General features: G+C 36.5%; 2 protein-coding genes and 3 long non-coding RNA genes across 7 annotated transcripts; 3 read left to right on the top strand and 2 right to left on the bottom strand.

Annotated features, from left to right (window-relative positions):
- Nucleotides 1-25,005: 25,005 nt before the first annotated feature.
- On the top strand, nucleotides 25,006-28,317 carry LOC110890623 (39S ribosomal protein L28, mitochondrial). The gene is made up of 2 exons (XM_022138232.2): nucleotides 25,006-25,321; nucleotides 27,636-28,317. The coding sequence occupies exons 1-2, from the start codon at nucleotides 25,122-25,124 to the stop codon at nucleotides 28,054-28,056; spliced, it is 621 nt and encodes a 206-aa protein (XP_021993924.1). The 5' UTR covers nucleotides 25,006-25,121; the 3' UTR covers nucleotides 28,057-28,317.
- Nucleotides 28,318-32,723: 4,406 nt separating this feature from the next.
- LOC110888496 (KDEL-tailed cysteine endopeptidase CEP1) lies at nucleotides 32,724-34,470 on the bottom strand. The gene is made up of 3 exons (XM_022136021.1): nucleotides 34,453-34,470; nucleotides 33,107-33,247; nucleotides 32,724-32,984 (listed from the first exon to the last, which is right to left on the bottom strand). The coding sequence occupies exons 1-3, from the start codon at nucleotides 34,468-34,470 to the stop codon at nucleotides 32,724-32,726; spliced, it is 420 nt and encodes a 139-aa protein (XP_021991713.1).
- Nucleotides 34,471-38,171: 3,701 nt separating this feature from the next.
- LOC110892176 lies at nucleotides 38,172-41,055 on the bottom strand. 3 transcript variants are annotated; one of them, XR_002565894.2, is made up of 4 exons: nucleotides 40,921-41,055; nucleotides 39,361-39,445; nucleotides 39,029-39,124; nucleotides 38,172-38,385 (listed from the first exon to the last, which is right to left on the bottom strand). It is a non-coding gene; the product is annotated as an uncharacterized LOC110892176 (long non-coding RNA). The 3 variants fall into 3 exon arrangements; XR_002565893.2 differs by having other exon boundaries at nucleotides 39,029-39,110; XR_002565892.2 differs by having other exon boundaries at nucleotides 39,029-39,445.
- Nucleotides 41,056-46,363: 5,308 nt separating this feature from the next.
- LOC110892177 lies at nucleotides 46,364-48,720 on the top strand. The gene is made up of 3 exons (XR_002565895.2): nucleotides 46,364-46,935; nucleotides 48,043-48,093; nucleotides 48,568-48,720. It is a non-coding gene; the product is annotated as an uncharacterized LOC110892177 (long non-coding RNA).
- A 3,143-nt stretch (nucleotides 48,721-51,863) lies between these two features.
- LOC110892178 lies at nucleotides 51,864-54,220 on the top strand. Its single transcript, XR_002565896.2, has 3 exons — nucleotides 51,864-52,435; nucleotides 53,543-53,593; nucleotides 54,068-54,220. It is a non-coding gene; the product is annotated as an uncharacterized LOC110892178 (long non-coding RNA).
- The last annotated feature ends 17,869 nt before the right edge of the window (nucleotides 54,221-72,089 follow it).

Genomic DNA, 72,089 nt, shown 5'->3' with positions numbered 1-72,089 from the left:
ACGAATCTTAGATTGATTACACCGTCACACTTTTACGTACTCAGTTCGTTTAAACTGATCGTTTGTTTGTGTGTTTGCAGGTGATTCGAGGTGATTTACAAGGTGCAATTTTGTGGACTTTGAGCTAAAAACAATTTTTGAACCAAGTCATTTAACAAAGAAATTGTGGTCAAAATGTTTGACGAACAAGAAAACACTAAACTTGAAAGAATTAATAGTTGGTTTGATATGAATTGGGAATACAGGAAAGAAGATGAAAAAAAGGATGCTTGGATTAAAAGATCTGATACTTTTTGTGTAAAAAATTTGAAAAGTTTGATGATTTGAAAACAAGGTATTTTGAATTGATTGATAAGTTGGAAAGGTATGGGATTAAGATGACAAATGCTGAAAAGATATCAAAATTTGAAGATGCCTTACCTTTGGATTGGGATGAATTTTTGTGTAAGCTGAAAAAGAATTATAGGTTCTCAAAATTTAGTCCAGGTGACTTCTTCAGAGAGCTTGGAATATACGATTGTGAAATAGAGGAGAAAAAGAAAGAGTTGATAAAGGAATTAGAAAGAAGTTCAAAATATATAAGTCTGGATGTGATTCTTGAAATAATCAAAAGAATTAGAAATGGTCTTGATGTAAGAAGTAGGATGAAATATGATTACAAGAGAGGTTGGTTTTTAAATGAAGATTTGAATCCTGCTGATATGGTTAAAATTTTTCTTGCTGGAACGTCAAAGATTGAAGAATCCAAGAAAGATGAAACTTCAAAATGTGAATTTGTGTGCTCAATATGCGAAAAATCTGCAGCAGACAATGTTAAACTCTTGAAGGATATGGAAAGTTTGACATTGGAAAACAAAAGTTTAAAAAATGAAAAACTGAAATTGGAAAAAGATTTTGAAGAAATTAAAGTTGAAAATGAAAATGTTTCTTGGATAAAATTAGAAAATAAAGTTTTAAAAGAAAAAGAAACAGAATTTCAAGATCAGATAAGAGTTTTTGAAAATGAAAAATCTGTTCTTGAAGAGAACAAAATTGAAAATGAAAAGACAATCAAGTCTCAACTTGAGAAAATATCTCAGCTTGAAAATGAAGCTAAGAATTCAAGGAACAAAATTGAAGAACTTGATAAGAAATTGAAAGGCTTTGTGACTTCATCATCATTACCAGATCTTGTATGTCCAAAATCAATTCTGTTCCGATAAGTGACAATGTCACAAATGTTGACAAGGTTAAAATTGAAGTTTGTGATAATAAAACTGATGATGAAAAGGAGAAAAATGAGAAAAGAAAGTTATTTTTGGAATTAAATGAAAAATTTAAAGATATTGTTTTCCATTCTACTGAAGTAGGTGAATGCTCAAAGCAGAAACCTGTTAAGAAGAATGTAGAACAAAACAAAATGTTAAAAATTCTAAAAATTCTCAAAACAACAAGAAAAGTTCACCAGTTCAATCATCCAAACATTCTAAAAATTCACAAAAAGTTGGGTAATATGTGGTGCAGATTTGACCACAATGCTTCAAAGCCAAATCCAGTTTTCAGAAAAAGAGATGACTACCACAGAGCCAGACAATGCTATGATCTGAGTGTTTGGTGTGAGAGTGGTAATTGGTACGATAACAGAGTGTGTTACACATGCGGTGTTCGAGGACACATTGCTGTTAACTGCCAAAGTCAGTGGTTTGAGACGAGAAGATGCTTGCCAAATCAAAGGTCATATTGCCAAAGATTGCCCAATGAGATCAAAGGGAAGATCGAGGGCTGAATCTCAGAAAGTGGCAAAGAAATCAGTCAACATCAAGCCCGAAGAACCGAAAGTTCAAAAACCAAAAGTTCAAGAACAGAAAGTTCAAGAAATGAAAGTAAAACTTTCACAAGGGAAAAAAGATAGACTGGGGAAGAAGAGGAAGAAAGCGAGAGAGTATCTCGAAAGGATTTTGTCCTCGGATAAAACGGGTAAAACAGATAAAAGTTCTGATAAACCGTTTTGCTCTCCAAAGAATGACAAGTCTAGCAAAACGAATTCATCAGATACAAATCTGAGGATAGAAGAAAGAAAGAAGAAAAAAAAGTTGTTGGCAATGATCTTGACTCGTCAAAGTCAAAGGATCCATGTTCAGGCAATGATTCTGGTTCATCAAAGCCAGAAGAGCCATGTGTTGAGGTAAAAATAGAGAATTCTAGTCTAACAATGGATGATGAAAATTTTCCACCATTGCTGAACAAGAATTCTAAATCACCCAAGGACAGTCAGGCTTGGGTGAAACTTTTCAAATAGAAAAACCTGACTTACCGGAGTTCCCAGGTTGGTAAGTGTGGAACAAGTATCGGCATCTTTCTTGAGAAATTCACAGGTTGGTGTAACACATCGAAAATTTGCGTCCTATAATGTGTTGACACGTGTCATAGGTTTGCACGTGGTAATAAATACTAAAGAGGAACTAAAGTTGACAAACATAGAAAGTATGTGAATGTAAGGGTCCAAAACTGTCAACAAGGGATAAATATACTCTACAGTAACCCTAAATGATGCTCGTACCTTCAAACGAATAAATCATGGATCGTACGGAACGAAATATGGAAGAAAGTGAGGTATTACAAACTACAGGGGCCAAATGTGTCAACATGTTTAAGTTATACCTCTGAGTGACCCTTGGGCATACCCAAGGCTTTGTAATGGTAAATTATACTCACTATAATGCGCGATATAAATTTCGCAAGGTTCCGTTTTAAAACGAGAAAGTTATGATCGAATTCGTATGCGAGGGGTTAAAAGCGTCAACATCGAAAGTTAGGACTTTTCGAGTAGTAATAAACTAACCGAGGACTTAACGACGCGGGTAAAAGTCACGAGGCCCTTATACGTAAATAAAAGAGGCCCAAAGTGCAAAGTTACCCTTCGAATCGCCAAAGGCCAACTGCAATAATGAAAAAGATTTGAAAAATCTTACAAACAGGTCTCAGGCGGGCCACGTAAAGGTTGCAAGGACTTTACGCGGGCCGCGATGACAGTAGAAGATATGGGCTCTGTCAGAAGGATTCTGGCGGGCCGCGTAAAGGTTAAGAGGACCTTTACGCGGGCCGCGTCAATGTCCCAGATACAGATAATTCGGACAGAAGCACTGTTTGGTGTTTTAACCGACATATGAGCCATTATTATGAGCATGGGCGCCCCCTAAACGTCCCCTAGCACTTAGGGACAGTTGTTGATCATCTAGAAACACTTGTAGGCATTGTTGTAATGATCTTATGCTTCCAATTTCACTATAAAAGGCCATGAAGTGCACACTTAGTAAACACACCTCAATCTGCTTTCTTGATCACTTCTGGAGCTCAAGAATACTCTCTTAGCATCTCTGGTCGTGTACTTAACTTCTGTAAGTGTGCTTAACCCTTTATGGTTTAGTTTTTGCTTAGATATAGCTTAAAAGTCAATCCGTCGTAATTAACGATTGACTTAACGGTTAACCACAAATGGTCCAGTGATTAATCGAAACAAAGGTAGTTACATGTTGGTAATCATGTGGACATTAAACCCTTAAAAGGGCACCCTCTGATTCCCACCCTAACTAGTCCAAATGTCGGGTCAAAGTTGCTTAGAAAAAGTCAACAGAATGCTAATTTTCGATTTTATTCATAATCAGTAATGTAGATGGCATGTAACCTATTTTATCACTCATATAACATGATAATAAGTATTATAACTGGTCTAAGCTTGTTTGATCCGACCATTTACTGTTTTGACCCGGTTCGGAACCGAAAGTCGCAAAGCTTTGACTTTTGCTTTGACTTCAGTTCTGACCCATTATGGTATGATTTAGATATGCCTAAGGACTCTCTTAGGACTAGGTTACGTGATGGTATAACCCTTTGTGGCCGGTTCGTTGGTTGTCCGAGTCTTTTGCACATTTCCGTTATATGCTTAAAAGTTGACCATAATACCCTTTTTACTTTAAAACGAGAATTTTGGACATGTGAAAGGACAATAACCTTAGTTACTGATTTTTAAGCATGTCCCTAAAATTTAATGTCAATCCGAGGTCTAGATTAGGAGTTATGCTAGTTAGCGCAATTAAGAAAACTTTAGTAATAAAACGGCGCAATTAGCATAAAGCCTATCTAAACCCAAATTTCGACACCAAACCTTTTACACACAAATGTAATATAATATTTTGAGATATTTAAAGATTTTTAATTATTTTTAACCTACTCGTAACCTGCGGCTATGGCATTGATTCGGTAAATACGGAATATACCCTTTTCGGATGTAAAATGAGTTCTACATGGTATTTTGACCCGAATCCAGTTGCTACTGATTTTAAATAATAAATAAATTATTTTGAACTTTATAACCTGTTCGGAAAACTCAGATTTCCTGTAGAACTCGGAAACCTCTTTTATAATCTTTAAAATGACCAAAATACCCCTACGGGGCGTATATTGGGATTAAACTTGTTATGGGCATAATGGAAGGTATCCTACTGATACCACAACCTCCTTAGAGCATATTAACTTAGGAAACCTGTGTAGGACTCTTACGGTTACCCGTTACGCCATTTGCGCGTACGGTTCGTTTATGTAACTAGTTTACATAAACTAGCCGAAACGGGTCAAACCTTATCATTTTTACCTCAAAATATAGAATGTGTTTATATTACCCATATAAAACAAGTCTTCAAACTTGTTGGGTCCAAACCACATTCCATTCCCGATTTTCGCCTTTCATGCGATTAAACCGTAATTATCCTTCGAAACTAACCGGTCTAAGCTTAGGCTAAATTAAAGACCCGTTAGGATTCTAATAGGTTATTATAAACCTTCGTTCCAGAATAGGAAACCAGTAAAAGATACTTGCATTGCTTGTTGTGGTTAATACTTGCTCAGGTAAATACTCTTAACTTATTTTCCGTTATACGGGCTTGGGTTACGGTATATAAGATACCGCTTGGTCGGGAAATTGACCCTAACTCATTAGTAGTTGGGTATTATCAATGTGACCCGTTTAAAAATTGGTTTTGTTGGCTTTACGCCTTTGGGAGCTTAATGACCATGTCCCGGATATCCTTGGCAGCATTTTACGAAATGGCCACGACCTTGACACGCGGGTGTAAGCGTACACCCGACAATGTGTCTATATTTATAAAGGTATAACCGTTGGTTTTCCCGCCATGGCTTTATGCTATGTGGCGTGTCTGTTAACCTTAAACCCGGCACGACCCAGGCGACTGAACGCATAGTGAACATGTAATTCTTTTACAAGATTAAATTTGATTTAATTATCCCAAGTTATAAAAGTTTGTGCCTCGTGCATTCAAATCTATTTTATTAAACTTTTTAAAAGTGTCGGTTGAATGTGTTTACCAGTGTAAACTGACGTATTTTCCCCAAAAAGATTAAATGCAGGTTCTACACGAAATAGGCTGGCCACTCCTTAGCATCGTTAGAGTCTCGCAAGCCTGGATGCCACTATCTTTTGAACATTATATTTCCTATTTTATTTTGATCCCCTGTGGATTATTTCGACTACTTATGATATTCGGATATTACATTTGATGGTTGAAATATATCTATCTTTATGCTTCCGCTGTGCATTTAAATATTGTGTGGTTTGACTATATTGTTGCCAACTACGTCACGGTAATACCCCACTGGGCCCACCGGTGAAACGTGTGGAAATCGGGGTGTGACAGTTGGTAACTGTGATATTTCGAATCACAAAAGACTAATAAAGGACATTAAGTTGTACTTGGTTTATCTTTCCGATAAGTGGATAAAGGAAAACAATATGATGAAAGAACCCTGAATTTGTAAAAAGACAAAACAAAACTAATTTTCTGGAAAAACCATTTTGATTAAAACAAACTTAAGTGTTTTGAAATCATAATGGGAAAATAGTTTGTTGTCAGGGGGAGTTCTGATTGTTTATGCCAAGTGAATGGCGAATTGATGCGATTCTCATCAAGTTGTCAAGTTTGTACAGTTTGTTTTCAAATTTTCCTAGAAAATCAAAATTGAAATATATTTTGATTTTAGGAGGAGAAAAATTTTTAAAAAATTAGAAAATTTGAAAATGCCAAAAACATTGAAAAAGCAAAAAAGAGTTTCGTTGTGAAAAAGAGGAAATGATAGTAAATCAGTGGACTATCACAGCATGCTAAAGAAATGAAATGTCAAATGTGATAAACGGTCTCACTAAGGATGTGACGATAGGCTCAGCTAGACTAGTAGATTTGCGATAATGATACAAACTTAAATGAAAAAGCCTAGTTCTAGTGGGAAACATGGTTGAAAGCATAGTACTTAGTTTTGTCCTTCGTGATTGTGTACCTACTCAGTAATCGCTAAATGCTAAAAGAGCATAAAAACAGGTTAGTTTGTGAACTTTCACAACTTGCTGAAAAAGTCGCTGTGATTGTGCATTTTATTTTGCAAAGATTTAAACTTGTTTTATTTCTTTATTTTGTTTAAGCATTGGACATCCTCTGCGTATACATGAGTATCGAACTGGATGTTATTGCCTAAACGTTCTGCTTTATTTTTCTTGGTGTTTCGTTTAAGCTTTGGATCACCTCTGTGTATACGTGAGTATCGACCTGGTGGTTAAAGCCTAAACAACTTCAACTTGTTTTGTTTTCTTATTTTGTTTAAACATTGGACTTTCTCTGCGTATCGAAAGATCGACCTGATTGTTAGTGTTTCAACATTCTGCTTTATTTTCGCACATATCACAGTTGATGAATGTTTAAAGGCATTACTTGAGTCAGTGTATTGCATGATGAGGGGATATGCTGATATCGTGGGGTCCATAAGAATCTAGTGCAAAATTAATATACCTTAACGTATCAGTAAGTATTTCGAAAGTTTTTAGATTGAGTTTAAGAGGACAACTATATCGTCAATCTATGTGAATCATTTAGAACTTAAAATGATTAAAGCTTAACGGTGCTAGTGATTTGTCTCATGTACTGATATGATCCTCTTACACAAACTCACAAAAATATTGTTTGTCAATATTTCGTTACTGCATTTTTTTAAAAAAATCAAAAATCCAAAAATATTGTGTTTTAGTTTTAAAATTTTGAAAATTACAAAAAGATTTTCGACAATTGATGTTGAAGAGCTGATATTCAAAATTCTAAGTGCTAAACATGATGAATTGGATTGGGAAAGTTTGTTGGAAAACTTTGAATGTTATATACAAATGTTTTGAAAGATTGTGTGCTTAATTAATCAAGATCATTCATTTGAACTTGATGTAACTATACATACTGATGAATGAATGATATCTACCAGTAAGTTTCTTAAATCTAAGTGTTATAAATTTGTGAAACTTATGTTGAGGTAGAGGATGTGCAAGTTAACTAGGTTTCAAATCCTGAGCAGATGCAGAATAGAGCCAGAAATTGATCCTGAACTTGTGAACCTGTGAAAGACAGACTACGATCCCGACAGCTGAGTCTAAGGGGGAGTCTGAAGACGAGCTCAATGCAAGAGGAAGCGTGGATTCAAAGAACCAGATAACTATCTTGGAGGAGCTTGTATTCGGAAATTCAGGTGTCAATCCCAAAAGCACGGAAGCTTAACGAAAGGGGGAGCCTGAAGAAAGAGACTACCGAGAGGGGGAGCAACTGAAGCTAAAGACAGATCCACGGGGATTCTGTTCGAAAAAGAGAAAGACAAGACGCTACGAGATTGACTACGGCAATATCCAAGGGGGAGTCTGTTAGTGCAGTAATGTCTATCGCCTTCGTCAATTCGAGCCGTAGCGAGAAACTGAAGATAACGAGTCTTTATAGTGTTATATCTAGTCAAAAGGCAAGGTGGCAATCTTTTAATTAATGAGAAGTTTCATTAAAAGCCTTGGCCTATAAATAGGGAGTTATAGTGTTAGGTTTAAGACTTTTGCTCATTTTGACATTTGAGGAGATCTAATCTTAGAGAGAGAAAGTCTAGAGAGAGAAAGTTCTCTCACGTGATTCTTGGCACTTTGTACTCATTTTTATCAATAAGAATCACGGTTATAGTACGTTCTTGTGTGTTCGGTCACACACGTTCACAGATTCCGCACGTCGAACGTGTTTGTTACACAATCGTTTGGTGTCAAAACCGATCCTACACAAACACAAACAAATATCCATGAATATAAATGAACACAAACGAATGTTATAGATTCATTTTAAAATATAAAATTTGCGTTTTTCATGATTTAAAGATTACAAAGAACCCACGAAAATAAATAAGTACTTAATATAACTATCTGAACATAGTTCACATAATTATCATCAACATAATTAAGGCTAAAATCAAGAAGTTTGTCAAACTTTAACTCAAACTGCAATTGAAATGGTTAAATGGGGGATGTTGGCAGAGGCGTATAGTACAAATATGATTTCAAATTTTTAAAAACTAAAACCAACAAAATAAAGAGTTAAATGCTTGGTTGGTCCCTATGGTTTGCAAAAATTGCAGACTTAGTCCCAGCAGTGTACTAATTACACGCGTAGTACAAAACTTATCAAAAATGAACTCGTTTGGTCCCGTGCCCTAACATCAGTTAAATATCTCTATTAAAACACCCCACGTTCTTGGCACATGTGGGAAATTTGGTCCTTAGACTATTAAATTTAAATAAATGTTATGTTATTGTTAACATATACTTAGAACAATTTGTTTCATTTCTATGTAATGTGAGACAAGTAATTTTGATGATTAATATATTTTAATTTTAGTACATGAGTCTTTGAACAATCTATTATGCCTCGCCCCTATAATTCCATCATCGGTTGGGGTGTGGCACTTACATATGACCTTACTTAAGTAGTAAAAGCACCTCCAAGGGGGCTAGGAATACGGACGGGTGAGATGTCACACACTCCCTCAATTTCTCTTTCCTCTCTAGTCTCTAGGGTTGTGCACGAGCTGAGCCGAACCGAGCGAAGCAACTCATTTAAAACTGAGCCTCAAATCAAACGAGCATTTTCCGAGCAGTGAATATTCCTAGCGAGTGTCGAGCGAACTCCGAGCGATTTTGACATCTGTGTCTCCCGAATTAAATTTGCGGAGAGAGATAGTGACAAGGTTGGGTTTCAAGTTTTATGTCTTTAAAAATAGATACATTTCATGGCATACTATTTTTTCTTAAAAATTACAATGTTGTGGCCGAAGATGCGATGATCGCATTGCACAAACAATGACGTTGAGAGTAGGAAACGATCGACTTAGGGTAACAACATGAGACATTGAAGAGATGAGAAGACTATTTTTTAGCAGTTTAGGGTTTAACTTTTAGATTCGGTGTTAATTTTTTTATTGGCATGATTGAGCCGGTACATATAGATATAGTGTTTTTGTATTTATGTATGTGTGTATATATAGGTGTGTGTGTGTATATATATATGTATAATTTATATCTGTGTATATATGTGTACATACGTGTTTATATATGTATGTGTATATGTGTTTGATATGTATATGTATATAGGTTGTTGGACCGTTCTATGACCCGAAATAGTCAGTTAAGGCAGTTCATCTTCGTGTACAAAGGCGGAATCAGTGTAGACAAAGTAACAACAGCTTTTCCTTTCAATTTCCTTCTCTATTAATGCTTTCTGAGTAGATTTTGACAGAGTTTCGACACCAATAGCATGACCTGATTTCGCTCCAATGGTTACTGAATGAAATCACACATGGGTTTATATAGTATGCCTGCTTTCGCTCCAAACAGCATGAGTGAAATCCCATGTGATCGTATAAGCGAAATCACCAGGTATCCTAGAGCGAAACCCCCTACTAACTATGACCTAAGAGGGAAATAACAAGAACATGATTTCGCTTCTAATGACACATATGTCATCATAAGCGAAATTACCTCTAACATCTCAAATCCTATTTTTTCGACTCCTTACAACTTATCTAGACCTAAGACTCAATACAAATGTAGTCAACAGACACTTCATGCACCAACAGACTCCCCCTTGGATGTTGACGAAGTCTTCAGCTCCGAGTCTTCAGTCTTGGTCTTTTCTCCAACTTTGTCTATTCATCATAAACACTCTATCTTCACAGGTTCAGGTTCACTTCCTAGCTCCATCTTCAAACTTCCCTTTGACTGTTGATCCAGACTCCCCCTTTTACAGACTCCCCCTCTCAGTATGCTAGAATCTGAGGTCTTGATTTGGTTCAAGCTTTGACAATTAACTTCCATGGGAATGATGAAATCCAAAACCTGTGTCTCATACATCAAAAATTACAAACTTATCTCTTCACAAAAACACACAATCTATCAGTTCTAGAAATCCACTCAAGTATTCAGGTCCAAGTTAATGACCCTGATTACTCAATTAATCTACCAAGTCCAATTTAATGACCTTGGTTGATCTTTTGACAACACAGATTGATTTTGTTTAATTTTTTTCAAACATTTTCTGAAAAATGTAACAAGCATCAAATTAATGAACTTGTTTTAACTTTAAAGTCATTCAAACTCTATCAAAGTAAGCTCTCCTCATTCTTCAGCTCAAAATTTTCCTGCATCTGCTTCAAACTTCGAGAATCCAATGATTAACTCTCCACTTTGGTTTGTCAAAAATAAAGCAGAAATAAAATCTTTTTGGATTTTAATAAAGTGATCTAAACTAAGAAATGCAATACAGAAACTTAAATTGCAGAATGTAAAGAAATTAAACTATTTACAAACATATTTTTGGCAAGCGTGTCAGGGAATCATATCAGCTTATCAGACAAATTACAAGTACCGTTAAGCTTCATTCCATACTCAGACTTAAACAATTCACGTCGATTGTCGATATACTAATCCATCTTAAATTCTCACACAAACTTCAATCTACTCAGGATACGATTTAGATATCTTATGAACTTAGCTCATTCATGTGTCCCACCTCTTGAATATACTCCCGTATCCAGAATCCCAAGTATTCATTCTTACAGGTGAGTATACCACAGATGATATCTGTCAGGGGTTAAATGCGAGGGCCGTGAGAGCTCAGGTCGATACTTCCGTATACGCAGAGAGATGACGGCTTCGACTTTTCTGTGTGTCCCCTTTAGAGGATCTTTTAGTTACAACAGCACATGATTAGCATTTTGCAATGTTTCATCGTTTTTTATGCTGAGGGTGTTTGCTATATTTCAAGCAATGCGGAAAGTATTATTCGGGGACTAGGTCAGAACTTCCATTCAGCAGAAGTCCCAGAATAATACCCCAGATATCACTGAGTATAAAGAACTAGTATCTCAGAATAAGGGACCTTTCAAACGAGATTTCAGGGGTTACCTATATATCCAAGTAGTGTTCCCCACAAATTTCGCAAGTTTGAAATTTTAGGTTTATATCCCGAATAAATCTACTAAATGTATGAAAACCTATTGACACATCATCAGCGAAACTGTTTAACTCATTTAATCTTTACAATTCTTTAGCATACTGTAATTTTCTAGCCGATGTACTATCATTTTCCCTTTTTACACAAGCTCTTTTTCAATTTTCTATTGTTTTTGGATTTTGAAATTTTATCATATTTTTTGTATTTTTGCATTTTTTACTGTTTTTGTATTTTCTGAAAATAAACTATATACATCTACTCCCCCTAAATACCAAAACAAGTAAAAAATCGATTAACCATTGCAGATTGTTTCTCATCTTCATCGGCAACAGTACTCTCATCAACGCCAATAATGCCACCCGACATCGAAAGAAGCTTCATACCATTCAGTTTTAACAGATATTTAAACCGATTTTTATCAAAAGATTTGGTATGTAAATCAGCTTTCTGTTCGTCAGTGTGGATTTTCTCAATTCGTATCAACTTTTTCTCGAAACAATCGCGAATAAAGTGATGACGAATTTCTATATGTTTAGTTTTAGCGTGATGTACTGGATTCTTTGTTATATTTATAGCGGTCTCATTATCAACAAAAAGAGGTGTGTTAAGAAACTGCAAACCGTAGTCGCGCATCTGTTGCTGTATCCACAGGATCTGAGAGCAGCAACTGCTAGCAGAAACATACTCTGCTTCACATGTAGATAATGCCACAGACGTTTGTTTCTTACACTGCCAGGTAACCAATCTAGGTCCAAAGAACTGGCATCCTGTAGTTGTTGATTTTGAATTGACTTTGCAGCATCCGAAATCCGAATCGGAATACCCTTCGAGCGTAAAGTCGCCTGTTCTAGGATACCACAACCCCAATGAAGGAGTTCCTTTCAGGTAGCGTAATATCCTCTTAACAATAATCATGTGCGAAGCTCTCGGGTTAGATTGATATCTTGCTGCGAGGCATGTTGGGTACATGATATCAGGACGTGAAGCAGTTAGGTACATCAAAGAACCTATCATGGAACGGTAGAACGTTTCATCAGCCCTGTCTCCGGTGAGATCTGGGTGAATCCCATGATTTGTTGCAAGTGGGGTAGCAGCTGGAGTAGAACTTGACATTCCAAATTTTTCTAGAATATCATGCACGTACTTCGTTTGATGAATGAAAATTCCCTCAGGTAGTTGTTCAACTTGTAGTCCCAGAAAGAATTTCATCTCCCCCATTGATGACATTTCGAATTTTTGCTTCATCACCTGTTTGAAATCTTTGCACAAATTCTCATTTGTCGACCCAAAGATTATATCGTCTACATAAATCTGAACTATCAGAAGATAGCCGTCGACCTCTTTAGTGAAGAGAGTGGCATCCACTTTTCCACCTATGAAACTGTTGGCTAGTAGGTATTGAGACAAAGTCTCGTACCAAGCTCTCGGGGCCTGGTGTAAACCATACAGCGCTTTGTCCAATAAGTAGACCTTGTTTTTGTGGATTAGGTCAGTAAAGCCTGGCGGCTGACCGACATAAACCTCCTTTTTAACCTTCCGATAAAGAAACGCCGATTTTACATCTAGCTGATATACTTTGAAGTTCTTCCAAGACGCAAATGCAAGGAAAATTCTGATTGCCTCTAGTCGTGCCACAGGAGCATAGACTTCAGTAAAATCAATCCCCTCCTGTTGACTAAAGCCCTGAACAACGAGTCGAGCTTTGTTCCATACAACAACTCCTTTGTCGTCTCTCTTACACTTAAATACCGATTTCGTATTGATTTTCCTTTGACCATCCGGCAAATCCACTAGCTTCCACACTCCCAACTTTTCAAACTGACTTAACTCTTCTTGCATCGCAATGACCCAAGAGTCTTCAGTAAGCGCCTCTTTGTAAGTTCTCGGTTCGATCTGCGAGATAAAACAACTTAATGAAAATTCAGTTTGTAAAGGTGCTACTGTAGAGTAAAAACATGTAAGGCCCTGGTCAATTTGACGTCTCGTGCAAACGCCTGAATGCAATTCTCCTATGATCAACTCCTCTGGATGATACGAAAGAGTTCGCGGCATTGCTTCGCTTGGAACATCCACATCGCCTTCCAGATTAGTAACATTTTGATTTGCACTTTGTTCACCAATTTGGCTTGTTTGACTTAAATCCTGAATCTGCTCCCCCTCAGAATCTGAATCTCCTTTATCAAATATCGGCATGTTCTCAGATTCTTGATTATCATTTTCAACCGTCTGATTATCTTAAGCAACTTCATTCTGTTGGACATCATCGTGTTCACCAGCATTACTCGGACCTACTTCATCATCATTTGAAGTTTCCCGTGGTCGCCTAGAATACTCAGCTGGGAACCTTTGCTGTGACTCGTACTCACGCAAAATATCCAACTCATCAAAGAAATCTTCTTCTTCCTCTTCTTCTTCTATCATGTCAAATGATTCCCATAACTTGTCATAATGATATCGCCATGAATCTCCTGGACTTTGTGGCGGCATAGTATAACCTTGACATTCAACATTTGCAGCTTCAATAATCCGCTTCTCACTTGGAACGAAGACACGTCACGAAGGACTTGAATAACCAACAAATATACCCTCAATGCACTTCGGACCAAACTTTCCATAAGGCTCTAGAACAGTACAGGGTGACCCGAACGGTTCAAGATACTTCAAATTCGGTTTGCGGTTATTGATTAACTCAAAGCATGTTTTGTTAAACTTTTTGACAGTGAGAACTCTGTTGAGAGTATAGCATGCGGTGGAAACAGCTTCAACCCAAAAATTAATTGGCAACTTTGAATCTGCGAGCATAGTTCTAGCCGTCTCGATTAGTGTCCGGTTTTTGCGTTCTGCGACTCCATTCTGCTGTGGAGTGTACGGAGCACTAAACTCATGCAATATACCTCTTTCATCACAAAATTCTTCCATTCTGCTGTTCTTGAATTCAGTACCATTATCACTTCGAATTCTTTTGATACGCCTTTGGTACAGATTCTCAATTTTCTTGAACAACGCCATCAAACTGTCAAGCGTTTCGTCTTTCGTCTTCAAGTTAAGAAACCCATGAAAATCTGGAATAATCATCAATAACCACAAGACAATATTTATCTCCCGTAATACTCTTGACATTCACTGGACCAAACAAATCCATGTGAAGTCTTTCCAGGGGTCTTGAGACTGAATTGACTTGCTTTGTAGGGTGTGACTTTTTCTTCTGCTTGCCTTTAACACAACTAATGCACTCCCCTTCCAGATGAAAACCTTTGACATGAACTCCTGTAACCAAATCATTGTGCACCAAATGATTCATTTTTCTAAGATGTATATATCCCATCTTCCGGTGCCACAATCTCGATTCTTTTTCAGTTGCTCTGGACACGAAACAATGAGCCTGACCCGTGGTTGTAGTAGCTACACTCATATCCAACACGTACAGATCATTAACTCTTGGTTCCCTCATGATAATCCATTCCTCAGGGATAACAAATCCTGGTTTCAAGATCAAACATTCTTTATCAGTGAAGTGAGTGGTATACATCCTGTCACAAATCTGCGAGATACTCAGCAGATTGTTCTCCAGCTCAGCAATGTAGTTAACTCTTTCAAACGTCACAATCCCGTTGGATAACGTTCCTTCACCAATAATCCTTCCTCCTTGATTACCCGCAAAACCTACGTAATCTCCATTGATATTCTTCACATCATATAACAATGCAGTCTTCCCTGTCATATGTCAAGACGCTCCACTGTCCATAATCCAGCGTGAGACTAATCTCGGAAGATCCTGCACATATCACAAAATGATTTAAAACTTCAATAAGGATGCCGATTCATGCTTCGTGATCAAGGAAGCTCCGGCAATTCAAACTGTTTAGTCAAACATTGTGTCCACCCAAGCCTCATCAGCCTTGGGTGTAACCTTGACACTTTTAACTCTCGCAATTTGAATTTTAAAATTTTCAGCCTTCAGAGGTGGAAATTTTGCATCATAATCAATTGGAATTGAATCCTCAGAAGGTGAAATCTTTTTATCAGTTTTAGGTTTCCACACTTGTTGAGATAATGCAACCTGTTTGTAAAATTTGTCATTTTTAGTTACCACTTTCTTTACGGGTTCATTTTTCACTTTGGTGTTGTCATTTTTCACACTCTTTTTCTCAACAACCATTGATGCTTTACCCTTCTCATCAACTTTCTTCTTTTGAATCTTCACAGTCTCAGTCTTAGGCTTCATGTTGGTACACTTTCGTGCAATGTGACCAACTTGATTACATCTGAAGCATGTTCGAGTATCAACTACCCGACTTGTGCCTTCAGACTGAGCCTGTGAAGCTCTCTTCTCAAAGAATTCTTCATTCGATTTTGAAAAAATTTCTTTCTCTTCATCAGCAAGTGAACTCGAACTGCTCACAAACTTTTTCTTTTCAACAAACCTCTTGTTTTGAACATTTCGTCTCTGATAATTCTTACCACCCTGATAACCACCCGACCAATTGTTTCGATTGTTGTTATAAAAACGCGGTGGAACAACAGGTTTCTTGTAGTATGATTTATCTTTTTCAAAATTCATTTCTCTCTTTGTTACTCAAACTGTTCACTTCTGACAATTCAACCTCAACCAACTTGAAAACATTTTTCACTTTTTCACATTCACATTCTCAATTGGAAACTCTGAATCCGAATACAACTTATCAGATCCCGACATCTTGTACATAACAAGAGTAGGTTCATCATTTGAGTTGTTCTTGGACTTTTGTTTCAGAATGTATTTGTCCAGAAAACATCCATCATCTTCAGCTGAATCAGACATCAAAACACTTTCAGCTGTACTCTTTACAATCTCTGTCTGAACACTATCATTAGATGATGAAGAAAAAGTAACATCAATGTTCTCCGGAAGTTTAACTTCATTCTCTTCCTCAATTTCAACCAACCCAAATTGCTTTTTCGTGTAATTTTACAGAATCGGAGGTGGAACTCTATGAAAACCCACCCAGTTCCATCAAAATAAACATCTTCGCCAGCTTTATTCTTCCCGATGGGTTTGGGAACAATGTGTTGCAAAACAAAGCTTGCGGAGTTGTAACTGTTAAGCTTCAACTGGATTCGCTTATTTTCAATTTCAGCCTCTTGAACTTTAAGTTTCAAATTAGTGATTTCATCCAGTTGTTGGTTGATTGATTCTTCTTTTACCCTAATCACGGCTTTTAGTTGAACATTTTCTTTATAAGTTTTACCGTTTCGATCATCATTATCTTTCATTGTGGATTTAAGCTTCTCAAATTTTTCAGTGATTTGACGGTTTCCATGAACTAACTTTTCATTTTCTTGTTTAATTCTTTCATGATCAGTTTTATCATTTTCAATTTTGTTTGTTAGCTCTTTTATCCGTTCAGTTGAAGCTTTAACCATCTTTTCACGATCAAGAATTTGATTCTCAACACTTCTGACCTTTGCTGTTAGATCATCAACCTTCTTACCGTTGAGATACGTGACCGTATTACAAAATTTGCATTCTTTGATGCAATTTTTGCAATCAACATTCCCATTAACTTTCTTACCTGATTCAGTTGTTGACGTGTTTGAACTGACCTGGCTTTTAGACTCAGAGACGGATTTAGAATCTACCTCAATCGCCTTAGCTGCCAGCACCTTGTCAGCCATCTTTCCGAGATTTTCGGTAGTCAACTCCTGAGTAGTGTCAATGATCCCAGTATAAGCTTTCTTTGACTTCTCTTTCTCTTCTTTCTCCTTCTTCTCTTTCTCTTCTTTCTCTTTCTCGTCTCCAGTTCCCCACCATTTATTCTGCCAATAATCATCTTCATCTTTTAACTCTTTGATTATGGCCTCTAGATCAAGAGTGTTGTGGTCAATAGCAATGTTTCCATATGGGTCAAGATAACACTCCCTATCTGGATCCCATCTATTTGCTCTTTTTGCCTCCGAAAAGATACTAGATATTCTGATCATTCTGTTTGTGGCCAACAACCTTCTGTAATTATACTTCTGTTCTTCATTTCTGTTGTCTTTCCACGGAACAGGTTCATTCTTTGCCATGAAAGCGTAACCAACCGCATCTTCCTCCGGTAATAGTTCACTCCAGTCATAACCCTCATCATCATAAATCACCGCAAGAGCTCTAGATTTCTTTTTGTTCTCTTCAATTTGCTTCATTCTTAGCGGCTCCGATTTGTTTTGATGATATATCGCCTTCTTGTAGTAATCTTCCCTGAACGGGTTTTCAGACTCATCAGCATATGCGTTTCTGCATTCACATTTGAAGTGACCTTTCTGCTTACACTTGAAGCATGTCACCTTGGACTTGTCAAACCCCAACTTGGTAGATGGTCCACCAATTGACTTCCTGCCGGTTATTTCCATGAAACGTTGTGCCCGACGAACAGCACTAGCCATACACCACCTTATGTCAATTAGTTCCATTTCTTCAGGATCTATTTGATCATAATCTTCTTTCGTTAAGTTGGTGTTGCCGATCTTCCCAGCTACAAGGCTTTCATACGATTCCAAAACCGACGCTAGGAAGACCATCTGCTGTTTGGCCGACTCCTCGCTGAAATTCTGAGCATTCTTCATGTCTACAGCGATGTTGCAGTGAAACAAGTTCTTTACATCAGACTGGCTTGAATTTGATGACGATCCACTGTGATAACCACTGTGATATTCACTGCTTTGACTTTCTTTGTTCGTTGTGGAGACATTCTCAGCAGAAAACGCAGTTTTGGGAGAATTGTTCTTTGGCATCATGCTCTTCGGATAATACAAATCCAAGTTCTGCTGGTACGATGAGTGATTGACTTTGTGTGTCTTCTTTTGCTCCAGCTCATGACTTTCAAGTCTCTCAATGAACAAATCCACAGTAAGATCTGTAGGCTTGATCGTATTCTTCAGCATCAATGCATAGTACTGCCAATCCATTTCATCCGGTAATGAATCAAATAGCTTGTCAACTAGCTCATCTTGAGGATAAGAAATTTCATGTCTCGCTAGTTCCAGTTTTAGATGCCCAAACCTCTCAATCATTTTAAAGACTGACTCATTATTTAAACACCCAAACAGATCAAACTCCTTTTTAAGCAGTTTCCTTTTGTTTTTCACAATTTCTTTACTTCCTAAACATTTGTTTTTCAACTTTTCCCAGAGATCTTTTGCACTAGAGTATTCGATCAAAGAGATTATATCTTCATGAACAGATTGAAACAGCAGCGCAATACATTTCTGCTCAGCAACAAACGACTCTATCTCATCAGATATTGATAAAGTTTCACCCTCTTTGCCTCCATTATCGTATCCATTTTTGAGACTCTTCCAGCTTAGAAACGCAAACGCCATCAACCAATCTTCGAATTTCTTTGCCCACCGACTCTACTCCTCGATAGCCATCAACTTCGGTGGTTTGTTGTAAGTTCCGAAAGCACTTTCAACCTCCAAAGCATCCGATAATTTCTTCTTGGCATTTGGCGGGTTCTCATTGTTGTTGCTGGTAGATGTATCATCTCCCAAATTTCCAGCAAAAGCGTACATGTCGCTAAACGGGTTCAAGAAAATGTCATCCATCTTGAATGTACCTGAAAAATCAGCAAACAATTAGAAAAATTTTTGAAATTTTGAAAAACTATGATTTCGAGCGAAATCAGATGTACACTCGAGCGAAATCAACAAATTATGTCCCTACGAGCGAAATCAGACAATGTCTAAGAGCGAAATCAGAAAATTTAAGTCCTTATGAGCGAAATCAAGCAATTACAAGCGAAACCCTTCGATGTCCGTAAAAGCGAAATCAAGTTTTTAGCTATTTTTCACCATTTAGTCCGAATTTTAACCTGATTCTTTCTAGGGTTTGTTATTTCTATGTTTTACACGTTATACTCGAAATTCAGGCCATTTCAACCGTAGGAACTAGTTCAAATCAGAAAAGTATGAGAAGAAGTGAGTAGAAGTAAGAGAATCTGGTAGAATCAAGCTGTAGTAGTATGAACTCCTCGTCCTGAGCTCTGATACCACTTGTTGGACCGTTCTATGACCAGAAATAGTCAGTTAAGGCAGTTCATCTTCGTGTACAAAGGCGGAATCAGTGTAGACAAAGTAACAACAGCTTTTCCTTTCAATTTCCTTCTCTATTAATGCTTTCTGAGTAGATTTTGACAGAGTTTCGACACTAATAGCATGACCTGATTTCGCTCCAATGGTTACTGAATGAAATCACACATGGGTTTATATAGTATGCCTGATTTCGCTCCAAACAGCATGAGCGAAATCCCATGTGATCGTATAAGCGAAATCACCAGGTATCCTGGAGCGAAACCCCCTACTAACTATGACCTAAGAGCGAAATAACAAGAACATGATTTCGCTTCTAATGACACATATGTCATCATAAGCGAAATTACCTCTAATATCTCAAATCCTGTTTTTCGACTCCGTACAACCTATCTAGACCTAAGACTCAATACAAACGTAGTCAACAGACATTTCATGCACCAACATAGGTGCATGATCCGGAGAAAACGCCTAAAAGTGTGAAAACGGTGAGAACGATTTTAGTGTTGATATGTGGCGTTGATGCTAACTTACACTAAGGGTAATATTGTCAAAAGACTCATCCACATGCCAAAGACCATGCACATGCAAGTAACATGCATATTCCACCATCTTTTTTAAACTCTCGTAACTTTTCTATACGTGATTATTTAAAAAAAAATTAAAGCATAAAATCGTGTGTTTTATTATCTTTCCAACGAGTATACTATTACTATACTTTTAAATTAAAAAAATGACATGAACTGGGTGTTCAATAAAAACGCCATAAAAACACCAAGTTCAGAAAAACGTCATGAAAAATAACCAGTTGAAAATGCCATAAAACACCAAATTCAGAAAAACGCCATGAAAAATACCTAGTTGAAAACGCTAGAAAACACCCAGTTTAGAAAAATACCATGAAAAATACCCAGTTGAAAACACCATAAAACACCCAGTTCAAGAAAACATTATGAAAAACTTAGTTGAAAACGCCATAAAAACACCCAGTATAGAAAAACGCCATAAAAAACCTAGTTGAAAACGCCACTAAAACACCCAGTTCAGAAAAACACCATACAACTAGGTGAAAACGTCATAAAAACACAAAGTTGAAAACGCCATAAAAAACTCGGTTCATTTTTTTCAAAAAGTATATCAATAGTATACTCGTTGGAAAGATAAAAAAAAACGCTGAGTTTTATGGTGTAATTTTTTTTAGAAAAATAATCACGTATAAAAAGGTTATTGACTTTAAATATGAACGGGGAAAATGACATGTGATTAGCATGTGCACCCTTGTTTGGATCTTCCAACTTTACCCCTCGTAGTAGTTCTAAGGTTCCCATTATTTAAAAAATGTCACCGCATCATCTTAGCCACAAATCACAAAGATCTTGTGACTGAAAATTGTTCTCACCGTTTTCACACTTCAAATCGTTTTCTCCTGAACCCATTTCTATGTTTATATACTAATTAAAAATAATAATTTAAGCCGAGCCGAGCGGACCTTTGCTCATGCTTGGCTCGTTTACAAACTGAACTGAGCAGAGCGACTTGTTTACAACAAAGCCTCAAATCGAACGAGCAATTTACAGGCGAACAACGAACTGTTTGGACGGCCCTACTAGTCTCTCATCCATTCCCCTCACATTTCACATCCGTTTGCATTTGGAAAACAGACATCCTCCATCTTCCTCCTTTTCTTCTCCCTCACGCCACCTAGGATCCGGAAGCCCATTACAAACGCGATCATAAATACTCTAAGAGCCTGTTTGGTTGACAGGAATCCGTAGGATTTCAAGGGAATTGGAATTTGAATTACAATCTTTTGTGTGTTTGGTTGGACAAATTAGTTGAAGGGAATTGGATTTCAATTCCAACAAAATCCCTTATTTAATGGAATTCAGATTCCTTCTAAATTTCAAAGGAAATTATAAAAAACCACGGGAATGTTTTCAAAGTTACGGAAATAACCCCTTGCCTCTTTCATTTTTGTTTAAAAACCAAAAAATAATAAAAAAATTCTAAAAAATCCAAAAAAATAATAAAAAAATCCAAAAAATTCTAAAAAATAAAAAAATTTAAAAAATTAAAAAAATCCAAAAAATTCTAAAAATAAAAAGAATAATAAAAGATCCAAAATATTCTGAAAAATCCAAAAATTCTAAAAAATCAAAAAATTCTAAAAAATAAAAAACTCTAAAAAATCAAAAAAATAATAAAAAATCTAAAAAATCCAAAAAACTCTGACGGATCAAAAAATTCGAAAATCAAAAAAATAATAAAAATCCAAAAAAATTTTTAAAAATAAAAAAAATAATAAAAAATCTAAAAAATTCTTAAAAATCAAAAAATAATAAAAAATCCAAAAAATTATAAAAAAAAACAAAAAAAATCTAAAAAATCCAAAAAATAAAAAAAATCCAAAAAATTCTAAAAAATCAAAAAAATTAAATTTTTCGATTTTTTATAAATTTTTTGGATTTTTTTATTATTTTTCAGATTTTTTTTTTATTTTTTAGAGTTTTTTGGATTTTTTATTAATTATTAGATTTTTTTGAATTTTTAGGGTTTTTTATTATTTTTTGAAATTTTTTTGATTTTTTAGAATTTTTTTGATTTTTTTGAATTTTTTGAACTTTTTATTATTTTTTAGATTTTTTTTTGATTTTTTAGAATTTTTTGGATTTTCTATTATTTTTTAGATTTTTTTGAATTTTTAGGATTTTTTATTATTTTTTAGATTTTTATATTTTTTAATTATTTTATACTTTTGAATTTTTAGAATTTTTATAATTTTTTATAATTTTTTGGATTTTTTAGAATTTTTTTAAATTTTTATCTAAGATAGTTATTTTTAAAACTTTTGCCAATTGTTTATAACTAGGGGTAATTTTGTCTTTTTAGGTATTTTTAAATTCTAATTCCATTAATACATTTATCAACCAAACACATATATGGATTTCAAAGGAATCCATCAAATTCCAATTTGAATTCCAATTCCCATAGGGATTCCAATTCCAATTTTTATCAACACTAGACAATCTATACTATATCATAAAAGAAACCATTTTGCGGACACTTTTCATCATATTAGGCCATGTTTTATAGATAAGTATTATTTTAGTTTAATCTTTTTTAATTAGTTATAGATAATCCTACTACTAAATATTATTTAGTTTAATTTCTTATGGATAATTATAATTTAGTTTAATCTCCTTCTCATTTATAATATTATTTATTTAACTAATAGAGTAAATTACTATTTTAGACTCTCTGGTTATATCACTTTTACTATTTTAGCCCAAAAAGAATTTTTAACATCTGAACCCCAACGTCTTTTTTCTAATCTTTTTTGGCCCCCAACGTCTTTTTTGTAACCCTTTTGGGCCCTAACATTTAATGGATGAGGTTAGTGTTAGGGGCCAAAAGGGTTAGAAAAAAAGATGTTGAGGGCTCAGATGTTAAAAAATACTTTTTGGGCTAAAAGGGTAAAAGTGATATAACCACAGGGGCCAAAATCATAATTTACTCTTATTTATTTAACTAATAGAGTAAATTACGATTTTAGACTCTCTGGTTATATCATTTTTACTCTTTTAGCCCAAAAAGAATTTTTAACATCTGAACCCCAACGTCTTTTTTTCTAATCTTTTTGGCCCCCAACGTCTTTTTTCTAACCCTTTTGGCCCCTAACATTTAATGGATTGGGTTAGTGTTAGGGGCCAAAAGGGCTAGAAAAAAAGACGTTGAGGGCTTAGATGTTAAAAAAAAATTTTGTGCTAAAAGGGTAAAAGTGATATAACCACAGGGGTCAAAATCGTAATTTACTCTAATTAATATTATTTATCATTTATACATTTACGGAGTTTTAAATAATGGGTTAAATTTATTGAGACTTCGTTAACAAATTTTGCTACAACAAAATAATCTATTTATATCAATCTAAATTTTTATCTATACTATACTATATAATAAAATATTAATGTGTGACAATGTTGTTCATTGTAGGTATTTATTTTATGATTTTCTCGCCTCACTTCCAAACATATGTTATATTAATTAAATAAATAAATGAATAATAAGCTAATATTAAATTTTATCCTACTTTAAATTTTGAATACCATTCTTCTATTTTTCTAATAAGATATTATCCGAAATTGTAAATTGTTAATTTAAAACATTTTAAATAAAACAAATTATTTATCACGAAAACCAAACTTTGTATTAATATATTAAATATTTTTATTTTCACCATACAAAATTACATTTACTAACTTTTTTATTATTTGGTATAATAAATTACATTTATTTTACTCGTGTAATAAATGAGGTTTTTTAAAGATGTATTATTTTATTATTTGGCAAACAATATTACATTTATTCAACCCGTGTAATACATGTGGCTTTAAAGATATAATTTTTTATTTGGTATATAAAATTACATTAATTCAACCCGTACAATATGGTTCTTATATATATAAGCTTTTATTTTTTAATATATAAAATTATATTTATTCAGCCCGTGCAATAAAGAAATTTTTTAAAGATATAATGTTTTATTATTTAGTATATAAATTTATTTACTCAACCCGTGTAATACACGGGGTTATATCCTAGTTAGAGTATTTATGATAATAAAACACAAATATGTTACAACTAATACGAAGGGAGCATGATCTTTAACAACAAGACAACCCTTTCTATCGAATTCATTCATTTTGTTTTATTTTTGTGATAGTTTAGTTTTTGTAGTAAAACCAAATGGAAAACACATGAAAAACTTAAAAGAGCATAATGTGTATATAACTACTAAACCAAGGACAGTTCATGTACTTTAATAATAGATATTAGGGGTGTTCAGGATTCGTTTTGAATTCGAAAAAAATTCGAAATTCGTTTAAATTCGATTCGATTATCAAGAATTCGTTTCGATTATAAGAATTCGAATTCGAATTCGATTCAATTCGAGTCAAGTAAATCGAATACGAAGCGAATACGAATTTATAATTTCAAATTCGATTCGATTCGAAATTCGAATAAAAATTATACATTTTTATTTATTATTTTTTATATAATACATATATAACTTTTATTAAGCTATACTATAAATTATTTTCAAAAAATTTTCTAAGTATTAAAATTACCCATTACCAAACCCACTACATGACCCATAAGTAAAACCTAAGTAACAAATCTATCAATAGATTTCTAACTATAAAAATATTAACTTGTAATGTGAAGTGATTATTCCCGACTTCTCGTTTTAATTTTAGACTTGTGGTACTTTATTTGAAACATTTTAATGTGATATCGTGCTTTATGGCTGCTTTAAAATTTATGTTTCATTTTGATAGTTTTTTATATGTTTTAAAGAATCCGAATTAAATCGAATTTATTCGAATTCGATTCGAATTCGAAATTTAATTGAATACGAGTCGAATACTAATTGGGTTTTTTATTCGAATACGAATTCGAATCGAATTCGATAGGTTTTAATCGAATTCGAATCGAATACGAATTCAAGAAAAAATAAAAATTATTCGAAAAACTCGATTGAAATAATTCGAAAATTTGATATTCGATTCGATAAACAATCCTAATAGATACATACATGTAATAGATACATACATGTAGTGAAATTTCTAACCTTCAAGAAACCCTAAACCCCCAAATATTCAAACGTATCCTCTCTGATCCGAACAGACCGGCATAAATTCAACAACACGAACACATAAATTGAATCAAATGGCGTTCAGATCGAAGGAAATGGTGAAGAAAATCATGAAGAAAATAGGCGGCGAGAAGAATTTGAATCCCGGAGTGAAAGAATCTTTGAAGAAGAGTTTGCCGGAGAGTAAGGTGGTGATGAGCAGAGCTCACCGTGGAATTTACGCCGGCCGGCATATTCAGTTCGGTAATCAAGTCAGCGAGAAAGGTGGAAACAAGTTAGTACATGTTCTAAATCTCTAATTGGTTATTAGATATAACTTTGTTTGATGTTAATTTGTATAAGTTGTGTTTAAAGATGAAGATTGAACAAAACTTGTGTTTTGTTTTTATATATGTGAGGCTGGTTAATAAGCTGATGATTAGTGTATAAGCAGTTGTATGTGTAGGGTAAATTATGCAGTTTGTGAGTGATTCTGCTGCAAAAGTGATATGTTTTGTTAGGCTATGTAGTTAATATCCCGATATATCAGTGATATATCGGTTATCAGTCCCCTGCCGAGATAGCGGTACAAAATATCAGTCAGAATATCGGTACCGATAATATCGGTGATATTGACCGATAATATCGGTGATATTGACCGATATTTGAACGATATTGGACCGATATTTGACTGATATATCACCGATTTTCCCGATATTAGTACCTTTCTTCTTACTTCTACCATTCGCTTTTCTTCTTATTGTTGCTATTAGAGTTTTAAGTCTTAATTGTTAGTTGTTAGTGTTTTAAGTCTTACTGAGTTCCTACTTGCTACAATTGTTAGTGTTTTGCAAGTTGCAAAAGGTTAATTTGTTAATGGTAGGACTTAGGAGAGTATACTGAATTATTAGTGTTAAAGTTTTATATATATAAATTTAGCATGATTTTAAAGTTACCAATGTCCCACCGTTATCCCACCGCAATAACCGAAATCTCAAATATCGGTCCTTGACCGATATTTTACCGCATTAACTACTTAGTTGTTAGGTACTGATGTTAACATTGGTATATCCATAGTTGCCGAAGGCGCAAAAGGTGGTGCGAGGCGCTTAAAAAGTGAGGGCTGTTTTAGGTGAGGCGTATAGTGTAAAATTACAGTTTTGGTGGGGGGTGGGGTGGGGGGTTAGGCATGTTTAGGCTTTTTAGGGTAGTTTTAGGTTGATTTCAGGCCTGTTTAGGGTTATTATAATTGTTTTAGGCATGTTTAAAACTTTAAATCTGTTCACACAGTTTTTGGTCAGAGTTTCGTTGGAACTTGGCCTGAAAAATGCGCCAGAGGGCCTGAAAGTGGGTCTTTTGAAGCGAAGCGAGAAGGCTGCAGTGGGCAGTGGGCAGTGGGCCTAGGTGCGTGCCTGGGTGAGCCTAGATAATAGAGGGTATACCTACGCATGCTGTTTAAAAGAAAAATATTACTCTGCTATAGAATAAAGAAAACCAAGAATGTATACGTGTATATATATGGGGGCATGTTCACTTGTTCAGTACATAACCTAGAACTGCTTTATGTAACACAGTTAAAGCAAAAAGTATGAGTGGCATGCATTATGTGGATCTCACAGTTATCTACTTTAAATGTATAATTAGTGAATAGAGAGAATTTGACCTGCTAGCTTGGTTTAAGAAAAGCGAGCTTGAGGTTTGCCTAGGCGCAAAGGGCTGCGCTTTGGGTGGGTGACATAAGGTGACTATTTTACATGAAGCGCAGGTGAGGCGGGCGCAATTATTTGGCAAAAAAATTGGCCCGAGGCACAGGTGAGGAGCGTGCCTCATGTACAGGGCCTTTTTTAGTCCAGCAGAATGTTGTACAGCAGGCTTTTTAGGTTGTACATGTAGGTATTTTACATGTTAAAACATATATTAAGCTTACTTATAGCTAAATTTTTTGTAGGGGATGCTAAAAGCCAATGAGATATATAAAAAAAATTATATAATCACTTGCGCCTGGCGTACGAAAAGCTCACGGCTTTTGCGCTTTGCACCTCGGTTTTAGACCATGTCGCCTTGGTGCACTTCTCGGTTTTTAAAACCACGACTGCTAGTTCTATTGTTTGTGTGTTTTTAGTCATTTAAGTTTGTAAAAGCATGGCACTTATTTTAGTCATTAAAGTTCGTAAGACCATGCCACTTATTTTAGTCATTCAAGTTTGTAAGACAACGCCGTTTGTTTTAGTCATTCAAGTTTGTAAAATTATGCCAATTGGTCATGTGGTTACCAGGTAACTTGTTAAACCGGTTTCTTTGATGACTTGTAGGCAGATGTGTATTTTCTCTTAAAAAGTTTCTGACATGTCATGTTAAAGAAAATTTAAAAACATCGGTTGCACAGCAGTCAAATGACTAAACTAACTACAACAGTTTTACAAACTTCGATGACTAAAATGTCGGTGACTAAACTTGAACGTCTCACTGGAATATTTATAAATTGCCTCAAAAATGGAATACGGCATTGCTATTCCTTTTGCATACGGCTTGTTTTCTTCTTGCAACAAATTATGAACTATGATACTAATACTAAATCGTGTTACTTGGGTAATATTGTAATTAAACAGGACTCGAAGAAACTGGAAGCCCAACGTACAAGAAAAACGTCTTTTCAGTTACATTCTCGACCGCCACATTCGCGTAAAAGTTACAACACACGCACTTCGTTGCATAGACAAAGCAGGGGGCATCGATGAGTATCTACTAAAGACACCGTACAAGAAAATGGACACCGAAATGGGGCTGTTATGGAAATCTAAAATCGAGAAAATGTATCAAGAGCTCGGAAACATGGAAGTTGTTTTCTTCCCACAAGAAGAAGAAAACAAGCTTGCAGAAGAATTCAAAGACATGAGAATTGAACAACGCGTGGCGCGTAGGGATGCAAGAAGGATCGCGTATGGTTGGAGTCCAAAAGTTGCACAAATCAAGGAGGCGAGTGAAGATGGTGAAGCAAATCATCATGAGGAACTCGTTGCTAATTCGTAAACGGTTGTTTGAATATGAGTGGGGCCCGGTGAGTTATGGTTCCGAGTTGGGTTGACCCGGGATTTTGAGTAGGATTAGGTTTCGGCTTGTGTTTTTGAATTTGTAAACGAGGCGGTGGTGTAATAAGCTTTTGTATTAGTAGCAGATACGAGTTTAAGGTAAGAAGTATAACTCGGTTCTTGGTTTATGGAAACTATTTAGGTGAACTTGTTTTCTTTTGCCAGCTTTTTCTGTTTTTTTTTACTTGAATGCTAATTTTTGTACCTTGTGTCATTAGATGATGATATCTTTTGTTTCATGATGCTAACATGGCTTAATACGAAGTTAAACGGGTTAGTGTTCTAGGTAAACGGACCAACACGTTAATGACATGACTAAAAATGAAGATATCTGGAACATTATTACTAACAAGGACTCCCTTTGGGTGAAATGGATTCATACTTATAGGTTGGCAAAGAGTAATTTCTGGGAGTTTAATAGTAAAGAAGACACCTGTTGGGGTTGGAGGAAATTCAGGAATGTCGGTCTATACTCAGGAACCATATAGTGCACGTAATCGGCAATGGTAACAACACCTCTGTGTGGTTTGATAACTGGCACCAATCTGGTCTTCTGAGCGACACTATTTCTCATAGAGTTATATGTGAAGGAGGCACAGCAAAGTTGCTGATGTGATTTCCAATGGTGAGTGGAAATGGCCGGAGGATTGGCACAACCGTTTTCCTAGTTTGTTCCAAATGCCATGTATTGCTAGTTTGCTACTCAACCGAATACGCCGGACAAAGTGATGTGGAAGACCTCTAATGGTGACTTGACCCAATTCTCTGTTAGTAATGTTTGGATGGACCTGCGAGAGGAGGGTGATGAGGTTCCGTGGTTTAAGCTGGTCTGGTTTAGCCAGAATATTCCTTGACACGCTTTTATCTTATGGCTAGCGTTAAAAAACAGATTAAAAACACATGACGTTATTGGCAACTGGGCTAGTTCAAATAACATGAGATGCAGTTTGTGTGAAGAAGTTCCAGATTCACATGCCCATCTGTTTTTTGAATGCCCGTTCTCTAGGTCAATTTGGCATCATCTTAAGTCATTCACAGAATGGGGTAACATTTGGCATAGCTGGCCTCAGTTTGTTGAGCATATGTGTTCTCTTCCTAACACAAATGCTATTTGGAGTATCATTAGTCGTCTCACGGTTGGTGCTGCTGTTTGTTATATTTGACAGGAGAGAAACATCAGATTTCAGGAGCTGCGTGCCAGACCTGAGAATGAAGTTTTAGAATTGATCAAAGATGCTGTTCGCTTAAGACTGATGGGGCTCTCCATGGCCAAATCTGCAGCTACAGTGAAAGCAGCTCGTGTTTGGGACCTTCATGATGTCCAGTGGATAAAAAAACCCCATCCCCAATTATGAGCCCATGTTGATGAATGCTTCAGTCAGGCTCTGGTGCTGGTATATAGGTTGGGTTTTTTTGGTTTGGTGATAGTGGGAGAACTGTGAGAGAGGCTATCAGCATAGATGAGAAGCGAAACACACATCCTATGATTTCCTTTTTAATCTATCTCCTCACGAGACATAAATATACGTTTTTATTTTTGTACTTGATTGGGTGGAATGGGCTGGGCTGGGTTGGGTTGGTGTTGTATTGGGTTCCCTCTGTGGGTGGGCTGTTAATAGGGCTGGGCTGTACAGGTTTGCAGATTTCTTTTGGGTTCCGGACTTTATGGGTTGGGTTGGTGATATAAGGGGGAGGAGGGTAGAACCGTCATTTAGATATTCTTGGTGTCATATGGTGGCTTGCTTCCCTTCTCTGTTCATTTGGACTGTAGGTTTTTGTTCTCTACACCAACCATGTATGTTCTGTTTCTACTCTAAGCGGAGCTCTGCTGAGGGGTTAGGATTTGGCTGTGTGAGGGGTATGCACACAAACCTGGGAGTTATAAGGACGGAGGGACTTGGGGAGATGTTGTTTCGGTGGTACCCTTACTTGCTCCCTATCCCCAAGTCCGATCCTCTGAAGCGATTATTTTGGCCTTCTAATCAGGTTTTGACTTGTTATTGCAGTAGGGTATTTTAGGTTGGGACAGGATAGTTCGAAAGATGCTCTGGCTGCTGGTGTTATACATTCTGGTTCTCTTGGTTGCTGCAAAGGTCTTGTTGCTGACAGTATGCTGCAGTGGGTGTTTCAAGGTCTGTTTCAAATCTATCCAGCTGAGTAAAAATCTTTTGGGACCTGATGCATTGGGCTCTTGTTAAAAGGCCTGTTACAACGTTTCGGGAATATAAGAGCTGGACGCATCAGGTTTGGAATGCTGCAGAAAAGCTAGGAAAAGTGTGGATCAAGTCTATATGCTGTGTTGGATTTAATCCCTATGAAAGCTCATATGTCTATATTCTAAGCGGATTTATGGATACGAAAACCTGGGCCCACTGCAGTAGTCTGAGCCCGGGTTCTATGCTGAAGTTGAAGGCCCTTTTGTCGGGTAGTGCCGCTGTAAAGATCGCCTGGAAGGCCGTTCCCTATCTAATATGTTGGGCTGCGGTTATGGTAATAAAATGATGCCCAAGAATTGGACTTGCTTGCTGTGTCCTGTCTGTTTGCTGCTGATGAAGGCCCAGCCTAAATGGATCTTGGGCTGGGTTTATTACTCCATGTTGAAGGCCCATCAAGTGGGTATATTATGCAAGAGTACTCGGTTGAAGGCCCAATTAATGGGTTGGGTTCGATATGGCCATAGTTGTGCGTATGGGGCTAATTTTTTGGGGTTGGGGGTATTGGGGCGTGACTAATGCTTGGCATGGTCCTCATACCATCTAGATTAGGAAAAGTTATCGTGAGCCTAATAAAATGAGGCAAGAGTATTTCAAGTGGGGTGGGGAATATCAGAAGATTACCAGTTTTTGTGGGCCGCGTGTCAGAATCGGTTCGTGTTGCAAGTACAGAGATAGTATTGTCCTGAGTAGTAGAATTGGGACGTTGTCCCTGTGTAAAGCTAGGTTCTTGTGTATTCCTAGTCGTGGTTGTATGATTTCCTATAATTGGTCCCCAACGTCTGTATTGGGTGACGTGTCAGGGGGAATGCCCCCGTTAAAGGTGTAATTTTTTCTGGTATTTATACAAGTTTGCCGGGCAGTGCGCATTTACCCAAAAAAAAAACATTACTGGATACGAATTTAAATGGGTTAGTGTTCTGGGTAAACGGACCAATGCGTTAATGACACGGCTAAAGACGTGTCTAAACAGGTTCAACCTACCTAATCCATGACTTGCATAACATGTGTAACTTGTCGTGTTAAATAGGTTAATAGGTTGACAAAACATATTTACAACTTGTTCAGCCTGCTTAATCCATTTATGACAAGCATAACACGTTTAACTTATCATGTTAAATAGGTTAACAGGTTGACACATATTTACAACTTTTTATTGTAAGGATGTAGTTTTACAAAAAAAAAAATAGTCGTGCTTAGGTTAACAGGTTGACACATATTTAAACTTTAGACGGTGTCATTCATGTTATTGAACTCCTATTTAATGATCTTATGTACGAGACTGAAGTGGTTCAACATGCCATTTGCTTATTAAACATGTCCGTATTAGTGTTTAAGAAACTGACAAGTATACTTAAACAACTCGTGTTCAGGTTCAATAGTTAAAAAGCAAAACCTTGATGCCATTGTAAAAGCTGCTGAGCTGGCAGCTGAAGCTGGAAAAATTGTGGCGATGGGCGAACCTTTCACCTTGAGGGATTTGGTTGAAGCTGGTCCTGAGGGTTACTGAAGACTCCCTGATTAGCATCCAAGCAGCAAGCTTTAATTGCGGAAAATTTGAATGTTAGTGAGAAAAGGAATGCCGAAATTGCCCCTGATAAAGGTATCCTGGCTACAAATTGCGGAAAATTCGAATGTTAATGAGGATAAACATGGCGTGTCGAATCGATTCACACAACATGACATGCTTTACCGGTCCTAATGTTTGGTTGATCATCGGGTAAACATGTCAATTTGACTTGTAACCCGGCAACTGCCATACCCGCCAAATTTTCAACCTTTAATAATTATCACTACGAATTCATTTAAACAAAAAGAGTAAATTGTTATTTTAGTCTCTGAGGTTTGTCCAAATTTGTCATTTTAGTCCAAATAGTTTTTTTTTCTCCTCTAGGTCCTTGACTTTTCTCTTTTGTTGCCATTTTGATCACATTGCCTAACTCTATCCAAAAACCTCATTTTTAACCAGGGGTATTTTAGAGATTTTCAATTTAAATATTTCAAATTGACATTTTGATCCATTCTTTTTTTTTATATTGAAAAAATAAAAGAAAAATATCTAATTAGTGGGACCCACCCCTACTCTCCCCTTCTTCATCATTTGCGCTCTCTCTCTCTCTCTTTCTCTCTCTCTCTAGATCCGAATTCTTTAAATTCAACTCTTATACGAACCTATCAACAACACATAAATTTTCTAGACTTATCAAAATTTAGAATCTTTACCTAGCACTTGTATTCATTTTTTATATCTTGTTGTGTGTTGATAAGAAAAATCGTATGGAAATAATATAACAAGGATATTCAAAACATGGTGTTCCTAATGAGTCGCGATTTGAGATTGGATAACAAATTCGAACACTACATAAGCTGATATGAGTTTGGTTATTCACTTATTCTAGAGTTCATCCTTGATCAATGGTGATCCATAAGGGTTTGTATGAGAGCTCTTAACAGGATAAGAAGCTTCCATTGCTATGCCATAGAGCCCATTCTTATCAGGAACGCCACGTTGCATTCGTATGTATCCATTCTCACCCCATTCGCCTACCCACGAGTTCTTCGCTATCCAGTACTTGAGTCCAGCTTCAATTGCATCATAGCCGACCACTGCTACACCATGATTCAACTCCGTTCCACACTTTCCGGTAAAAACTCCCTGTTAAATCGTGTAAAAAACGCTAATCTCGCTTTTTGAATCATGGTTCAAGATTTTATTTATATAAGTTTTGAATCACCTGTGAATAAAACTGGATTTTATTTGTATAAGTTTTGAATCACCTGTGAATAAAACTGGAAATCAGAACCTCCAGCATCAATGGCAACAGATACAGCCTGGTTTGCAACTGCTTTCATTAAAGCATCTTCATCATTTACAGGCACATCTTCATGTCCATCAATTGATATAACTTCATCACCCTCCTGCAATTAAACGGATTTAGAGAGAGAAGGGGAGGGTAGCGGTGGGTCCCACTAATTAGATATTTTTCCTTTATTTTTTCAATATAAAAAAGAATGGATCAAAATGACAACTTGAAAGATTTAAATTGAAAATCTCCAAAATACCCCTGGTTAAAAATGGGGTTTTTGGATAGAGTTAGACAATGTGATCAAAATGACAACAAAAGGGAAAAGTCGGGGACCAAGAGGAGAAAAAGAAACTATTTGGAAATTAACTATATGTTAAATATAAAGAAATTAGATTTTGGAAATTAAATATATGTCAAATAACATAAATTTACTAATATTTATAACAAAATACGTGAAATTGATATTCATTCTTTAATATTATAGGCATAGAAATTATGGTTTATTTTATTTTAAGTCAAACTCGGCCCGAATTGACCTACTAGATCCGATTTTGGCCGATGTTGACCGCATTTGATCGATTCCGAGTAATTAGTCGGAGTTGAAGAAAGTCGTCTCGGCAGCCTACCTTGTAGCGACTACTCGGAGAGTACTCGGCCTTAAAGACCTTGTTTTACAACCATGCATATGGATTGGTGTGATAATTGGTAACAACAATTGATGGCAGTGGCTGACTCATATTTTCTTTTCATGGGGGCGGAACATTTGAGGTCGGTTGTCTATCACTAAATATTAAAAAATGATCCAATTAAATTCAGGTCTGGTCAGGTAGAACTTATTGTCTCAGCCAAAACTAATATTAAGTTCAACAATCTAATATTTAAGAGTAAATTACTGTTTTCGTCCCTATGGTTTGTCAAAAATCACTATTTCAGTCCATTAGTTTAAAAATTGCGATTTCAGTCCCTATGGTTTCACTTTCGTAACCGTTTCAATCCACCTCGTAACTATTTCAATCCCCGTACTTAACAAAATAATGGATTGAAATGGTTACGAAAGTGAAACCACAGGGACTGAAATGGTTACAAAAGTGAAACCACAGGGACTGAAATCGCAATTTTTAAACTAATGGACTGAAATAGTGATTTTTGACAAACCACGGAGACGAAAATAGTAATTAACTCTTCTAGAAAAAGTTTTGATAAATATTCTATTCATATCCCCTAATGTCCATGTTGACTAACGAGTTTCAGTATTCAAATAATAATCTAACAGCAAGTGTCAACTTTCAAAACAACATTAGATGAATACATACTAACACAGATACCTGAATTCATGTATTACAACATTATTATAAAGAAATATCTATATATAACAAGATAGTCTACTTATATATTAATATATACTAGTTTTTTTTGTCGTCGCGTGTTGCGGCGAAACCGATCAAATGATAATGTAAAACAAACGTAATTTGAAAATAAAACATGTTGTTTAGAAAGCCAAACCATTAGAACGGTTTAGTTTATCATCGTATCGTTTTATGATAAATAAATACTTTATAATAAGTACAATTTCGTTTTTAACAAAACTTATAACGGAATGTTCAGGAAAAAATCAAGCATAACTACGTACTTAAGTTTTTAGAAAAACTTATAAACGTAAATTATTAATTATTAAAAAAGTATCAAATTAATCGATAATATATGTTCTAAAAAAAGAAAAAAAAAGAATTATTAAAAAATGGTATAGGAAATATATCGTTTTAAAAAAGGAAAAAAATTTAAAATATGTTATTAAAAATAAAAAAATAATAAAAAGCTATGTACTATTATAAAATTAAAATTACTATTCATCGTCCATCACTAACAATATATATAATTTATAAAATATAAATTCGCAACATGTTAGTGCAATGTGGTGTTGTAAGTTTGGCTTTAGTTGTGGTTTATGCTATTTTTAGTTGTACCCTTTCTTTGGTTGTTTGTACATTATTTATAAATTTATAGGGTAAATTACTTTTTGAGTCCCTGTGTTTTATAGGTTTTAATCACTTGAGTCCAAAAGCAAAAAATTTAACGACCTGAGTCCCCATAAGCATTTTCTTTAACCATTTGAGTCCAAATTTCTAACACTGATAGAATTTTTTGGTTAAGTATTATTAAATGACTAAAATACCCTTATAATTAAAAAAATAAAAAAATAAATTATTCGTAGATTTCTCTCACACTCTCTCTCTTTTATATATTCCCAGATCCATCCCCAAATCCTTTCAGTTGTTCAAACTTCAAATTCATCTTAATTCATCTTTCATCCGTCACATCCATGGGACTGAAGAACTAATTCCACCGGAAAAAGAAATCCGGCACCGACAACAGCCACAACGGCGTCGTTTCACCGTCCGTCAACAACTCTGCATCCAGATCGAGATCGTCGTTTCACCGTCGTTTTACCGTCATTTCACTTGAATCCCTAATCTAACTACCCACCTCCGACCTTAACCACCCACGGCTAAACCCCCGAATCATACCTGGGAAAGCACGAACAGTTGTTGTTCGATGGAATCTTCAACTGTTTTCATGAAATCGCGATGGCGCTTGCTTTCGTGAGGATGAGTGATTCTGCTTATCGAGTGGATACGATTGCACGACTCGCTCAATGGCGTATTGATAGTTTTGGGGCTTCTTCATACCGGAAATCTGATCCGTTTATGATTGGAAAGTGGAATTGGTAATTGGGTTTTGTTCAAGTTTGTTGTTTTGATGATTTTTGAAGTTTGAAAGTCGTGAATGATTGTTTTGTTCAGTTTGTTGTTCTGAAGAAAATGATCCGTTTATGATGGTATTGTTCAGTTTGTTGTTCTGAAGAAAATGAACAATAGTTTCTTAAGTTAAGATTTTGATAACATTTTTTGTGGGTCTGATTAAAAGACAAATTAACGATTTGGGTTTGTAAAATTTTGAAAATTGAGGCATTATTTAATGTTTTTGTTATGATTAACAAATTGTTTTTTTTCAAGAACTGCTAGTAATTGTTCGATGAAATGCATGACTGAACCAACTGAACTATTTTGCAGACGTTCATTGTTGTGCATAGGATGCCGGAATTAGGTTTGAAATTATTTGCAGAATTCAGATCTAGAAGGTGTTAGGTGATGGTGTGGTGGTGGCGCGACGGTGACGGTGACGGTGGTGGCGGTGTGGTTAAGAGATATAAGGAAGAAAGAGAGAGATGAGGAAGAGAGAGAAAGAATTCAGTGTTTGAGGTTCTCTATATATATTAATAATATAATACAGGGGCATTTTAGTCTTTTAATGAAAAACTAACAGTGTTAGAAATTTGGACTCAAATGGTTAACGAAAATGCTTATGGGGACTCAGGTCGTTAAACTTTTTGCTTTTGGACTCAACTGGTTAAAACGCCTAAAACACAGGGACTCAAAAAGTAATTTATGCATGTTTTGTTGTAAATTGTGCTTAAGTGGTTGTACCTTAATCACATAATGGTTTCATTACCTTACCAAATTCAATCTGTTTTGTATGCATGTATGGTTGTAAATTATGTTTAAGTGGTTGTACCTTAATCAAATAATGGTTTCATTATCTTACCATATTCAATCCGGTTTGATCCATTCACAGTTGTGTTGTTTTATTTGTAAATTATTTTTATTTATAATAATCTAATTAATTTAGCTAAAATTTTGTATAAATATAATTTGCAACATATTGATGCAATGGTTGTTTTAATGTATGCATTATGGTTTGTATAGTGGTAATGATATATATTATATATAGATTACGATGAACCTGTCAAACGGGAAAAAATAGACGCGGGTTCATCGTAACGCGCGAGTCCTAGATCAACTTAGTTATTTTATTCTATGTTTTACGTTTCGATTTAATTTATTCGCATTAACACGTCGCAACTTCAGTGTCGGTGGTCGCTAACAGTAGTGTGACATTAATTCTCGCCCCCGCCACAACACAGGGGCTATTTAATACTAGTTTAAATTAAATAAAACTCAAACAAAATAAAAGAAAAACCTCAATCCAATAAAGTTATAAAATAGTAAAGTAATATGATAATAAATTTAGTAGAAATATCATCGGAAGGAAATAAGTAAAATTTTAGACTAAATATTAACAAAATCAAGTCGGCCAAATTATCTAATACTATGTTGATATTTGACGGATTAATGATATACCTAAGTTTTATATCAAAGTATTGAAAAATTACATCATATTGAAAGACCTTTAGTTTAGTTGTATATATATATATGAAAGGATGTAACCAAATAAAATATTAGAGTGAATTTCAAATTTTGTCTTTTATCTTTATACTCAATTTCAAGCGGTGTCCTTTAGCTTTAAAATTGATGAGTTTTGTACTTAATGTTTTAAAATGTTACACTTATTTCCTTTAACACTAACACAGTTGTTAGTACATATATCTGTAGCTTCCGTCTGCATCGAGTCCTGTGTATTTTGTGTTGTGTATGTATTTTTGTATATGTATGAACATGTATGTATGTGTTAAGACAACTCAGGGAACGGTGCTGTAATTTAAAAGTGAAATCCGTCGAACGACAAATGTTATCCGATCGGATGGCCATCCGATCGGATCACATCCGATCGGATCACCATCCGATTGGGTGACACTTCTCCACTCCCTGATTGCCTATAAATAGCAGGTTAGTGCTAGAACTTTTAGACCTTTTGCTAAACTTGTAGCGAAGCTCTGCTCATCTGACTTTCTACCGGATCCTCTGTATTTTCACCATCTTTGAATAGAATTCAGACACGTTAAACGTTGAACTTGTCGTTGTTGATTCTGTGACATTATCAAGGGATTCCGCACCTTGATTCTGATCGATCCAGCCACGTTCTACTCGAACAGATCCTGAGATAACGGCCTAACAAGTGGTATCAGAGCCACAGGAGGTTGAATCGGAGACAACAACAGCAAATTCATCGGATTTTCACCGATTTTCTGCCGATTTCTGTAACACCCTAGTTACTGTTTTAGCGGTTTTACATGTAAATACCAACAATTAGATGTGTAATCTACGGGTAATTAAGATTTCAATACACTGAAAAATACGGGTTCGTTAAAACTTTACATATCATAAGTTATTCAACATAGCGTAATCGAATTCGTCGTTTAAAATTTACGACGAGGCAATGTGCGGAAGCATGTATCTTTATCGTGTTCGGTTTTTCGTTGAGCTTGATCGTCTTTCGGCATCCAAAATGTACCTACATTTCATAAACATGAAATGCTTTAATCATACGGGGTTTAAAACGTATCTAAACGAGTCCGGGAAGCAAAACTGAATACAATACATTTTTTTATTACAGGGTCTACCGTAAATTACGGTGGCTACCGTAATTTACGGTAGCCTTGAATGTTGATTCTCCTACCGTAAAGCAGTGGGTGTGTGGCATAGAGACCTTAAGGCTACCGTAAGTTACGGTATCTACCGTAACTTACGGTGGCCTCTGCAGGATTTTCCAAGTTTGCCGTTTTCTAAAACGTAAACCTTCATAACTTTTAGTCCGCTTGTCCGTTTGACCTAGCGTTTCTTCCTACGTGATTGTAATTTGATCCTCCATCATATGGAGTTAAAATCCAGGATTTAAATTCACAAAATTTTAACTTTCAAGCTCTCGGCTTGAAATTCAATTATGACACTTTTTGACCCGTTCATGATTTATCAAACAAACTTGCTTATTACCTTTTCAAAATGTCATGCATATCACGTTATATCAATTTACTAATGTGCAAGGTTCAAATTACGGGTTTCTTATGAATTCTTAACCCGTTTTACCTATCTACTCCTTTTGACCCGTGAAGGGAAGTTAAACACTTTTAACTATAAATCTATATATATAGGCGTACCTGGCTCCAGTCAACGTTTATGCCTTGCTATTATTAATTCAATATTCTATGATGACGCAATTATCCAAAATTCTATTCGTTCCTGTAAACATATGACTTAACAACCAGCATTAGTCGATATGGTCATATGATGTTATCACCATCATTTGACCCATTTGGTCTATACGACCAAACAATTATATTTATTACAAATCATGTTTTTAAACGTTTTTATTCGTTCCGACCCATTTCGTTTCGTGTAGGAACCCATAATTCAAACATGATCTATTGATGTATTTATCACCTATAGAATAAATACGTATGCTAAAAAAATAGGTGTAAGCTTTACTTACCTCGCGTCCGCGCAAACATTCTTCGCATCCATGATCTGTTTGACCCGTTCCTTTCCAAGCTCCTACCTAGCTTGTTTAGAGTCAACTATATCATAACATCCATAAGATGGTTAGATTGGTCATTCTATATAATGGCCATCACCCTATGGAACCCTTTTTTTACACACTTATCAATCAAAGCATGCCATATATTCAACAACTAGTTTCATACCATAATTCTTTTCATTCACTAATCGTTTGACCCGTTAGTGAAGTTACTTATACAACTAGTTAGTAAGTGATTTTAAACACTTTAAGCATGTCACATAAAGTGCTATTTATTCCCAACAATCAATAATTCATGCCTAAAGCAAGTATATACAATCCTATGCCTTTTTCTTGGTTAATAAGAACATTATTTATGTGCAGCGATTTTCTATTCAGCTGCTGTAATTGACCATTTTGACCCGTTTAAAATCTGAATTAGATCAACATGTTCGAAGATGGATCGTAGAACGCTCCAATACCTTCGCAAGCATATAAGGTACACCTTCTAACGAATTTTCTATGATTTTATATGATTTTTATAAAATCAGCTCAACAACTATATTTTCATTTTTCAACATCTTTCAAGTTCTGAACAGCAGTTTTAATTCACCTATTTGGCCTATTCAACAACCACATTTATTTCTTATGATTGAAAACAGTAAATATTTACTTCATAAGCTATCCGAAAAGGTATAGAACACCCAAATCGGATAAACGGTTGATTTTATATGATTTTTTTAAGATTAGTCAAAATACATATAAAAAGCTACGAAAATCATGTTTATGGTCCTTTCAAATTCGACCCAAACCATCAAATGCAACCCATTTCCATGGCTATAACCCTTATTAAACTCTTGGTAATGGTTAGAAACCTATAGCACAATTATTGTAGGCTACGTGATGTCAAAACCTCATCTATTTCAAGAAGTCATCATATGAATCCTAATTTTACCATCTTCTCAACTTCATCTTTGTCAAATTAAGAACTAGAACTAAAATTTACATATATTCAAGTGCTATTTGGTGATTCTCATACACCATCATGTTTAAAACCCGTACTATTACATATCCCACGAAATTAGTCAAGTTAGCCAATTATGTGTTTCTTTCATAATTTCAACATATAAACATTTGTTTAGGCATTTTAACAAACACCAAGCGAGCACGATTTCTATACCTCTTCTATTTTGTTCATGGCTAATCTTTTTAACCAAATTTCAATCATTAAATCAAACCCTTATGTCTAGCACTCATGAACAATATCAATCTTGCATCATAACATCAATTTTTTCACAACCTAGGATACAAATCCTTGTGTTCATCACTTTGTTCTAAAAACCCACTTAACACATATATGGGTGATTATCAATTTCATAGTTTTCATCACTAATTCGTCAAATTATCAACTAGGATTTGTTCTTAGACATTGTTTCAACTCAATATCATTCATATATTCAACATTCATTCCAGAATTTCATTCATGCATGTTCATCAAAATTTCAAAATATCACCAAACTTCAAAATTCAACATACCTTGTGATCCCCTAAGCTGGGTGATCATGATTTTAGTTAAAGCCCCAATTTCCTAGCTTCATTTCCCTTGATTTGGCTGAATTTCTTGTGATTTAGGGTTTTGATCAAGAATCCCTTTTTGCTCCTGTGTAAATCACGACCAAAATGTGTGTTTGGGGTTTTTGATTTGTTGTTTTAATAATAATTACTTTCACACTTAACCCTTTTAGTCCTTCTAGTTTCTAAAGGTTATAAAAAGGTTACATAATCAAGTTCCTTCATTATTTTAAAACACTTAACTAACTAGGTTGATATTCCTAGTTACTTAGTGGGTCCCGGGAGTTATAACCTGTTTTATTTTAAGTCCCGTTAACTCGGGCTCTTATAAAATCAATTCCTTAAAACTTTGATTCGCTTGTATTTAATATTAGGATTTCTTATTTAAATCCAAATATTTACCGGGTTATTTTTAGTACTAACGGTACTTTACCCGTCTTTTAGTATTAACGGAGTTTGATTACCAAACCCCTTTTTGGGGTGTTACAAGTCTACCCCCCTTAGAGAGGTTTCGTCCTCGAAACCTTTTCTTACATAATTCATTGAGTTTAAACTCAATGTATTTGATCCGAGAAATCTTTTAAGCATTACTTATACTTTTAAGCAATTGTTAGCATTACCAGATAAGTATGGTAACATCTTTTTGGTCACTAATTGTCTACGCATCTCATACGACATAGTGCAACTTGAAATAACGTAATCTCGTTATTTCCACTAGTTTAGTTAACTTAGCGATACCCATCGCTTTCATATACTATCGAATTCTTTATGAATCCGTTACTTTTGACCCGTTTAAAGGTCTTTAGTGAAACTTTTCACCTTTAGCAACAAATTCTTTTGTTTTCAAATTTATTTGTTCGGTTCAGTTATACCGAATCTACCGCTTACACGCAAACCAAATTTCTTGATTTGAATCGCTGACCTTAACCGGTCTCACTAACTAGACTTATTAGTCCAGTTACTTTTTACCGCTCGCTTGGTTATAATGTGATTTTACCTCACATTGCATTTCTTGACCGTGATCGTGTCACATCATGTTCAATTCATATCAACCTTTCATTTTTTTGAGAACATCTCTTTTCGAATATATCGTCTTGCGCCTATTAGTGTCAAGACTTGTATCCTTCATGCTTACTATTTAAATTCCTATTAGAATTTATATTTGTAAAAACGTTGTTTCTTACTAAAAACCAAGGTTTTAGTTTTAGGATCTTCTCTTTAACTTTTGTTAATTATCCATACCAGGATATTGACAGTCCATAATTTATTCTTTTACAGTCTTAGTTTTATGCGGGTTTCTCAACCGATTCCCTCGCTTTATCTAATTAACCCGTAGGTTTTTATCATTTAGCCTTATGGGCTATTTTGATTAGGCTTTCACCTCTTTAGGGCGAAGTCCTTATAACTCCTTTCTAATCATGACCCGTGGGTCGTTTTAGTCTCGAAGACCTTTCATTTGTTTATAGCCCTAAAGATTATGTTGATCCCGTAGATCACTCCTTACTCATGTTATTCTTAAAATACATGTTTGGTGTTAAGGCACCCTGTTTTTTTTTTGAAGAATCATTTGGTTTCAAGCTTAGATTCCGTTAACCTTAATTGTAGTTTCGTGGCTACAATTGTTTTCTTTCGGACAATTTTCCGATTTTATGACTTCTCACGTCATTTATGCGTCAGTTCTTCTTATGCTTACTGTTATTTGATTTGCATATATTCTTATTTGGTTATGTCCCATTACCGGGCTCATTACTCTTTTGCTTTTAACGTTACCATTATCCCGCTTGCGTTTACTCATGCCATCCGGCATAATATTATATTCAACCCGTTCAACTTAAAAATAGTTGAACATAATTTATTCAAAATTTCTAATTACATTATCTTGTCGTCTTTTTGTTATGACTCAAAAACCCGAGTCTTTTAACCTTCCATCCGAGTTCCCGTTTCTCGGTCTACGCATGTGTTAAATTTTTTTACCCATAGACCGGGTGTTTTACCGAAGTCGTTATTATTGCAACCCTCCCGGTATGCATTAAGACCTAGCTTCATTTTTATATTCCGACTTTATCCTCGAGTTTGACGTTTTACAAAAACGGCCCGTTAAGAGGCATATTTGCATTTCCCGGGTTCGAGTGCAAGTACACTCCCTTCCAAAGCATATCCTAATCATTTTTCATGTTTGCATTCTCCGGGTTCGAGTGTAAGTACATGTGACACCTGTGTCACCGCGACCATCAAACAAATGCCAAGCCGATGAAATATTGTATTTCATACTTGGGATCTTGTATAAATATGTGTATCTTTTGCACATATCAATTCTTGTTCAATTTCAAACTTTATATCGCTTTCTGGAGAATTATACGCAAACTGGTGCGTAAACGTGCTCAGTTTAAATGCGACAAATACTCTGGAACATCAACATATACTTAACATACCTTAAATAACCTTTACATAACTTAGAAATAAGTTTTGAAGGCTTTGGTATGGCAAAAACAAGTTAATTCGCTTACAGGGACTAAACTTGACAAACTACGAAAGTATGCCGATTCGTACTAAAACAGACATTCCGGAACATGCCCATAAGTTAAACATGCCATAAATATCCTCTCCATAGCTTAGAAATAGGCTTTGAGGTGTTCGGTGTGCTAAAATAAACTTTTGGATCATTCAAGGACTAAAAGTGTCAAAAAGTGCACAAGTTTGCACTTTCGCGCATAACTCACATTCTGAAAACATCCGGACATCCAAAAATTTATGTAAGCACTAAAATAATTTATTTTAGTGTTTGGCATAAGAAAAATCCATTCGTCGCGTCATTTGGATCGTTTTTCGCACTTATGCGCATTCCGTCGTAATTAAGCGAACATCGCGTTCGTACGACCAAACGAACTGACATCCGGAATATTTTTGAGCATGTTTCATGTACACAATGTTTAGGCATCATTTTATGGCATTAAAGTTGGCTTTACGGGCCTTAGAAGTGTTGGAAATGGCTTAAATATGCAACAGGGACTAAAACTGTCATTTCTGAAAGTTGTGCTGATCAGACAAGGCCAGGCGGCCCTCCTGAGTTTTGTGTATATCCTGACGCGGGCCGCGTGAGCCCTGTAGATGCAGAAACTCGTTTTTTGATGATTTTGGCCTTTCAATCACTCCAAAGGGCAATGCCCTTTCACAATCTCTGGAGTTAGGGTCATTATATGAGACCACAACATCTTGACAAGTGTACGGATGAGATCATGGCACGATATTCAAGAAACGATCCTAACGGTTTTGCTTTTCCTATAAATACCCCCCCCCACATTTGTGTTAAAACCCACAAAACTGATCAAAGAGCTCTAAGTTGATGACATTGCTTCATACCTGAGCTCATGGATCAAGTTTAGCTTTCGGGGACCCTTCGTAAGTGTTCTTTCGTTCTTTTAATCGCTTTCTAGTGCTAAAGTCAAACTTTGTTTGACTTTCCGTGTTGACCAGCTTATGGTCAACATGAAGTTCGTTGGAACTTCATAACGTGAGCATGATCACGATGGTTATAGTCCGTAGTGACTATACCTACTGATTACCACGTTATCTAGGCTCAGTGACGAGTCGTAGTTTCGGCCAAAATGCGCATTCTTGCGTATTTTGTAACCAAACTACTCGTGAGTATCAAAACCATTTGTTTTGATACCAAACCTGTTTTCTAAACTTAGTTAAGCATGTTCTAAACATGCTTAGCTCGTCACTTTTAGTATAGTGCTTATATAGGGTCGTAAGGTAAGCGATCTAAACAATCGCTTATACTTTCGAACCCGACCCATTTGGTCGATCTTTAGGATCCGACCAAACACATTAGGTGACCATAGTTGTATAGGGAATAACCTTCCCAGGTTATACCTTATGGTCACGATGTTAGGCGTTTCAAACGCGTTCTACGCGAACGACGCGTTAAGGTAGCATAAGCTACCTAAACGGGTCGTAATGGGTCGTAAGCACTTAGGTTAAGTTTCATTTTAGTATGTAGGCTGTGTTAAACCATATTACACGAGTCTCCATACTCGTTTGGTTTACGAACCCGCATACTATCCGATCCTCCGATTTAGGTCCGGTATATTAACACAGTTACCTATGTTAGGTGTCGTTGATATCCGTGATCTCTAGCATTATTTGGTTGTTATACAAGAACTTCAAAGCAATCTCAGGTCAGTACATAGAACCCCATCTTTCAAATGCTTTCAAGGTGTCTGTGTGAGTACATAGACCCCTCTTTTACTGTTTTCCAAACTGTTTTGGGGTGAAACACATGTGCCTACTTGTTACTTTCGTGCTTTCCTGTTTCCACATCATATACTTGCTATGTTCATTAGTACATTTATAGTACATGATTTCAATACATTTTATGCTATGTATGCCCATTGTGTGCATACTTAGTACATCACTTTACAATACATTTTATGCTATGTATGCCCATTGTGTGCATACTTAGTACATCACTTTACAATACATTTTATGCTATGTATGCCCATTGTGTGCATACTTAATACATCACTTTACAATACATTTTTTGCTATGTATGCCCATTGTGTGCATACTTAGTACATCACTTTACAATACATTTCATGCTATGTACGCCCATTGTGTGCATACTTAGTACATCACTTTACAATACATTTCATGCTACGTAAGCCCATTGTGTGCATACTTAATACATTATTCTACATTGCCTTTCTGTTGCATATGCTCATCCAGCATATGAACACATTATACAACATTTTGAATCGTTGTAACCATTTGACTATGTGAACCGTCTTAACCCTTTGATTATATGAACCGTTCGTAACCATTGAACCGTGTGAACCAGTTGTATCTGTTGACATGATTTACATTTGACAATAGACATTTGACTATACATAAACATTTCTACAATAGTTAAACATTACATCTTGATGGTTTGGTTTGAGTAAGTGATTTAAGTAACGAGGCGTGTGTGATATGATACAAGCATGGTGGATACGCCGCTGGTACTTCCTATATATAGGGTTTTTTACATATTTCCCCCTCCTAAGCTGTCTTATTACGTATTTCCCCAACCAAAAAAATCAATTACATATTTCCCCTTCCTAACTCATATATTGTGACAACCTGTACTCTCGACCGTGATCGTCGAGAGGAGTAATCTTTTCAGTATTATTATTATTGTTTGGTTATCGAATAATAATAACCCGCAACGAGAGTTTTGAATATAAACATATAGTTAATTTTAATCGGGCCTGTTGGCTTTAGCTTGACATTTAATCCATACACTTTGGCTAGGCCCAACTCTACTTCTTAAACCTAAACCCTAAACTATATAAGAATCCTTATATCCCTTACTTTAAAAAAAAAAAACACAAAAACCCCAATCCCTCTATAAGATTTCAGCCGCACACATATTTGATCCCCACACCCTCTTTCTCGATCTCTACTGCCAAAACACATTAACATAACAACAAAATCCTCACCATCTCTCCCTCTCACACAAGAAAACCTTGATCGGACTCCGGTCACTACTCCGGCCGGTGTTATCTTATCGGATGCACACCTAGCCCATCTCTTTCTCTCGATCACAAACCTGGAACCACAAGGGGTGACGTACGGCGACACAAACAGCAGAGAGAGAGAGATAGATGCAGCGGCGACGAGTCTCGACGAAGCACAACGGCGACGATGGCTTTGTTTTATTCGATGAGTTTCTCCGTATTGACTCGTGACAGCAGTGGACGAATCTCGAGTCCACTCGGTCAGATTCTTGGTTCGGGTTTGTTTTACGTTTGGTTCGAACTCAGTGGAATCTCGGTTCAGTTGGGTTCGACGTTTCGGCTTAAGTTCAGTTCAATAAGTGGAGCAGATGGGGCTCGAGTCTTGGTACAGTCCCGAGTCAGGTTGTTCGATTCGGTTCTCGGATTCGGAAAAAGTAGTGGCAGCGTACATCTTTTTCTTTTTCCTGGTTAATAATTTCCGGTCAGTAACATTCTACGTTTGAATATTGATGTTCATTAATTATTTGTTATAATTTGATATGATCTAGGGTTACTAGAAAACTTTGCTAGACATGAATGATGTGCCTTAACTGATGATATGCACATGAACCGTACGTTTACATGAACCGGATTTGAATGTATATGTTTGGGTCGCATGAATGGTTGGTAACTAGAGTTGCATGAATCTTAGGGTCTGACAGAAACACTATGAATACATTATCCTATTGGTGATTGGGTTGACCACTGTTATTATTAAATGATGGAATGATTAGGGTGATTATAATTGATATAATTGTGCATAATCATATTCAGGTAAATCGATGATAATCTTTGTGATTTTGTTTATTTTGATAAACACCTACAGATTAGGATTCGTAGGAATGTGAATAATTATGGATAAAGGATTGCTGTTTGATCTGATTTGAAACTGTCAAATTGTTTGCAAATGTTACGGGGTTACGGGCCAGGTGTGTCGCACGTGATTGGGCCGTACATGTTGACTGGGCCGCGAGATGGCTGCTCGTCAGCTCACAAACATAGTAGGGAAGGCATGTTTGTAGAGGTTATATTAACTGACCAGTATATATATGTTTGAGATATGTGAATTCGTGAAACACATCAACTGTTATTGCATGCTGTAGCTAATATGTGAATGACTACTTGGTGAATGCTTTAAATATTCCTGCATGTTACAGGAACTCAATAAGTTAATTGTAGAATATGTTGGATGGAAATGATAGTCACATAATAAATATTAATTGTGGTGTAATAAATATAGATCCTCCAAGTTAACTGTGTATTAGGTCGATTACCTGTGGGGCCGATTATTGTATAAATATATATAAATGTTTGACTTTAATTGTGGATCCCTTTTATTTGGAATATACTGGCGTGATACCGAGTTATATGTATATACTACATGTGTTGCTGTATGATAGCTTGTTAACCTGAATATGTGTTATGAACCGCTACGTGCACTGAGTGATTAAGTGATATATCATGTTTGTTGTTGAATGTATACTATGCGTGTAAATGTGAGCAACGTATAAGTAAACTTGAAACTGATAGATACTGGTACTCATGCTAGGACTTGATTGATCAACTTGAATACGTGAATAACATACCGAGCAAACCAAAGGTGAGTTCATTGCTCTTTTCTCAAGCATGGATCCCAGCGAAGGGTTAACGGGTAACGTTCCGATAAGGAATGCATGGGTAACGGGATGTTGGTTATTGTACTCTGTTTTTCTATCACTGTAAGACCACTACATCTACCGGCACGTTGCTTGTAGGGCAACGGGGGTTATTAGTTGATAGCGCTATTAGGTTTGGCACCCTCACGACGTTCAAGGGGAACGGGCGTGAACTAATTACCTTAAAACATGACCAATGCTTTGATAGAGGCATTGGGGTTGGCAATCACATATCATCTGGCCATTCGGTACTCGAGTAATAACAACATCAAAACATCGAAACATCAAACAACATAACAACGAACAACACATCATTTTGCAAACTATTTCACTCACTTGATCGGTAACACAACTTGGTAAACAAACACAAACCTTGAACTCACCAGCGTAGTCTGACACACTTGTTTACATGCTTGTAGGTAATTACTGAAGGAACTTGGGAACTTGCCGTCTGATGCTGCTGGAGTGGTTATGGTCATGATGAACATTTATGTTGATTGGGTTTCGACACATTTATACATTTATACTTTTGTGCTTCCGCTCAGTACTTTGGTTTTGGTTTAACTTTCAAACGATACAATTCTTTTTATTGGATATTTTATTTACATTATAACTTGTGTTTGATATGATTGGTGGCTCTTTGTTGGATCGTTGCACCTCCAATGGGGACACGCCCTAGGTGGTAATTTGGGGGTGTGACAGTTTGGTATCAGAGCCACTGGTTATAGAGAACTCGGTTTTAAAAATGTTTTCATAAAACCAGACTATAACCGAATTGAATCAAACAATGACCATGACACACAGCTTCAGACTGCAAGGTTCGTTCCTCCTTAGATTATGCTTTATATGCCTAGTAAACGTAACTATATTTATAGCATGCACGATATGACATGGTAGGCATCATGACACATTGATAGTGCAGCATAACACTTGCATCTAGTAAATTCTAAATTTGTTAGTAGTGCTTATTTTGTGTTGATTGGGGTGGGAGAAACTTCAGACATAAGTTAAGAAGCATCGAGAGGAGCATGCAAACCGCCTTATTATCATGGGTGCACACATAATAATAACGCGTGGTGCATGCAAATCCCAATGAGGCTTAACGAGTGTGAGAGGGGTTCTTCCCTGTTTGTGTATGAATATGGTAGTTAATTGTTCTTAACGTGATAAACCTGAACACTTTCCTTGTTTTCGACCCCTAAATTAGTTCATTTCTATATATAGAAACATGAGTGGACGAGGAAACGGACGTAGCAACTATTGATTGAAACCTTGCGTGCTTACTCTTTCTGTCATTTTTTTTCCTTTCTGCGTTAATACCCTCTTTTGGAATGTTGTGAGTGTGCATTCTCTGCAAACGGAAAATCGTGCGTCCCCTCTCTCCAGTAGAGAATCCTTATCAATTTAAGATCATCGTAGTGGTGCCGTTGTTGGCAGAATTTCAGATTGACCTTATGCAATTTCAGATTAGTTTGAACTTAAACCTAAACGTGTGTTAACCTCATTAAGTATGAACCTTTGTTATACGTAACTTTTGTTAAACGTTACATGTTAATATATTTGGGCCACCACACATTAATGATCCAGCCCAGGTTATTTATGCATGCTATCCATTACCCTTCGGCCCACCCATTCCCCTTTCATTAGCTTGGCCCAACATTAAACCTTTTGTATACGTATACTAATTATGTATTGATATTTAATAATCCCTAATTTACCAAAACAAACTCTATTTTTCTCAATTTTGGACGGTCGCCTCATCTCTCTCGAAACCCCCCCCCCCTGAGGTCGACGACAACATCAAGAAAAGCCAGCCTAGTCGCAACCCTTTCTTGCGTGTTAACGGGTCGCCGTGTGTCGTTTGTCGGGTTAGTGTTCCATCATAGTTAACTATTATTGATTGACGCATGATATGTGTATTTAATTGTGTTATACATGGTGTATGCGTGATTTGTGTTCTGTTATCATGTGAGTATGTTGCTTGATGAATGAGAACCATGATGCTTTAGGGCATAGAACTCAGTAATTATTAAATGTTATTGTGTGACTGGTTTTGGTTAGTGAATTATAAGGTAGTTGTTTTGATACTGGATGTTATGATCGTATGCTTGGTATAATAAACAGAAATCCCTTAGGTTTGCTAAATAATAGCACAGCTTCGTCATAGGATTTTCGAGGGTTTCGCAACTTCAACCCCCTTAGTATAGCGGGGAGCTGTGAATCCCTGAGTAATAAAATCCGAGAACGTCCTTACAGCTTTTGAAACCCAACCCTACCACGCGCGAAGCATCGCTTCTATCCGAGGGTGCCGATGATCCAGCGATATACCATGATGGTGTTACGGAGAGGAACTGCACGACCTACAACCTCCGGTGGAAACCGTGGTCATTGGATTTAAGTGGGAGGTATTGCTTGGACGGTACCGAAGGCACCAATTAGACCGATCACAAGGGCCTCTAGTGCACCCTTGTTTCAATGGAGCTAACCATGTGATGGCATCGCTAGATGAAACTTCCGAACGAACATGGGATTAGGAGAACTATACCCACGCATCCCTGTAGACGAACCTTATCACCTTCACTTGTCATCGCCGCTGGAAGGGAAGCAGTCACAGTTACACGCGTATGTCGTTTTGCAACACTAACCTTACCCACCAGCCTCTGTTTTGAACAAATGATACACTCGCGCGACCGCAATGTGACGAACCTCCCTGTTGTGCCATGCCGCCATGCACCACTACTGGAAATTACTCTTAGACAACAAATTTGCTGGCCAAATCCTTCGGATGTTTAATGGACCCTGTTTCGCTCGAGTCCTTGTACGAACCTCATTAATTCCCTGTTTCTTTGATGGGCAACTGATAGAACAACACGCTAACCACCATACTATGATTTCCACTGATCACAAGATTAGCCCCCAGGCGTTGTAAAGTATCTATAGATCGAGTTCGTCGGAACTTACTTCAAACCATCGTTTTAGATCAATTTTCGGGACGAAAATTCTTTCAACTAGGGGATAATGTGACACCCGACCTTTCCAGAGTGATTACAAGCTCCGTTAACTTACATATATATTTTCACATAGGCATCTTGTTTGAGTTCGGATGAACCAAGTGTCTCGAAAAGTTCACATACACTCACGACACAGTATTTTTGAGCAAATAGATATAACTTATGTGAAACTCCCTACTACGTGAAATGACTATAAACTACGTGAATTTTCATGTTACGCGAATTTCGTGACTTTACGTGATACATGATTTTATGTGCTACATGTCTTACATGATCCGTTTTGTGAACTTTCGTGAAGCTATGTGTATTTACGTGCGACCATAAGATTATTAGCGATTTATAAGTAAGAATTTATCGTATGTCTGAGCTTAAATTTCGAGGACGAAATTCCTGTAACATGGGGAGAATGTGACAACCTGTACTCTCGACCGTGATCGTCGAGAGGAGTAATCTTTTCAGTATTATTATTATTGTTTGGTTATCGAATAATAATAACCCGCAACGAGAGTTTTGAATATAAACATATAGTTAATTTTAATCGGGCCTGTTGGCTTTAGCTTGACATTTAATCCATACACTTTGGCTAGGCCCAACTCTACTTCTTAAACCTAAACCCTAAACTATATAAGAATCCTTATATCCCTTACTTTAAAAAAAAAAAAAACACAAAAACCCCAATCCCTCTATAAGATTTCAGCCGCACACATATTTGATCCCCACACCCTCTTTCTCGATCTCTACTGCCAAAACACATTAACATAACAACAAAATCCTCACCATCTCTCCCTCTCACACAAGAAAACCTTGATCGGACTCCGGTCACTACTCCGGCCGGTGTTATCTTATCGGATGCACACCTAGCCCATCTCTTTCTCTCGATCACAAACCTGGAACCACAAGGGGTGACGTACGGCGACACAAACAGCAGAGAGAGAGAGATAGATGCAGCGGCGACGAGTCTCGACGAAGCACAACGGCGACGATGGCTTTGTTTTATTCGATGAGTTTCTCCGTATTGACTCGTGACAGCAGTGGACGAATCTCGAGTCCACTCGGTCAGATTCTTGGTTCGGGTTTGTTTTACGTTTGGTTCGAACTCAGTGGAATCTCGGTTCAGTTGGGTTCGACGTTTCGGCTTAAGTTCAGTTCAATAAGTGGAGCAGATGGGGCTCGAGTCTTGGTACAGTCCCGAGTCAGGTTGTTCGATTCGGTTCTCGGATTCGGAAAAAGTAGTGGCAGCGTACATCTTTTTCTTTTTCCTGGTTAATAATTTCCGGTCAGTAACATTCTACGTTTGAATATTGATGTTCATTAATTATTTGTTATAATTTGATATGATCTAGGGTTACTAGAAAACTTTGCTAGACATGAATGATGTGCCTTAACTGATGATATGCACATGAACCGTACGTTTACATGAACCGGATTTGAATGTATATGTTTGGGTCGCATGAATGGTTGGTAACTAGAGTTGCATGAATCTTAGGGTCTGACAGAAACACTATGAATACATTATCCTATTGGTGATTGGGTTGACCACTGTTATTATTAAATGATGGAATGATTAGGGTGATTATAATTGATATAATTGTGCATAATCATATTCAGGTAAATCGATGATAATCTTTGTGATTTTGTTTATTTTGATAAACACCTACAGATTAGGATTCGTAGGAATGTGAATAATTATGGATAAAGGATTGCTGTTTGATCTGATTTGAAACTGTCAAATTGTTTGCAAATGTTACGGGGTTACAGGCCAGGTGTGTCGCACGTGATTGGGCCGTACATGTTGACTGGGCCGCGAGATGGCTGCTCGTCAGCTCACAAACATAGTAGGGAAGGCATGTTTGTAGAGGTTATATTAACTGACCAGTATATATATGTTTGAGATATGTGAATTCGTGAAACACATCAACTGTTATTGCATGCTGTAGCTAATATGTGAATGACTACTTGGTGAATGCTTTAAATATTCCTGCATGTTACAGGAACTCAATAAGTTAATTGTAGAATATGTTGGATGGAAATGATAGTCACATAATAAATATTAATTGTGGTGTAATAAATATAGATCCTCCAAGTTAACTGTGTATTAGGTCGATTACCTGTGGGGCCGATTATTGTATAAATATATATAAATGTTTGACTTTAATTGTGGATCCCTTTTATTTGGAATATACTGGCGTGATACCGAGTTATATGTATATACTACATGTGTTGCTGTATGATAGCTTGTTAACCTGAATATGTGTTATGAACCGCTACGTGCACTGAGTGATTAAGTGATATATCATGTTTGTTGTTGAATGTATACTATGCGTGTAAATGTGAGCAACGTATAAGTAAACTTGAAACTGATAGATACTGGTACTCATGCTAGGACTTGATTGATCAACTTGAATACGTGAATAACATACCGAGCAAACCAAAGGTGAGTTCATTGCTCTTTTCTCAAGCATGGATCCCAGTGAAGGGTTAACGGGTAACGTTCCGATAAGGAATGCATGGGTAACGGGATGTTGGTTATTGTACTCTGTTTTTCTATCACTGTAAGACCACTACATCTACCGGCACGTTGCTTGTAGGGCAACGGGGGTTATTAGTTGATAGCGCTATTAGGTTTGGCACCCTCACGACGTTCAAGGGGAACGGGCGTGAACTAATTACCTTAAAACATGACCAATGCTTTGATAGAGGCATTGGGGTTGGCAATCACATATCATCTGGCCATTCGGTACTCGAGTAATAACAACATCAAAACATCGAAACATCAAACAACATAACAACGAACAACACATCATTTTGCAAACTATTTCACTCACTTGATCGGTAACACAACTTGGTAAACAAACACAAACCTTGAACTCACCAGCGTAGTCTGACACACTTGTTTACATGCTTGTAGGTAATTACTGAAGGAACTTGGGAACTTGCCGTCTGATGCTGCTGGAGTGGTTATGGTCATGATGAACATTTATGTTGATTGGGTTTCGACACATTTATACATTTATACTTTTGTGCTTCCGCTCAGTACTTTGGTTTTGGTTTAACTTTCAAACGATACAATTCTTTTTATTGGATATTTTATTTACATTATAACTTGTGTTTGATATGATTGGTGGCTCTTTGTTGGATCGTTGCACCTCCAATGGGGACACGCCCTAGGTGGTAATTTGGGGGTGTGACATATATATTACATATTTCCCCTTTTCATTAAAATGACTCTTATTTATGACTATTTTACCCTTAATGAACTTTTAACTAAATATTTACATATTTCACCACTCTAATATGTAAAATCAATTACATATTTACCCAAAACCATAATACTCAAAATAAAGACATAAATTCCGTTCAAAAACAAAAAAAAATCGTTCATAATAAATTCCGTTCAAAAAACATAAAATCCTTTCATAATAGATACGAGACCAAAAATTCGAAATCAACCGCTCAACTTTGACTAATTACTTTCACGTCTTTTTTGTGCTATTTCGTCGTCCCCTTTTACTTGTTGAGGCTTGATGTTGAGTAGGATCTTCGATTGCTGAGTTTTTGCACATCTTTTCACAATGTCCATATCATGTTCCATATAAATCACTTGAATAAAAGAAATAATATAAATCACCTGATCATACAAACTGGACAAAAATGATACTAACCTTTTCCATTGCAAATAAACAGTTTAATATAAGCAAACGATTAAAGAAATAAAAATTCTATAAAATAATGTAAAACAAGGCAGAAGATGTGAATTGGGTTGCTCCTCCTCCCTTCCAGGTCTTCTTCTCTTTCATATTCCAATTTAGGGTTTTCTTTTTACTCATTCAATTATTCAAAGTTGTTTCACCTACCAATTTTTGTATTCAAAAATCAACAACAAATCTGAACAAAACCCACATCCCACCTCGATTTCCCAAATTAAACCCACTATCAATTTATTAATTCGCAAATCCGTATCTTAAAAGTTGTTTCACCTACCATTAAAGAAAAACAATATTATAAAATAATTTAAGTTGGGCATCAGCTCCAATCACAAATATGTAGCCCGTTCTCAGTTAAGTTGGGCTAAAAATCCACCACCGGTGCTTGAGAAGATTCGATTAAAAATCCACCACCGGTGATTAAGAAGATTTGATTATGATAGGCTGGGTTGATTGCGAATGAAGAAGATGAACAAGATTCGATTATTAACATACCTGATGAAGCAGCGATGTGTAGCAGAGGAAGAAGAAAGGTCGTTTTGTGGTAGGTTTTGGCGTGTGGATTGTACGAACATAAATATGAAGATGAGTTATTTTGAGGGTAATTGGGTAATTTCTTAAGAAAAGGGGAAATATGTAATTGATTTTATTGTTTGGGGAAATACGTAATAAGGCAGCTTATGAGGGGGAAATATGTAAAAATCCCCTATATATAAGTGCTTGTATGGTATTACATATCGTAGCGTTATTTGAATCATTTCAAATTTGAGACATATAACATTTTATACAAATAACACACTTTTCACAAGACATTGATTTACAAACTACTTATCTTATACAAACTCATTTTACATGGTTATTCATTTAACCATACATTATTCTCTTATTTATACATATCATATGATCTTACCGTTTTCAAATGATTTACAAGACAAAGCAAATTACAAGGTTCATGACTAAACATTTTCTTAAACATAAGTCATGAATTCTGTTTTCGCAAAACCTATGTATCTCGCAGGCATTTTTATGCTGACGTACCTATTTTCACATGTGTTTTCAGGAGATGATGCGTAGGACTTATCAAGACATACATAGGCGAACATGTGCCTTAGTGACTTAAAACGAGACAAGAACTAGTTAATTTATGTTATGTACTCTTTGGTTCTTGTTTTAAACAATGTAAACTTTCATGTTTGATTAATAAAACGAAACTTCATTTGCCATGGGTTTGAAACAATTAATTCTGTCCCAACACTCCCCGACGTTTCCGCCGCGGTTGCATGTTATACGCGGTCGGGGTGTGACAGAAAAGTTGGTATCAGAGCCAATGGTTATAGGGAATCAGGTTATTAGTAATGCTTTGACCTAGTCTATAACCTTCCTAGGACCCTAACGCGAGTTTACTTGCGTTTAGTCATAAAACAATACCGTCACCTATCCTTAGGCGACGACCACAACAAGAACATAAATTTCAAAACCGCTTTGGAAACTAATCATCTGTTCTAGGATGATTGATTACTAGGTTTTGAACCCTCTGTTATAAGGTTTTGAACCCCTTTGAATTTTCAAAACTCTCATCAAAGTTTTGGGCCCGAAATAGTGTGAACACGTGCAAACTGGAAGAGTGAATGCCTGTACCCTGGGTTTTCTGTCTAAGGCTAGAGTGTTCGTACAAATCCACATAATCGGACCAGTCACTCTTACCTGGGAACTCTTGGGGTGAGTGTCCACTTATAGGCGAGCATGTCTTCGCGATACACTATGAGGATCTATTTGCTTTGACTCAGCCTTGGTGTTGTTTGTTTGCTTCGTGGTTCAAACAAATAACCATCAACCATAATTATGGTCGGTAATTGTAACATCCTATTCTTACCCAATGCCATTTCATTTGTTTTCTTTCTTGTTTCTCTTTTAGAATGCCTCCTCGACGCGAAAACCAGATAGCAACTGCCGAACTGTCAGAGATCATTGCGCAGCAAATGGCTGCTCAATTCCCAAACCTCTTTGCTCAATGGAACCAAGCCAACAACAACAATAATGCCCCCTGCAACTTCAAGACGTTCAACTCAGCTAAGCCATCAACGTTTTCTGGGTCTCAAGGAGCGACTGCACTTCTGCAATGGTTCGAGAGTTTAGAGAGCACCTTCAGACATGTTCAATGTCCAAACGAGCGAAAGGTAGAATCGCATCTAGCATCTTTGAGAAACGAGCTTTGACATGGTGGAATGGTGTGATGAGAGATAGGGGTGCCGATGTGGCACTGGCTCAAACATGGCAAGAGCTTCGAGCTTTGATGATGAAGGAATTCTGTCCTCGTCACGAGATCAGGGCCTTGGAAACGGAGTTCGACTATCTTAAGCAAGTTAGCGGTGAGCATCGAGCCTACACGGATCGTTATGAGGAGTTAAGTTTGTTATGCCCGAATATGGTTACACCTTTGGATAAGGCAATCGAAAAATACATTGATGGCCTCCCTGACTCAATACAAGACATTGTGACTGGTAGCAACCCTACTACAGTTAGACAGGCCATTGAGCTATCTGCAACCTTAACTAAATCAAAGATCAAGAAAGGTAAACTTTTCTGAAAAGGTGACAAGAAACCGGTCGGGGAATCGAACCCAATCGAGGAATCAAAGACTATGGATGAACAGACTGAATCCCCTAAGAAGTCAAAGAAGCGAAAGGCTTCTCAGAACTTCGTCGTGGTCGCTCACAATGGTCAAGCCGTCCCCAACCAACCAGCTCAACCCCCTGCTAGAAAACCATAGAATGGAACTGCACCCTTGTGCAACCAATGTAGCCTCCATCATCACGCCAATGTACAGTGCTGCAAATGCCAAACTTGTGGACTTCTAGGCCACACAGCAAGAGTCTGCCCAGCTGCAGCTGCGCCAAACCAAGCTGGCAACAATCCTGCTCAAGGTCGTTTTCTACCAGGCTCTTGTTTCAATTGTGGCGAGATGGGTCATTTCCGAAGAAATTGCCCAAAGCTTGCTAATGCAAACCTAGCATAGGGATGAGCATCTGACTAACTAGAAGACAACATCGTTTAGAAATAATCACGTCTTATGTATTACTTTCTTTTGTTGTCAAGGACCAAGAAACAGTTGTTAACATTGTTTATAAATAAATCTTTTATTTACATTGCGATGTATTTCTGTAGTTGCATGTATAACGACATATCCCCTACAATACCGACAATCAAGGAACCGTATTCCTTGAAGAACAAACTACCCCCAAAATTCTCCCATTCTATGATCTCTTGCGTCTTCCACGAAATTCCTAAGTACCCGTTTCTTCTAAGAAAAAGAACGAAGTACAAGGCGCAAGTTACAACACGTGACGAATACCCAAAATACCACTATAAATCCTTAATAGGGTACCTAAGGATTTCCCGTAAGTCCTTAATTGTTGTATACCTTAATTCGAATGTGGTAATTCCTTGTAATCAAAAAAATCGAATTTTGGGAGATCTTCCTATCTTCTCAGATAGATCCCAGTGGACATTGAAGCACGTCGACTGGTTTCCATATCCGTATTCAATCGATAACAAGTTAATAACAAATTATAATCAAGTTAAACAATTATGTGACTTTGTGCTTATGTGTTCCCTTATGTGTTGTTGTGTGATCCAAATTATGTTATCCAAATCCTTGTAGAATCTTCCATATCATTCGTATAAAGGATTCATAGTAGGATACCCAAAGGTACTACAAAAAAAAAAAATCCTCAATGGACTTCTATGTTATAGTTAAGTCCCTTGGATTATAAAGTACTACTTCATAATTAGACCCCTTGAGTGGTCTAGTTAAACAGATTCATCAAAAAATATGGTTAGGGATATCAGGTGACGATATAGCTGAAAGGACTCCTTGGTGGCCTAACTAAGAAGATCCCCTGTCGATCTAATTAAAAGGACCCGATGGAAGTCTAGTCACCCTCATCACAAGTTTGATATCCTTCCCCAAAACATTACAAAACAAACTGTGCGGACTGTGCAAGGGATTACGTAATTATGGATGCATACATAATTATGGAATTTAGTGCACAGAAATCACAGCAAGTTCTGTCATGTGTCTAGAGTTAACTCTATTCATTTCCAACTCTGATGAAGCAACCGTTGAAAATGACTCCGTTAGTTCATTTTCGTTTTTGAAGATTTATCCGTTGAGGAAATGAATATCCGTTGTGTAATCCTTCATTTCCAACTCTGATGAAGCAACCGTTTAAAATGACTCCGTCAGTTCATTTTCGTTTCTGAAGATTTACCCGTTGAGGAAATGAATATCCGTTGTGTAATCCTTCATTTCCAACTCTGATGAAGCAACCGTTGAAAATGACTCCGTCAGTTCATTTTCGTTTCTGAAGATTTACCCGTTGAGGAAATGAATATCCGTTGTGTAATCCTTCATTTCCAACTCTGAGGAAGCAACCATTGAAAATGACTCCGTTAGTTCATTTTCGTTTCTGAAGATTTACCCATTGAGGAAATGAATATCCGTTGTGTAATCCTTCATTTCCAACTCTGATGAAGCAACCGTTGAAAATGAATCCGTTAGTTGATTTTCGTTTCTGAAGATTTGTCCGTGGAGGAAATGAACATTCGTTTGCTTATTCCGTCATTCCCATTTCTGAAGAATACTCGTTGAGGAAAATGACTCCGTCTGTTCATTTTCTTTTCTAAAGAATGACCGTTAAGGAAATGACAGGATATTTCCTTGCATATCGCTGATGGTTATTTGGCAGAGTCACAAATAGACTCCTACGAATAAATTTCGGGACGAAATTTCCTAAAGTAGGGGAGACTGTGACACCTGTGTCACCGCGAACATCAAACAAATGCCAAGCCGATGAAATATTGTATTTCATACTTGGGATCTTGTATAAATATGTGTATCTTTTGCACATATCAATTCTTGTTCAATTTCAAACTTTATATCGCTTTCTAGATAATTATACGCAAACTGGTGCGTAAACGTACTCAGTTTAAATGCGACAAATACTCCAGAACATCAACATATACTTAACATACCTTAAATAACCTTTACATAACTTAGAAGTAAGTTTCGAAGGCTTTGGTATGGCAAAAACAAGTTAATTCGCTTACAGGGACTAAACTTGACAAACTACGAAAGTATGCCGATTCGTACTAAAACAGACATTCCGAAACATGCCCATAAGTTAAACATTCCATAAATATCCTCTCCATAGCTTAGAAATAGGCTTTGAGGTGTTCGGTGTGCTAAAATAAACTTTTGGACCATTCAGGGACTAAAAGTGTCAAAAAGTGCATAAGTTTGCACTTTCGCGCATAACTCACATTCTGAATACATCCGGACATCCAAAAATTTATGTAAGCACTAAAATAATTTATTTTAGTGTTTGGCATAAGAAAAATCCATTCGTCGCGTCATTTGGATAGTTTTTCGCACTTATGCGCATTCCGTCGTAATTAAGCGAACTTTGCGTTCGTACGACCAAACCAACTGACATCTGGAATATTTTTGAGCATGTTTCATATCCACAATGTTTAGGCATCATTTTAGGGCCTTAAAGTTGGCTTTACGGGCCTTAGAAGTGTTGGAAATGGCTTAAATATGCAACAGGGACTAAAACTGTCATTTCTGAAAGTTGTGCTGATCAGACAAGGCCAGGCGGCCCGCCTGAGTTTTGTGTATATCCTGACGCGGGCCGCGTGAGCCCTGCAGATGCAGAAACTCGTTTTTTTGATGATTTTGGCATTTCAATCACTCCAAAGGGCAATGCCCTTTCACAATCTCTGGAGTTAGGGTCATTATATGATACCACAACATCTTGACAAGTGTACGGATGAGATCATGGCACGATATTCAAGAAACGATCCTAACGGTTTTGCTTTTCCTATAAATACCCCCCCCGTTTGTGTTAAAACCCACAAAACTGATCAAAGAGCTCTAAGTTGATGCCATTGCTTCATACCTGAGCTCATGGATCAAGTTTAGCTTTCGGGGACCCTTCGTAAGTGTTCTTTCGTTCTTTTAATCGCTTTCTAGTGCTAAAGTCAAACTTTGTTTGACTTTCCGCGTTGACCAGCTTATGGTCAACACGAAGTTCGTTGGAACTTCATAACGTGAGCATGATCATGATGGTTATAGTTCGTAGTGACTATACCTACTGATTACCACGTTATCTAGGCTCAGTGACGAGTCGTAGTTTCGGCCAAAATGCGCATTCTTGCGTATTTTGTAACCAAACTACTCGTGAGTATCAAAACCGTTTGTTTTGATACCAAACCTGTTTTCTAAACTTAGTTAAGCATGTTCTAAACATGCTTAGCTCGTCACTTTTAGTATAGTGCTTATATAGGGTCGTAAGGTAAGCGATCTAAACAATCGCTTATACTTTCGAACCCGACCTATTTGGTCGATCTTTAGGATCCGACCAAACACATTAGGTGACCATAGTTGTATAGGGAATAACCTTTCGAGGTTATACCTTATGGTCACGATGTTAGGCGTTCCAAACGCGTTCTACGCGAACGACGCGTTAAGGTAGCATAAGCTACCTAAACGGGTCGTAATGGGTCGTAAGCACTTAGGTTAAGTTTCATTTTAGTATGTCGGCTGTGTTAAACCATATTACACGAGTCTCCATACTCGTTTGGTTTACGAACCCGCATACTATCCGATCCTCCGATTTAGGTCCGGTATATTAACATAGTTACCTATATTAGGTGTCGTTGATATCCGTGATCTCTAGCATTATTTGGTTGTTATACAAGAACTTCAAAGCAATCTCAGGTGAGTACATAGAACCCCATCTTTCAAATGCTTTCAAGGTGTCTGTGTGAGTACATAGACCCCTCTTTTACTGTTTTCCAAACTGTTTTGGAGTGAAACACATGTGCCTACTTGTTACTTTCGTGCTTTCCTGTTTCCACATCATATACTTGCTATGTTCATTAGTACATTTATAGTACATGATTTCAATACATTTTATGCTATGTATGCCCATTGCGTGCATACTTAGTACATCACTTTACAATACATTTTATGCTATGTATGCCCATTGTGTGCATACTTAGTACATCACTTTACAATACATTTTATGCTATGTATGCCCATTGTGTGCATACTTAATACATCACTTTACAATACATTTTTTTCTATGTATGCCCATTGTGTGCATACTTAGTACATCACTTTACAATACATTTCATGCTACGTACGCCCATTGTGTGCATACTTAGTACATTATTCTACATTGCCTTTCTGTTGCATATGCTCATCGAGCATATGAACACATTATACTACGTTTTGAACCGTTGTAACCATTTGACTATGTGAACCGTCTTAACCCTTTGATTATATGAACCGTTCGTAACCATTGAACCGTGTGAACCAGTTGTATCTGTTGACATGATTTACATTTGACAATAGACATTTGACTATAAATAAACATTTCTACAATAGTTAAACATTACATCTTGATGGTTTGGTTTGAGTAAGTGATTTAAGTAACGAGGCGTGTGTAATATGATACAAGCATGGTGGATACGCCGCTGGTACTTCCTATATATAAGTGCTTGTATGGTATTACATATCGTAGCGTTATTTGAATCATTTCAATTTTGAGGCATATAACATTTTATACAAATAACACACTTTTCGCAAGACATTGATTTACTAACAACTTATCTTATACAAACTCATTTTACATGGTTATTCATTTAACCATACATTATTCTCTTATTTATACATATCATCTGATCTTACCGTTTTTCAAATGATTTATAAGACAAAGCAAATTACAAGGTTCATGACTAAACATTTTCTTAAACATAAGTCATGAATTCTGTTTTCGCAAAACCTATGTATCTTACAGGCATTTTTATGCTGACGTACCTATTTTCACATGTGTTTTCAGGAGATGATGCGTAGGACTTATCAAGACATACTTAGGCGGACCTGTGCCTTAGTGACTTAAAACGAGACAAGAACTAGTTAATTTATGTTATGTACTCTTTGGTTCTTGTTTTAAACAATGTAAACTTTCATGTTTGATTAATAAAACGAAACTTCATTTGCCATGGGTTTGAAACAATTAATTTTGTCCCAACACTCCCCGACGTTTCCGCCGCGGTTGCATGTTATACGCGGTCGGGGTGTGACAGTACACCCCCTCCTAGTGCATATCTTAATCGTTTTACATGTTTTGCATTCTCCGGGTTCGATTGTAAGTACACCCCCTCCCAATGCGTATCTTAATCGTTTTACATGTTTTGCATTCTCCTGGTTCGAGTGTAAGTACACCCCCTCCCAATGCACATCTTAATCGTTTTACATGTTTTGCATTCTCCGTGTTCGAGTGTAAGTACACTCCCTCCCAATGCGTATCTTAATCGTTTTACATGTTTTGCATTCTCCGGGTTGAAGTGTATGTACACCCCCTTCCAATGCGTATGTTAATCGTTTTACATGTTTTGCATACTCCGGGTTCATTATTCTTATATAATACGCTTTCGTCACTCGGCTGTGCGTTTACATTATGATCAGATATTTTGCTTATCTGATTCATTTGGGTACTTTTTAATTTGTCCCACTCACCCCGTCCTTACTACATCGGGTGTAAGCGTGTCCATCATAAAAAGTTCATGGTATCCTGTGTTCACTACCTACTTGGCCAGAGTAGGCGATCAACACATGACATACATGACCCTTTTATAACTTTCACATCACACCCCATGTAAGTAACACCTCTATTTATTTCTCTTAGAAACAATATCCTGGATAGGCATTCTATTCAGGTTTTTCCAAGTTTTCAATCTACATATGCAACTATCAGTTTCTACGTATTTGTTGCATATTTCTATTCATGCAATAATTTAAACGTGCACCTGGTAAATGCTTGCCCTAACGGGCTTTCTTACCATTACTTATTTGCGATTGTTACGCGATTTAGGTCCTTGATGAGTATGCTCTTCTTGTCATATCTCGGACCGTTCCATCATCATACCCACAATTTGTTCAACTCTCGTCATCTTCAGACGCGAGTGTCCTTCAATTAAAACATTCACAAGAGTTAGTAATTTCAACTTCAATAATCGCCCATATTATAATACAAGGCTTTTTCTACTATACGCGTCAACGCGTGTATTTTCGTCAACCATATTAATCATTTTAATTGGGGTAACGTGTATCACACGATAGCCCTATGTGTTGTTTACAACACTTTAGCATGCTAAGCTATTAACATACATTTACTTACCGGATTTGCGATCAAGCCTCAAACCGAACACACCTTACTCTTTAACCATGAGCTCTGATTACCAACTTGTAACACCGTAGTTACTATTTTAGCGGTTTTACATGTAAATACCAACAATTAGATGTGTAATCTACGAGTAATTAAGATTTCAATACATTGAAAAATACGGGTTCGTTAAAACTTTACAAATCATAAGTTATTCAACATAGCATAATCGAATTCGTCGTTTAAAATTTACGACGAGGCAATGTGCGGAAGCATGTATCTTTATCGTGTTCGGTTCTTCGTTGAGCTTGATCGTCTTCCGGCACCCAAAATGTACCTACATTTCATAAACATGAAATGCTTTAATCATACGGGGTTTAAAACGTATCTAAACGAGTCCGGGAAGCAAAACTGAATAAAATACATTTTTTTTATTACAGGGTCTACCGTAAATTACGGTGGCTACCGTAATTTACGGTAGCCCCTGAATGTTGATTCTCCTACCGTAAAGCGGTGGGTGTGTGGCATAGAGACCTTAAGGCTACCGTAAGTTACGGTATCTACCATAACTTACGGTGGCCTCTGCAGGATTTTCCAAGTTTGCCGTTTTCTAAAACGTAAACCTTCATAACTTTTAGTCCGCTTGTCCGTTTGACCTAGCGTTTCTTCCTACGTGATTGTAATTTGATCCTCCATCATATGGAGTTAAAATCCAGCATTTAAATTCACAAAATTTTAACTTTCAAGCTCTCGGCTTGAAATTCAATTATGACACTTTTTGAACCGTTCATGATTTATCAAACAAACTTGCTTATTACCTTTTCAAAATGTCATGCATATCACGTTATATCAATTTACTAATGTGCAAGGTTCAAATTACGGGTTTCTTATGAATTCTTAACCCGTTTTACCTATCTACTCCTTTTGACCCGTGAAGGGAAGTTAAACACTTTTAACTATAAATATATATATATATATATGCGTACCTGGCTCGAGTCAACGTATAGACCCGTTTATGCCTTGCAATTATTAATTCAATATTCTATGATGACGCAATTATCCAAAATTCTATTCGTCCTGTAAACATATGACTTAACAACCAGCATTAGTCGATATGGTCATATGATGTTATCACCATCATCTGACCCATTTGGTCTATACGGCCAAACAATTATATTTATTACAAATCATGTTTTTAAACGTTTTTATTCGTTCCGACCCATTTCGTTTCGTGTCGGAACCCATAATTCAAACATGATCTATTGATGTATTTATCACCTATAGAATAAATATGTATGCTAAAAAAATAGGTGTAAGCTTTACTTACCTCGCGTCCGCGCAAACATTCTTCGCATCAATGATCCGTTTGACCCGTTCCTTTCCAAGCTCCCACCTAGCTTGTTTAGAGTCAACTATATCATAACATCCATAAGATGGTTAGATTGGTCATTCTATATAATAGCCATCACCCTATGGAACCCTTTTTTTACACACTTATCAATCAAAGCATGCCATATATTCAACAACTAGTTTCATACCATAATTCTTTTCATTCACTAACCGTTTGACCCGTTAGTGAAGTTACTTATACAATTAGTTAGTAAGTGATTTTAAACACTTTAAGCATGTCACATAAAGTGCTATTTGTTCCCAACAATCAATAATTCATGCCTAAGCAAGTATATACAATCCTATGCCTTTTTCTTGGTTAATAAGAACATTATTTATGTGCAACGATTTTCTATTCAGCTGCTGTAATTGACCATTTTGACCCGTTTAAAATCTGAATTAGATCAACATGTTCAAAGATGGATCGTAGAACGCTCCAATACCTTCGCAAGCATATAAGGTACACCTTCTAACGAATTTTCTATGATTTTATATGATTTTTATAAAATCAGCCCAGCAACTATATTTTCATTTTTCAACATCTTTCAAGTTCTGAACAGCAGTTTTAATTCGCCTATTTGGCCTATTTAACCACCACATTTATTTCTTATGATTGAAAACAATAAAAATTTACTTCATAAGCTTTCCGAAAAGGTATAGAACACCCAAATCGGATAAACGGTTGATTTTATATGATCTTTTTAAGATTAGTCAAAATACATATAAAAAGCTACGAAAATCATGTTTAGGGTCCTTTCAAATTCGACCCAAACCATCAAATGCAACCCATTTCCATGGCTATAACCCTTATTAAACTCTTGGTAATGGTTAGAAACCTATAGCACAATGATTGTAGGCTACGAGATGTCAAAACATCATCTATTTCAAGAAGTCATCATATGAATCCTAATTTTACCATCTTCTCAACTTCATCTTTGTCAAATTAAGAACTAGAACTAAAATTTACATATATTCAAGTTCTATTTGGTGATTCTCATACACCATCATGTTTAAAACCCGTACTATTACATATCCCACGAAATTAGTCAAGTTAGCCAATTATGTGTTTCTTTCATAATTTCAACATATAAACATTTGTTTAGGCATTTTAACAAACACCAAGCGGGCACGATTTCTATACCTCTTCTATTTTGTTCATGGCTAATCTTTTTAACCAAATTTCAATCATTAAATCAAACCCTTATGTCTAGCACTCATGAACAATATCAATCTTGCATCATAACATCAATTTTTTTCACAACCTAGGATACAAATTCTTGTGTTCATCACTTTATTCTAAAAACCCACTTAACACATATATGGGTGATTATCAGTTTCATAGTTTTCATCACTAATTCGTCAAATTATCAACTAGGATTTATTCTTAGACATTGTTTCAACTCAATATCATTCATATATTCAACATTCATTCCAGAATTTCATTCATGCATGTTCATCAAAATTTCAAAATATCACCAAACTTCAAAATTCAACATACCTTGTGATCCCCTAAGCTGGGTGATCATGATTTTAGTTAAAGCCCCAATTTCCTAGCTTCATTTCCCTTGATTTGGCTGAATTTCTTGTGATTTAGGGTTTTGATCAAGAATCCCTTTTTGCTCCTATGTAAATCACGACCAGAATGTGTGTTTGGGGTTTTTGATTTTTTGTTTTAATAATAATTACTTTCACACTTAACCCTTTTAGTCCTTCTAGTTTCTAAAGGTTATAAAAAGGTTACATAATCAAGTTCCTTCATTATTTTAAAACACTCAACTAACTAGGTTGATATTCCTAGTTACTTAGTGGGTCCCGGGAGTTATAACCTGTTTTATTTTAAGTCCCGTTAACTCGGGCTCTTATAAAATCAATTCCTTAAAACTTTGATTCGCTTGTATTTAATATTAGGATTTCTTATTTAAATCCAAATATTTACCGGGTTATTTTTACTACTAACAGTACTTTACCCATCTTTTAGTATTAACGGAGTTTGATTACCAAACCCGTTTTCGGGGTGTTACAATTTCTGTCAAATTTCACCGGAAATTTTGACAAATTTCTCATCTTCTACTTCATTTCTTGTTGTTCTTACTTTTTCACATCTTAAAACTTAGAAAACTCAAAATTGAACAAGAATTCACGGACGAAATTGAGTAATTTTCATATCAAACGGATCGGAATTGAACAAAGATTAATCCTACAAAGTTTCATTGAAAAATTTGGACTAAAACTGAATCAAATCAAGCAAAAACTATGTCGAGTTCTTCGTTCTTACTGACGTCATCCACCCGATTGGATCACCATCCGATCAGATTGGCTTAGATTGTTCTTAATTCATTAGCTAACGTCATCATCTCACTCGATCGGATCACCATCCGATCGGTGAAGTGTTGTAGTTTGAAGGTTTTATTGTTCAAGTGTCACTCGATCGAACGACCATCCGATCGGATCGCCATTCGACACTTGCCTATCCGAAACTTGGTAATCCGACGATTGTTACTTGACTGTGTCATCCGATCGAATCACCACTCGATCGGATCATCATTCGACCCAAGTGCATCAGTTTGAAATTTTTGAAAATTGTGAAAATTTTTCTAAGTGTTTCAAAATTTTCAGGTGTTTTTCAAGATGGGAGATGAATTCTTGAACCCGTTCAATGATGTCTTTGCATACAACACCGGAGATGCATCAACAAATACAACCACCAACACAAATCCAAATCCGAAGAAGGCGATCGCAGATTCGCTTAGTGTCGACAACGCCTATGGTACGTATAACAAGCCGCCGAAGCTCATGGCGATTGAGGACTATAACCGATGGGCAGGCAGATTTGAGGATTGGTTGAAAGCGTTTGCTTACCAGAGCTGGAAGTGTATGAGAAACGGTTACAATTTTGGAAGAAAATATTATGAAAACTTGGACAAAACTGAACAAGAGACATTTGTTGCTGAACAAAAATGTGTAGCTTTGTTACATCAATCTGTTAGAGATGATATTATTTCTTTAATTAGCTACGAAAATTCGAAAGATTTGTGGGCTAAGTTAGAGAAGAAGTGTATTGGAGGGGCAAAGATAGTGAAAAACAAGAAATGTCTACTGAAAAAGGAGTTTGACTTGTTTACATCCATGAGGAATGAAATTGTGTTAAAGATGATTGAGCGTTTCTGTCATCTGAAAATAGAGCTTGTCAGACATGGGATCACAATTACAAAAGAAGAGATGGTTGAGAAGTTATTAGAATCGTTTCCCGATGAGAAGGATTGGCAATACTATGCTTTGGTTCTAAAAAACACAAAAGCAATGTCCGAAATGACAGTTGACTGGTTGATAGAAAGGTTTGAGAGTCATGAGCTAGAAATCAAGAAGATGAATAAAGTCAACAACACCCCGTACCAACAAAATGTCGATCTTTACTACAGGGGTAGTATGATTCCTAAAACCACTTCATCAAAAACTGTTTTTTCTGTCGAAAGCTCAAACACGATGAATCAAGAAAAGCAAAGCAGCAGTTCTATGCCTAGCAGTGGTTATCATGGAGGTTCTTCTTCATCCAGTTCAGGGAATCAGCAACAGCAGAATATTCCCAAAAACGTCTTTCAATGCAATATAGCTGTGAACCTCAACAATGCTCAGAACTTTAATGAAGAAACAGCTAAACAACAAATGGTGTTTCTTGCTTCAATCTTAGAATCATACGAAAGCTTGGTCGCCGGGAAAATCGGAAATACAAATCTGACAAAAGAAGATTATGATCAGATTGATCCGGAAGAGATGTAATTAATCGACATACGCTGGTGCATGGCTAGTGTAATTCGAAGAGCGCAAAGGTTTATGGAGATAACAGGAAGAAATTCCATCGGAGGGCCTTCGACAAAGTTGGGTTTTGATAAATCCAAAGTAACGTGCTTCAAATGCAAACAAAAAGGGCACTTCAAGAGGGAATGCAGGAACTCAGCAGCGGATGAAACAACTAATCCGTTTCATGACGACTACTACAAAAAGGCTGTATATCACCGAAATCGTGAAGAGCCGCCAAGAATGAAGCAAATAGAAGAGACTCCAAAGGAGAAATCGAGAGCCTTAGCTGTGATTCAAGATGACGAGGGTTTCGATTGGAGTGAGTTTTTGCCAGAAGATGATGCTGTTGGTTTTGCTTTCATGGCACAAACTGAACCATATAAAGATACACGAACTGAAGAGCAAAAATACACCTATCGAAAGATGATAGCTCAAAGTATTAAGGATAGAAACTATCGAGCCTGGAAAGAAGCCAAAAGGGCAAACAGATGGGATCCGGATCGTGAATGTTATTTGGATCATAAAGGCAACATTATTGCAGAACCATCATCACTCATACTCGAAACTCTCATAGAATCCTTGAAGCAAGAAGATGAACAGAGAGAGAGAGAGAGAGATGCAGCAAAGAAAGCTGAAGAAGAAGAGCTGAAGTCAAAGAAAATAGATGAGGGAATCATTGATACAACAAAAGAAATGACCGCAGAGAACCTGGCAAAGATGGCAGACAAAGTGCTTATGGTAAAGGAATTAGAGGTAGATTCCAAGTCTGCGTCTGAGTCAACAAGCAAGGTCAGTAAAAGTGGTTCAAACAATGAATCAGGTAAGGATGATGGGGCTAAAACAGGGAGTGATTGCAAAAATTGCATGAAAGATTGCAAAGTTTGCAGCACAAATGCATATCTCACGCTCAAAAAGACCCAAGATCTGGTTGAAAAAGTCAAAATGGTTGAAGAACAAATCTTAAATCGAGATAAACTGATGAGAGCTTCAAATGAAAGAATAAAAGAATTAACAGAAAGAATTGAAAAAGATAAAACTGATGTTGAATGATTTAAGAAAGAAAATGAGAAATTAATTCATGAAAACCGACAAATTTCTGAATGTTATGAGAAGCTGAAAAGAACAATAAAAGATTCTGATGAGCTAAATGGTAAAACATACAAAGAAAATCTTCAATTGTCTGGAGTTCTTTAGGCAAAAGAAAGACAAATCAACCAGCAATTGGACGAGATTGCAAATCTTAAGCTTCAGTTCCAGGAAGCTAAGATTGAGAATGAAAGAATCAATCTGAAACTTAACAGTTACAGCTCCGCGAGCTTTGTTCTTCAACACATAGTTCCCAAACCAATTGGGAAGAAAAAAGCTGGTGAAGATGTATACTCAGATGGAACGGGGGTGGGTTATCATCAAGTTCTATCGCCCGTGCTAAACAATTTTTCAAAGAAAAAGTCTGGGTTGGATAATGAAGATGAAATAAGTGAGAATCAAATGATGTAAAACTTCCAGAAACAATCGATGTCACATTCACTTCATCATCTGATGAAGATAGTGTTCAGTCTCAAGTCGTAAAAAATGTGGTTGAAAATGTTTTAAAATCAGACAGTGATTCGACTGAAGATGAAGAATGCTTCCTAAACAACTACATTCCGAAATCAAAATCCCAAAACAACTCAAATGATGAACCTACTCTTGTCATGTACAAAATGTCTAGTTCTAATAAGTTGTATCCGGATATTGAATTTCCATTCGAGAATGTGAATGTTGATAAGTTGAAGAAAGTTTCGTGCAATGTGTCCAAATCTTACTATAACAAACCTGCTGAACCGCCACGTTTTAACAATAACTACCAAAACAGATGGTCGGGTAGTTATCAGGGTGGTAAGAACAATCAAAAGAGGAACTTTCAAAACAAAAAGTTTGTCGAAAAGAAAGTGTTTGTCAAAAGCTTAAGTTCAATTTCCGAACAAGAGTCGGAAATCTTTTCGAAATCAAACGAAGATTTTTTTGCAAAGAAGGCCTCACAGCCTCAGACTAAAGGCAAAAGTCGGGAAGTTGACACCCGCACATGCTTTAAATGCAATGAAGTTGGACACATTGCACAAAAGTGCACCAACTCGAAGCCTAAGTCTGTGGTTGTTGAGAATCCAAAGAAGAAAAACGATGTCAAAGGCAAAGCTCCGATGATTGTTGCGAAGAAAATTTTGAAAAATGAAAACATCAAAGTCAAAACTGAATCCGTAAAACAGTCGGTAACTAAAACTGATAAATTTTACAAACAGGTTGCTTCATCGCAACAAACTTGGAAGCCAAAATCTGACGATAAGACATCAAGTGCTTCAAAACCAAAGGTTTCTGATTCTGCAAAAGAATCATCTTCAACTAAGAAGATGAATGTACCTTTGGACTTTTATGAGAAACTTGAGAAACAAACTTCGACCCCTCCAGGGAAGAAGTATGTTCCAAAGAAAGACCAATCATCTGGTCAACCTCCAGAAAAGGGATTCTTTTTGTATAAAGAGGTTGAGATTTGATCTGAAGAGAGTCTTAAGATGAATGACAAGAATTTTCCACCATTGTACACCAAGACAACTCGCCTTAACGTCAAGCTACCCGAGTCGAAAGAGGCTTGGGTTGCTTCAAAATCTAACTGAATATTTGTGAAATGTGCAGAAGCTCCCGAGATCTATCTCACGTTGGATAATGGATAGTGGAGCATCCCAGCACATGACAGGGAGAAAAACGATGCTTTACGATGTTAGAGGGTTCAACGGTGGATACGTCGGTTTTGCTGGTAATAAAGGAGGAC

The sequence above is a fragment of the Helianthus annuus genome, chromosome 11, assembly GCF_002127325.2.
Source record: "Helianthus annuus cultivar XRQ/B chromosome 11, HanXRQr2.0-SUNRISE, whole genome shotgun sequence".
Classification (NCBI taxonomy): domain Eukaryota; kingdom Viridiplantae; phylum Streptophyta; class Magnoliopsida; order Asterales; family Asteraceae; genus Helianthus; species Helianthus annuus.
The sequence above is the reverse complement of the archived record's forward strand: the minus strand, read 5'-3'. Positions and strand labels throughout refer to the sequence as shown.

Excerpts from the sequence above, each read along its gene's own strand:
- LOC110890623 (XM_022138232.2), top strand. The coding sequence starts at position 25,122 with ATGGCGTTCAGATCGAAGGAAATGGTGAAGAAAATCATGAAGAAAATA. Across the intron at positions 25,322-27,635 it reads AGCGAGAAAGGTGGAAACAA|GACTCGAAGAAACTGGAAGC; the intron begins GTTAGTACATGT and ends GTAATTAAACAG.
- LOC110888496 (XM_022136021.1), bottom strand. Across the intron at positions 32,985-33,106 it reads ATTTCCAGTTTTATTCACAG|GGAGTTTTTACCGGAAAGTG; the intron begins GTGATTCAAAAC and ends ACGATTTAACAG.